At 30.8% G+C, this 72089-nt stretch overlaps 2 protein-coding genes across 2 annotated transcripts; one reads left to right on the forward strand and one right to left on the reverse strand.

The window, feature by feature from the left end:
• Nucleotides 1-15060: 15060 nt before the first annotated feature.
• On the reverse strand, nt 15061-17264 carry LOC111274816 (putative leucine-rich repeat receptor-like protein kinase At1g68400). Its single transcript, XM_022859739.2, has 3 exons — nt 16212-17264; nt 15751-16125; nt 15061-15662 (listed from the first exon to the last, which is right to left on the reverse strand). The coding sequence occupies exons 1-3, from the start codon at nt 17044-17046 to the stop codon at nt 15061-15063; spliced, it is 1812 nt and encodes a 603-aa protein (XP_022715474.2). The 5' UTR covers nt 17047-17264.
• A 1196-nt stretch (nt 17265-18460) lies between these two features.
• On the forward strand, nt 18461-19156 carry LOC149514086 (uncharacterized). The gene has a single exon (XM_089745751.1). It carries the CDS (start codon nt 18461-18463, stop codon nt 19154-19156), a length of 696 nt encoding a protein of 231 aa, XP_089601877.1.
• Nucleotides 19157-72089: the final 52933 nt, after the last annotated feature.

Below are 72089 nucleotides of genomic sequence, written 5' to 3' on the forward strand. Positions count from 1 at the left end.
AACCAACCTTAGGTACAACATCATCTACCTTCTTATAGGAAATACCTAAGAATAAAAATTGTGTGTAATACAAAACAAAACAAAAAAATCTCAAAAAATTTTTTTTTTTCAAACCCCATCCTCACACTAACTCAATTTTGTTTTTCTTTTCTTTTTTTTACATAAATCATATCATACAGTTTTGCATCGAGATATTTGCTCTAGGATATATTTCTCCCTAAGAAGTTTTCATGGATCCCGTAGAACTTTAGATTTGCTCATCCTCAGTCAGTGTCCCATGTAAGCTACATATGAAGTATATGTTTAGTCAAAAGAAGCCTAACAAAATAATGAAGATTGCTTGCCTATTGGCTATGTGTCAAAGTTGCTCGAGAAGGTGCATTTGGATATCACACAAAATGATTTAGAAGATTTAGTTGCTATTTGGAGATAATGAAATGAAGAAATAAAAGAAAGCTTTTGTAAGAAGTATGGGCAGATTGCATCTTTCATTTCAGTAGTGATCAATAAGCAATTGATAAGGGCAGCTATACAATTTTGGGATCCATCATATAGATGCTTCACTTTTAATCGAAAAGATTTGATGCCAACTATTGAAGAGTATTCAATTTTGCTCGTGATAAAACTACAATGTTCAGATAAAGTATTCACCCGAAAGCCAAAATCAAGTTATCATAAAAAGTTGGCCAAGCTTATGGGGGTTAAAATGAAAACCATTGATTCCTTTGTGAAGCCTAAAGGTGAACATCTCAACATCTTAGCATTCATTGGGACTTTCTCTATAACTTCATTCAAGAGCATTTAAATGATGACAAAGGTATGGCTGTGTTTGCCTTATCATTGTATGGCATGGTAATCTTTTCAAAGACTTTAGGTTACATTGAGATAACTGTGGTGGATTTTTTCAAGCATATTGAAACCCAAGTAATTAATCCCATACCAGCAATCTTAGTAAAAACCATTCGATCATTGAATTTTTATCGATGAAATGGAAAGGGACGGTTCATAGGATGTGCACCATTATTATATGTATAGGTTAGAAGTCATTTTAAATGCAGGAAGAGTGTATTTTCAAAGTCGTATCTACGAAATAAAGCACCAATTGAAGAGTTCTGCAAGAGTCAATGACCAACATTGAAGAATAAGGAATAATGGATCCTTTTCTTACGAAGGATTACCGATGATGAAATTGAATGGATGGCACCTTTGATGCCTCGAGTGCTTTTATTGTATCATGGAGGAAATGAGCTGTGGATACCGTTGTTAGGATTATGGGGTATTGTAAGCTACACTCTGTTGATGGTGTTTAGGTAATTTGGTGCAAAACAGTTTGTTCCTACCACTCATGGCTTAGCCTAAGTGGAGTTCATTTATGGAGAATTAAATTCATCAAGAACCTCGAAGCAGTTAATCCAAGCATAGAAAAAAACACGAAGAATAAGATTAGGGCCTCTCATCGACAAAGTCACTCCTGATTACCAGATTTGAAAAGTAAGATGACCTAGAGACATAGTACTCTCTCCTGATGATAGCTCTAGAGACATAGTACTCTCTTCTGATGATAGCTCACACCAATCAGCTAATCTTTCAACAAAACTATAATATCAGAAGTTGAGCTTGTGAAGAAAGAATTAGAAGCTGAAAAAAAAGAAATAAAAAGAGAAAATTTAAGATTTCGTGAAAAGGTGGGATAACTAAAATATGAAGTAGAGATACAAGGGAGTAGATTAGAAAAAACCATAAAAGAATGAGATGTGGCTAATAGTGACTTGAAAGATCTACACCAGGAAAATAAGAGGTTACAAATCTAATTCAAAATTGAAAAAGTCACTAAGTCTTACCTTAATCGGTAACACGAAGTTGATGGGCTCCAAGAAGAAATAAACCAATGAAAAGGTAAAGCTCAAGAAAAGCAAGAGGAACCACTAGAATTTCTCAAGAATGTCAGAATTGAAAGGGGTTATACTCTACAACCTCAGCAAGATTGGTGCAATGCCAAAAAGAAAAGGAAAGGTTGAAAGCCATGCTTGCAAAAAAGAAAAAAAAGCACTTTGAAGTACTAAATGAGAAAGAATCACTTCATCGGATAATCCGAGGGTTGGAGCTACAACTGCAAGATCACAAGAACTATATTTCAGTAATGATAGATGGGTGGCATAGAAGGAAAAAAGATTGGATATTCACATGTGATTCAAAAAGAGATGCTCGCATGATGTGGAAAGTAGAAAGTTTAGGGTGACAACAGTACATAGAGCACATAACCAGTCAAGTTTGTAAGGTAGTAAAAAAGGCACGAGAGATGATTGAAAAGGTAGAAGCATTAAGACAAGAAGTCAATCTCGTAAGAGAATATGGACAGCACCTAGTAAACTTTTTATACGAGGTAAAAGACCATTATGAGCAAGTCAAATACTTCTATAGATATAATTCTAGGATGATAAATCCCATGTAATCAAAGTTGTATGGAATCAATGAAAATTTCTAGTATTGAAATTTGTCGAGGAGTAAATATTTTTCACTTACATTCATGCATCATTTACACCATTTTTTATTTTATTTTATTTTTTAAAAAAAAATTAAAAAAATAAAATTTTCAACACATGGCATTCTAATTTTTCTAAAAATTTTATGGTAATAAAGGTTCAAGAATAGCTCATCCTTCAAAAATTTTGACTCAACCCACTCGCGATTCATACAACACCAAGACTTAAACAAGAATTATGGAACAAGAATAGACCAGTCGATTTGAGAGAATTGAGAAAGCTTAAGAAGAACTAAGAGGGGATCTCAGTACAATAATGGATATGCTCAAGAAACTTGATAAAGGAAAAGCAGTAGAAAAAAATCTCAGCTTTCAAGAGCAATTGTCAGACATGGTGGATCTTGTTTACCCTCTAGGGTTTGAGCCACAACCGACTCAACCTTCTCAAGGAACTAGAGTACAAATTCTTATTCTCGGTGGATGTCCCCATCCTTATCCAAGAATGACATCCATACCTGCTCTGGGACAATTTCAAAATTTTGTTAATCCTATTATGATGGAAAAACCACCCGAGCCAATCCTAGTTTCTGATTTGGATGATTCCAAAGAAAGAGAAAAGCTAGGGATAAAGATATCTGAGAAAGTGAAAGATAATAGTGCCCAGGAAAAGATGAAGTTATTAGAAGAAAGGCTTAGAGTAGTGGAAGGAATGAATTTTTATGGTTCTATAGATGCAACCGAGCTTTGTTTAGTTCCTGATGTGGTCATTCCGCCTAAATTCAAGGTCCCTAAATTTGAAAAATATGATGGCATAAAATGCCTGATGACCCATATCACCATGTATTGTCGAAAGATGGTCGCACATGCTCATGATGAGAAGTTGTTAATGCACATATTTCAAGATAATCTTACGGGTTTTGCAACTAAATATATGTTCAATTAGATAGAACTCGTATTCATTCTTGGCAAGAGCTTACAAAGGCATTCCTTACATAATATTGACATGTCACAGATGTAGTTCTAGACCATCTATCTCTATAAAGTATGGAAAAGAAAGCAATTGAAAACTTTAAGGAGTATGCACAAAGATGGAGATATGTGGCTGCACAAGTCCAACCTCTTCTCACCGAGAAAGAGACAACTGTTTTATTTGTGAATACTCTGAAAGCACCATACTATGAGAGATTGATAGGCAATGCAACCAATAACTTTGTAGATATGGTGATATCGGGTGAGATTATTGAAAGTGCCATAAAGAATGGCAAGCTCAATATAGGAGAGACAAGTGGAATAAAGAAAGATGGAGCTCCAAAAAAAAAAGAGAATGAAGCCCAAGTAGTGAACTATGTGGGGTAACAGTTTAGAGGTTTCACACCTTACTCTGTACCAGTCTACCAAACCTATTACCCTTTTATAAACAATGTTACATCCATCCCTCATCCATATCAACCATACCAACCATTACAACCACCAGCTTATCCATCATATTTTTAGCCATCTTTTCAGACACCCACCTATTTTTATAATTGTTCTACTATACCTATAAGACCGGAATGAAAACCTAATAGTGGTCTAAGAGCCCCAAGAAATATCCAAGAAAAACTTACTTTTGATCCCATTCTCATAACATACACAGATTTGTATCCCCGACTTGTTGAGAAACATTTACTTGCTCCTGTTATTGTTGAACCTTTGAAACCTTCGTTCCCCAAATGGTATGACCCCAATTGACATTGTGATTATCACTATGGGAATCCAGGTCATTCCACTAAGAACTGTACTACTTTGAAGTGTAAAGTGTAGGGGTTAATCAATAAAGGGGTGTTAAACTTTGATACCAACCAACAAGGGACTCCAATATTAATAGGAACCCTTTATCGAATCATACTAGGCCATCAATAAATGCTTTGGTTGATGGGTAAACAAGCTATGTGAAAAGAAGAATAGAAGAGGTCAAAACTCTTATGGCTAAAGTGTTTGAAGCCTTGGTCAAAGCTAACATGTTGAAGCCAATAGAACCTTAAAATTGCTCTGAAGTGATTAACTCAATTGAAAGCTACAATTATCACATAGGTGTTCTAGGGCATTCTATCGAGAATTGTCATCAATTCGATCAAGAAGTGCAAAAGTTAATGGATATGGGTCGAATAGAGTTTTACCGAAAGAGAAAAGAGTTGGTGAAAGCTAAAGTGTCTACCATTGATTCAAAAAATAAGTTTGTGCGTAGATCGTTAACTATCTATTATTATGAAAAGTCGACATTAAAGCTAGAAAAGTTAGTCTCTTGACCAGTGGTGACAATTAAAGTTCCTAGTCCTTTGCCATATCAGAATGATAAAGCTGTACCATAGAAGTATGATTGTGATGTTATAGTCAATCCAAATACTGCAAACATAATGGACGTAGGAGGCATGACCCGAAGTGAGAGATGTTATACTCTAGAAGATTTAGAGAAAGCCAGAAAAGAGAAAGCAAAGGTAGGAAAAGAAGAAAAAAGTCAAAATAATCCTGTTACAACCCCAAGAAAAGAATTTAAGAAGCCAATCTCTAAGAGTGAAGTTTGTGAATTTTTAAAGCTAATAAAACATAGCGAGTATAGCGTGGTAGAATAGTTGAATAAGATGCCAGCTAGAATTTCGTTATTATCGTTATTGCTCAGCTCAGAGTCACACCATAATGTTTTGTTGAAAGTACTAAATTAGGCATATGTGTCTCATAATGCTTTTATTGAATATGTGGAATAGTTTGTTGGCAATTTGACAATTACAAACTATATCTCTTTTAGTGATGAAAAGATTCTTCCCAAAGGTCGTGGAAATACTAAGGCTCTCCACATTACTGTTAAATGTAAAAGTCGTATAATGGCTAAGGTTTTGATTGATAATGGCTCATCCATCAATGTTATACCTATGACTACTCTAGCAAAACTTCATGTTGATGAATCATATATGAAACCTAGTCATATGATATTTACCCAGATCTACCTACAGCCCTAAATGCAAGATTCGTGGAAAGGTTTTCTGAGCTAGCCATTCAAATGGTGGATGACAAAAAAAAGAAGAGTTGAGATGAAAAGTTGCTCGTGCACCCTTGTCCTACAAATTTTAAGCTAAATAACTGAAGAGTAGTAGAGCTACCTATTATCTTTAAAACTTTTGAAAAGTAATGTGAAACTTTAAATCTCTAATTACTTTTATAAGCATTGAGTTATCTTTTGTGGTGTCTTTATGTTTCTCATTTTAATAAAAGACTTAGAAGATGCATCCGTATTTCTTTTATTATTTTCATCTTCATTGTGCTTTCCATTTGCTTCTTCTATCATTTTTTTTTGCCATTTCATTTTTATGTGCCAATATTTTCTTCATCTTACCCTTTTGCAGGGTTTCAAATAATGAACATGAAGATAATCATGGCAATAATCTTGGATTTGATTTTGAAAACTTAATTCATGTTAATGAACTTGATAATGAGGAAGATTCAAATAATTACACACTACCTCCTGATTTGTTAAAATTAATGGAACATGAAGATAAGCCAATTGAACCCCATCAAGAAACTATCGAATCAGTAAATTTAAAAGATTGTGAAAATAAAAAAGAGGTCAAAATTGGTACACCCTTTTTACCAATTGAAAGGCAGAAGCTAAAAGAGCTGCTTCGAGAATATGTGGATGTGTTCGCATGGTCTTACCAGGATATGCTAGGACTTAGTACTGATATTGTAGAACATAAGTTGTCTTTGAAACCAGAATTTAAACCAGTACAGCAAAAGCTAAGGTGCATAAAACTAGAGATGCTACTGAAAATTAAAAAAAAGGTGAAAAAGTAATTTGATGCAGGATTTTTAGAGGTGGTAAAATATCTTGAATGGGTAGCCAACATAGTATCGATTTCCAAGAAGGATGGAAAAGCGAGAATGTGTGTCGATTATCGAGACCTAAATAGGGCAAGTCCCAATGATAACTTTTCTCTACCCCATATTGATACTATAGTAGATAATATTGCTAGGCACTCTATATTTTCCTTTATGGATGGTTTCTCTAGCTATAATCAGATCAAAATGGCTCAAGATGATAACCACATTTGTGACCATGTGAGGGACATTCTGTTCTAGAGTCATACCTTTTGGGTTGAAAAATGATGGTGCTACTTATCAAAGAGCAATGGTGACTCTCTTTTATGACATAATGCATAAAGAGATAGAAGTGTATGTGGATGTTATGATTGTAAAATCTCATGAAATAGAGGATCATGTAGTCAATCTTAAAAAGCTGGTTGATAGGTTGAGAAGATTTCAATTGAAGTTGAATCCTGCCAAATGTACATTTGGAGCCAAATCAGGAAAACTATTGGGCTTTGTGGTCAGTGAAAAAGGAATCGAAGTTGATCCATAAGATACAAGCCATCCAAAACTTATCTCCTCTTCATACCTCAAAAGAAGTGTGAGGTTTCTTAAGGAGATTAAACTATATTGCTTAATTTATCTCTCAACTCATTTATAAGTGTGATCTTATTTTTAAGCTTCTCAGAAACATGATCTTGGAGAATGGAATGATGAATGCCAAGAAGCTTTTGATAAGATCAAAGAATACTTATCAAATCTACATGTGTTGGTGCCACCAATGTCAGGAACATCTTTGATTTTGTACTTGACAGTGCAAGAAAATTCGATGGGATATGTGCTAGGGCAAATAGATGAAACTGATAAAAAAGAACGAACAATTTACTACTTGAGTAAGAATTCATTGATTACGAGTCCAAGTATTCACCATTAGAGAAGATGTGTTGTGCATTAACCTGGACAGCTCGAAGGTTTAGACAATACATGCTTTATCACACTACTTGGCTCATAGTAAAACTGGTTCCTATTAAGTATATCTTCAAAAAAACCTCATTGATAGGAAGAATAGCAAGGTGGCAAATTATGTTTTCAGAATATGATATCATTTACGTGACTCAAAAGGCTATTAAAGGGAGTGCAATAGCTGAATTCCTTGCTGATCATGCAATCGAAGATTATGAGCCAATGAAATTAGATTTTCCTAATGAGGATGTGATGGCCATTGAAAAAAATAAACCTATTGAAAAATCATGGATGATGTATTTTAATGGAGCTGCTAATGCCTTGGGTCATGGTATTAAGGTAATTTTGATATCTCCTGATAGGCATTATTACCCCATCACAGCCAGGTTAAATTTTAATTGCACAAATAATGTGGCTAAATATGAGGCCTGTGTTATAGGTCTACAAACAGCAATTGAAAAGAAGATCAAAGTGTTAGATGTGTTTAGAGATTTAACTTTAGTTATTTATCAGTTACCAGGTGAATAGGAGATAAGAGACTCTAAGTTGATCCGGTACCATAAATATATCTTTGAGTTGGTCAAGCAATTTAAAGAAGTTCAGTTTAAGCACCTACCCTGAGAGAAAAACCAAATTGCTGATGCACTAGCTACTCTAGCTACAATGATTAAAATAGATGCAAACATTGAAATCCAACCCATCAAGCTGGATGTGAATGATGTACCGACATATTGCTCAAGTGTTGAAAAAAAAGTTGATAGGAGGCCATGGTATCATGATATCATGTAATACATTAAAAGCCAGTAATACCCAAAACATGTAACAAAAAATGATAAGAAGACTATCAAAAGATTGGCTATGAGTTTCTTCATTGATGGAGATATCCTTTACGAAAGAGGTGGAGATCAAGTGCTCTTAAGATGTGTAAATGCAGTTGAGCAAAAAGATTATTGAAGAAGTGCATGATGGAGTTCGTAGGGCACATGCAAATGGTCATATGATAGCTAGACAAATTATGAGGGTTGGCTATTATTGGTTGACAATAGAGGGCAACTGTATTGATTATGCAAGGAGATGTCATAAATGTCAAATTTATGCTGACAAGATTCATGCTCCACCATCAACATTAAATGTTCTGGCTCTTCCATGGCCATTCTCTACGTGAGGCATGGATGTCATTGGTCCCATCACTCCAAAAGCTTTGAATAGGCATAGATTCATTTGTGATGATTGATTACTTCACCAAATGGGTAGAAGCTGTATCATATGCTAGCATGAGCTGATCTGTGGTATGTAAGTTCATAAAAAGAGAGATAATATGTAGATATGGGCTTCCAGAGACAATTATTTTTTATAATGCTAAAAGCTTGAACAATAAAATGATGAATGAAGTATGCACTCAGTTCAAGATCCTCATCGTTATTCGACACCGTATCGTCCAAAAATGAATAGACCAGTGGAGGCTATGAATAAGAGTATCAAAAGAATCTTAGAGAAAATGATTGATACTTACAAAGATTGACATGAGAAGTTGCCTTTTACTTTGCATGCTTATAGAACATCAGTCCAAACATCTACTAGGGCTACCTCGTTCTCTTTGGTATATGGAATGGAAGCTATGCTATCGGTCGAAGTGGAAATTTCCTCACTAAGAGTCCTGATAGAGGTAGAGTTAGAGGAAGCAGAATGGGTTTGGAATTGCTACGAGCAGTTAAACCTCATTAAAGAAAAAAAACTGTTAGCACTTTATCATGGTCAATTATATCAAAAGAGGATGATGAGAGCACATAACACGAAAATTCATCCCCGTTGCTTAGGGAAGGAGACTTAGTGCTAAAAAGAATCCTTTCAAATAACATGATAATTGAGAAAAATGGACACCAAATTAGGAAGGCTCGTATGTGGTGAAAAAGGCCTTTTTTGGTGGGGCATTGATTTTGACGAAAATGGACGGAGGTGATTTGCCTACTCCAATAAATTCAGATGTTGTGGAAAAATATTTTGCTTAAAAAAAATGTTAACTTATCTAAGCTGAAAACCTGAAAATGTGGCTTGGATGTGAAGCAGAAGCATCATCAGAAGAAGATCCCATAACACAGGGGCAAGTATAGTTTAAAAAACTCTAAAAAATAAAAAAAGTCATCTGATTTAGTTTTAGAGAAAGAATCTGAGAATATTTTGTTCATGATTATCTTGTGATCATTATTTGGGCACCTTTATTTCAACTCAAACATTTTGCCATGCACTTGTTATCAGCCTAATGAAATACGTTATCTTTCCTTTGAAAATAATGCCTATCCTTTCTTTTATTCTCATTTGATATTTTTATTCATCGTACAAATAGGTGAAATGTGTGATTGCATTTTGTTTGTCATGAACTTAAAATGATGAAAAGAAAAACAAACATGAAAAATCTCAGCATTACTGTTTAAAGTTGACAAAGGCAAATGAAAAAGGATGAGAAAAGCATGACAAGACATTAATGTTGCAGACTTTAGAAGAAGAAAAATGAAGAATAAAATGGTCAGAAGTTAAGAATAGATATTGTTGAGAATTTAGATAAAAAAAAAGGAAAAGCGAGAGATTTCAAGAACCTTTTTACTACAATGCATAATTTTGATTGCATTACATACATTACATTTAGAGCACTCAATACATGCATCCATGAGAAGTTGTAACAAAGATAGAAATTTTCCATTTCTTAATGAAAAACAAGATTTTAGTAAAGACAATGATCAAACAAAAGAATTCAAAAGAGGAAAATTTACTTGTTCAAAGATGAGAACTCAAATTTGAAAACAGATGAAAATTTTTTAAAGTTGTTGAGCCTCTATTGAGAAGAGCTCTTTCCAAAATGAGATTTTAAAGTTGTTGAGCCTCTGCTGAGAGGAGCTTTTTCAAAGATGAGATTTTTAAAGTTGTTGAGCCTCTGCTGAGAGGAGCTTTTCCACAATGAAAATTTAAAATTGTTAAGCTTCTACTGAGAGGAGCTTTTTCAGATGAGATTTTAAAATTATTGAGCCTATGCTTTTCCAAGATCAGATTTTTAAAGTTAAAGTTATTGAGCCTCTGCTAAAAGGAGCTTTTCCAAGATGAGAGATTTTTAAAGTTGTTGAGCCTCTGTTGAGAGGAGCTTTTACAAGATAAAAATTTTAAAGTTGTTGAACCTCTACTGAGAGGAGCTTTTTCAAGAGAATTTTAAAGTTGTTGAGCCTCTACTGAAATGAGCTTTTCCAAGATGAAAGATTCTTAAAGTTGTTGAGCCTCTGTTGAGAGGAGCTTTTTCATGTAAAATTTTTAAAGTTGTTGAGCCTCTGCTAAGAGGAGCCTTTTAAATTTTCAAAAATATCGATTAAACCTTTGTTTAGAGGAGCCCTTTTCTGTCGAAGAAAAAAGAAAAAAAATTTGCTTAATGTTTCATCTTTCCAAACAAAATGGTTGTTTGTCTTCGTCTTATTCTTGATTCACAGAAATAGGCAAAGAGGGGCAACTATAAACACCATTTTATTATTATTATTATTATTATTATTATTATTATTATTTAATATATTTTTTTTTCTATTTTTTTCTATTTCTATTTCTTTTTCTTCTTTCTTTTTCTTTCTTCTTTTTCCTTATCCGGTTCAAATCTAGTGCATTAAATGCATAATTCTTAAAGTCCAAAATCACTGTCGTTAACTGCCAACGGTCGACTGATAAGTCGTCTCTCACACATGGCAAGTGTGAATTTTCAATTGAAAAAAATGAGATTTGAATCTCAGAAGATCTGAGATTTGAATCCTAAAAAGCTCTATAAATAAAGCTTGTTATCTGCAAACAAAGGAGGAGAAAAAAGGAATTGAAAAAAAGAAGACGAAAAAAAAATTTTTAAAAAAGCTTTTTGTAAAAAAAAAAAAAAACAAAGCAATTTTACAAAAACAAAAAAAGGTAGAAACAGTCCTCTGGAATGGGGAATCCAGCATCAGAGAAGCTATCTAAAAAAAAAAATTAGTTTTAGTTTTAAAAAAACTCGAAAGTTTGAGTCCCGATCTATGCTTATCAAGGTTGTTTCTGACGAAAATAAGGTTAGATTTGGAACGAGAACGAAAAAAGGAAACTTTTGGAAGATTGTGGAATTTTTCAACCACCGACAATGATGGACGATGATTTTTTTTCTGGCTGAGTGAAAAAAAAGTTTTTTTTTCTTATGAAGGAAAAGAATGAATGAAAAATTTTTTTTGACTTTTATATAAAAGACTAAACCTAAAATGATGTCGTTTCAATAATGCCCAAAATGACGCCGTTTTGAAACCTGAGGATCTACATATTGACTCGCAACTCGACCCAAAATCTGAGCAACCAACCCGATGACCCATTCCCTTTTGACCCCTAACTGGTTCATCTGAACTGACCCAGATCGGGCTGAACCATCCCTGAATCGCCAGACGAACCGAACTGTCAATCCGATCGGACCCGCGTCAACGGTCTAGTTCAGGTAAAAAAAAAATTTTTTTTAAGATTTTTTTTTATATATTTTTTTTGTTATTTTAATTATTATTAGTAATATTTATGCATGTAAAAATATTTAAATTTACCAAAATAAATTTTTATTTAATAATATAAAATTGATAAAAAAAATAAGAAAAAAAAATTTTATCCAATGATGAGATTTAAAGGTATTCCGAGTAGTGATGCCTATGAAACCTCTAGGTAAGAAAATTGTTTTTAAAATACTACCAATATATTGGAGTATTTATAAAAATTTTTCAATACAATAAAAATTTTCTTTTTGTTAACAATAAATAAAAATTAATAAATTAAGAATAAGTAATATAAACAAGAAAAAAAGAAAATTTTATTCAATGATGGGATTCTAAAAGTTTTTCGAGTAGAGATGCTTTAAGAAATCCTTAGGTGAGAAGATTTTTTTAAAATATTATCAGTGTATCGAAATATTTATAGAAAATCTTCAATACAATAAAATTTTTTTTTTCAAAATTAAAAATAAAAAAAATTAATAAAACAATAAAATTTTTGGAAAAGAGAATAAAATATGTGCATCAACATATTATAATTTGCATTGCATACATGACATAATTTTTTATGAAAAGTAAATTCGGACCTCCAAAGATGAGATTTTAAGGTATTTCGAGAAGTGATGCCTAAGAAATCTCTAGGTAAGAAAGAGTTCTTCTAATGTTACCAACGTACTGGAACATTTTAAGAATAATTTCAATAAAAAGGTTCTAATTTATTTTTCTCAAATAATATTTGAATATAAAAATAATAAATAAAAAATAAAAAAATCAAGAAAATTAATTTTCAAATACCGAAAATAAGACTGTTTTTATCAAAATCAAAGGATAACATGTAGTTAATTAGTACCGTCTTAGACGGGCGCTGTAGGGGTGCTAATCCTTCCCCACATGTAACCGACTCTCGAACCCAGATTGTTTTGCAGACCATAAAATTATCTTTTTAATAAATTTTAATTAATTTTAAGATTTCATTAAAAGGATATGTTTTAATAGGTGGTCAATCGCACTTGACCAAAAAAGATTGATAGCGACTCCTTTTTATTTCTCATTTTCAAATTCGTCGAGCGGATACAAAACCGTTACAACACTATGCATTTGCAACCTCATAAAAAGGAACAATCATTAACTTTTCTTTTTTATCCTAATACCAAAAGTTGATAGCCCATTGTCACTAAAGATGATAGGCTCGTCAATCTAATCAACTCCTTGTATAAAATCCTAGGAAAAATCTTATCAAGGAGGTTGAAGATAATGATATGCAACTTAATAGTGATACTAAGTGTGCTTTTATCATAGGAAAATAGATGATGAATGGAGTTCATTTGGAAAGTGAGGTGATCGATTTTCTTAAAAAGGACAATGCAAGGGATGAAGGAGGTGTAGTTTTGAAGTTGGACTTTGAAAAAGCCTATGATAGTATATCATGAGAGTTTTTGGAACAAGTTATGGAGTCGATGGGGGTTGGTGTGACTAGGAGGAGTTGGATTTGGGAGTGTGTTTCAACGGCTTGGGTGGTGGATTTTGGTTAATGGGTCTTCTATGAATCCGTTTCAATGGGAGCGAGGTTTGTGACAAAGTGATCCACTCTTCCATTTTCTTTTCGTTTTGGTTTTTGAGGCTTTACACTTGATGTTGGCAAGGATTCTTGAGGAGATCTCTCTTTGGGTGGGATATATCTTATGCTTAGGACTTGTGCTCCATGATTGAGGGTGTCTTTTTGTTCCCTGCCAAGTATATATTGGAACATGATATATAGGGTACGTTCTCTGTGAAAAATATTTCATACCTTATGAACTCTTTCTCTAATGCCCCTGTCACATTCAAATTTTGTAAATTGTGGTAGATGAAAATTCCCTCGAGATTTCAATGCTTTTTGTGGCTTGTGGTCCTTGATAAGATCCCTAGTAAGACTGTTTTGATAAGGATAGGTTTTGCAATTTCTCATCTTCAAAGTTTGTGTCCATGGAGTTTGATTGTTGAGGAATGTATTGTACATGTTCTGTTTAATTGTAATTAAGTTTTGGTATAAATTTTTTCAATGGTGGAGTCTGGAGTCGTGTAAACCGCAATTATTGAGGCTATTTTTTTATTATATTAATTGCTTTGATACATTTCTCTCTAGGGTTCTAAGAGCATGGTGGTTAGCTTCCATCTCTGTTGCACTTTGGTCCATTTGATTAGCTAGGAATAAGCATGTATTTGATCACAAGTGTGTGACAATGTATGAGCTCTCTGTCTTGTAAAATTACGTTCTCTACATGGAATTAAGGAGATTTGGGAGGTTGTTTCTATTTCAGAAGGTATGTGGTGGAATAATCTTGGGAATTGTTGTCCGTTGGCTGCTGGGATTAATAAAAGAGTTCTAATTCTGTGGGCTCCTCTCCCTTGTGGCTTCCTTAAGTTTAATGTTGATGGGTCTGTAAGAGGAAAGCCAGGGCCTGCTAGGTGCGATGGAGTTTTGAGAAATTAGGGAGGTTATGTCTTGGATATGTTGTCAGGGCCTGTGGGAGTCAAATTCTAATGTAGCTGAATTGTTGGCCAATAAAGTTGCACTTGAGGTGTTTATGAAAAGATTGTAGAGAGTGGGATTTATTATTGAATCAAATTCAAAGCTGGAGGGGTCTTGATGTGAGAAGGTGAAATCCAGACTTTGGAGACCATGAGACATTTTCTTAATGATTGATTCATTAGCTGGTGAGTTGAAAGAAGCAAGGTTGATAAATGTTTGTTGGGGGAGCAAATGGGATGACGAACTCTTTGGCAAAAGGAGTAGATCAAAATGAAATGTTCATTGCTTGGTGGTAGGAGATCATCTTTATTGCGAGTATGGGAATTTTTTGGTGTTTTCTACTGTTCTCCTATTTTTGGATTGTTTATTTTTTAGTTTTGATGGTGTCTGACTCCTACCCTGGTTGTATCATGGGATTGAGTCATGGTTTTATTCCTTAATAAAAAGTTTTCTGACTTAGAAAAAGAAAAAAGAAAAAAAAAACCTTACCATTACAAGAAGCTTATGTTAGGGATATATATGCATTGGAATAAAAAGAATTATTGAATTTTACTACTTAAAGTATAGAATTTTACTGTAAATGTAATGATACTACCATTACACCGTACAGGCTTTATTTTTCTTAATTACAATTAAAAGGGTTCCCCTACGCCCCGCCCCACCCCCCCACCAATAAAAAAAAAAAACTAAACATACTTATGATCATCCCCGCAACGATTATTGTGCAAGGTAAAAAATAATAACTAATGTCAGTCATTATCACTTTTTCTTTCCTCGATTTCTTCTATCCTTCTCAAAACCTCACTCATTTTTGGCCGCTTCTCTGGTGCCACGTCTGTACACTCCAAAGCCAAATTTGTAAGCTTCAGCATTTCATCGTGTGCTTCTCTTGCACATAAAATCTCTACGTCCAATATATCGGTAGACCAATCATCATTTACTACAGCTTTAACCCACTCCGAAAGGTCAGCCACTCTTTCCTCATTCGCCCAGGAAATTTCATCTCCTGGGATCCTGCCAGTTATGATTTCGAGTAAGATAACACCAAAGCAATAAACGTCGGCTTTATGCGTTAGCTTCTTTCCTTGAGAGAATTCTGGTGATCTGCCAATTGCTAGCCTAGCTGAGGATCTTCGAGATGGTAGCAATGGGTAGTAACCATAATCTGTGACCTTGGAACGGTAGTTTTGGTTTTGGCGATGGATCAGAACGTTGGAAGACTTCAGATTAGCGTGAGGTACTTTGTGAGAAGGTAAGTATTGGTGAAGGAAATTCGTGCCCGTTGCTACATCTTTGATTATAGACAGTCTTGTAGCCCAATTCAGTGGTACTCTTCCGGAACCTCTATTTTCTGGCATATGTGCACTAAGTTTTTATCATCTTGTGGGGAAAAAAAAATTGGTCAAGATGAAAATGGAGAGGCAAGAACTAAAACTGACCATGCAATAACTCAAACAAGTTGCCATTAGGTATGAATTCATAGATTATCAGCTTCTCCTCCTTGGAATTGTAGAAAGAAATGATCTGTGCCAGGTTTTCATGCCTAAGCTTTCCTAGCAAATGCATCTGCTGAATAAATTCCTTCTTGCTCAAGCCATTCATGTCTTTGACTCTCTTCACCGCAACAACAAGACCTGATTCCAAGGTTGCTTTATATGTAGTGCTGAATTTTCCCTTGCCTACGATTTCGGCTGATGCCCTTAGCAAATCATCCAAGTCAAATACTGGTATATTCTTGTCAAAAAATTCTAATTCAGCTGTTCTTTCTGGATCCTCCGCCCTTGGAGAAGGACTCATTTTCTTCTCTGCCGATCCTATAGCAAACATAACATTCAAAGAAATTTTAATTAAAATTAGGTTCTAATATGTTATGTCAAATACATATAGTACTTCTACATACCTGCGTTTTTAGCTGTTTCTTTTCTATGCACTCTCTTACAATACCATAGAAACCCAAAAATAACTAAGAAAGGAACCACGACAGAAACAGCCACAATAAAAGCTAAATTCCGTAATTCAAAACTCTTTTTGCTGCTGATCGGTGGTGTCGGAGTCGGACAAATGGATGGGGTAGGTGGAACCGGGCATCGTTTCTTTAATGGATTGCCGCAAAGACCTGAGTTATGTTGATAAGAGCTCTTTGGGAACCTTTGAAGAACATCGGTCTGAGGAATTGGGCCCTGAAGACTATTATAAGAAACATTGAAAGCTACCAAGTTTTGTTGATTGAAAGGCGGAATCTCACCTTGTAAATAATTCTGTTGCAGCTCCATCTTCTTCAGGCTTGGCAACTGAATGTAATCAAAAGGGATTGGACCCGTAAACAGATTATGCGAGAGAAAAACATGTTCCAATTGTACGTGTTTGGTCAGATTCGGAAGTGGTCCGAAAATTGAATTGTTTCTGAGGCTTAATTTAGTCAAGAGCGTTAAGTTCTGTAGAAATGCAGGCGGGAGAGATCCTGTTAGATAAATTCCATCAAGAACAAGACGTACGACGTGTCCTTCAGAGCAAGCAATGCCACCCCATCTGCTTTGATTGTTCATACAAGGAGGCCCTGTCCAATTTGAGTGCAAGTTTGGAGAATCAACAGAATCCCTCAGTTGCAGCAAAGCGTCTCGTTCAATCGGGTAGTAATCACCTATAATTGGTATCAAGGCAAGGACACCACTCCACAACGTAATAGATGTAAACAGTGATAGAAGAAGTTTTAGAGCTAAATTCACGGCCGCCATTTCGTTTGAACAAATCACTAATTAAGTCATTGGTCTTTGCCTTGTCGATGATCCAAAAATGATGAAATGCTCCCAAAAGGAATGAAAACTCGACTGCACCAAGTCATACCTTTCTTTAGTAAATCACTAATATTATTGGTTGACGAAGTTTGCAAAGCAAGCTCGCTAAGATTCCACTCTATTTGGCAGAAATCCGGAGACAACAAAGAGTTCTTAACCATTTGATACCACATGACAACTTTGACCTTTTTTTTTTTTTTTTTTCCACCAAGGCAAGCTGGGCTCACGGCTTTACAATTTCTTTTTTTTTTTTTTAATTTATATACCGTTTTTGGTTTACATGAAAAATCAATTAGAGTAGATTTCAACTGCAATAACGTGACGGTCAGGCTTGAGAACAATATTTATATTAAAAAATAAATTCTGCTGCTAGATGTCGTGGGAAGCAAAGAATATCAAAGGCATAAAAAGAAGATGCCTGGCAGCTGCAACAACTGTAAATTATTGTCCCAAAATGCATCATCACTACTTAAACACATCATGAATTCTATATTATAATAATAAAGATTTACGTATATGGATTCATTGGACTATAACAATTTCATTTTTATACTAATTGTCCATAAATTTATATATACTATTCCATCCTCACAGTACTACATATACAATTTATTTTCTGCCATCACCATATATGCAATTCAGTTCATTGGACTCAGCTGTCATTCGCAATTGTCTAAGGGTTTACTTTGGCATTTCAATTAAAATTTTTTTTTTCTGTCTTATCTTTAATTTCTAGAGAGCAGCAGGTCGAGAGGGACAGGAATCGAGCAGGGCACAGGTTGGTGGTTCAATCATATTAGCAATATCATAATTTTATACATATATATATATTATATACGAGAAAATTTATTATGCCACGGGATCAAAATTTTTTTCTTTATAAAAATAAAAATTATCTGCTTTTTTTTCTTGTTTAATACGAAGTATATGTACTGTTGGTAGTTTAGAATGTGATCCATTTCATATTGGATAGAAAGATTTAATTATTGATGAATAAAATTAATTTTTATATTAATTTTATTCATATTTTAAATAATTATGATTGAACAGATATAATTATCATATGACAATTGGTCATAACTATTTAAATATAAATTGATTGTTATTCATAAAGATCATGATTATATAAAAGGTCATAACTATCTGAATAGAAATTTATATCTGTTCATTCATTATAAATAAATCTTTCAATATAACCATTTTCACTACTTCGGATTTAGAGAGTTTTAAGACTTTGTTGTATCCTATAGGCATAATTACTTTTAAGACATTGTTATTCACGCCTCAAAGCCATATTTTCTTCTTTCTTACTATTTATGTTTTTCTTAAATCTACTAATAATTTAAAGGCAATTATGGATACTACATCTACTATTATTCCTACTACTGCTATGGATTTGGAATCAAGCATGAAGGTTCATTTTCAAAATCAAGATGTAATCAGACTTGATCATTTTAATGGATCAAACTACACTAGGTGGAAGAACAAAATGGTTTTTCTATTAACAGTATTAAAGATGTTTTATATACTTGATCCAAATTTGGAACCAATTCCAAAACCAACTCCTAAAGATTCTGATACTATTAAGGCAACAAGAAGCAAACGTGAAGAAGATGAACTAGTCTGTCGAGGTTATATTCTGAATTCATTATCTGACCGTCTATATGACCTATACAAAAATATGAAAACACCAAAAGAGATATGGACTACTCTTGAGCACAAATACATGAACGAAAAGAAAGGTACGGATATGTTTTTGGCTTTGAAATACTTAGAATTTTCAATAACTGATGATAAACCAATCATGGACCAAGTGCACGAGTTGCAAATTCTAGTCTCTAAGTTAAGTGAGCTAGAAGTTAAGGTTCCTGATTCACTTCAAGTTGGAGTTATTTTGTTAAAACTTCCTTTTTCATGGAATGGATATAGGAAGAAAGTTTTGCATTCAACAGATACTTTCACTATTGAAGAATTTCAAACTCACATACAAATTGAAGCAGAAAATTGTGCAAGAGATGCACTCTTCCTTGGAGGTTCCAATGTGAATTAAGTGAGTGGAAAAAATTCTGGAAAAACTCACAAGTCTTTTAGTAAATTTCAAAACAATTTTAAAGTCAAGAAGAATGGATTTAAGATGTCCAAATTTAACAAGAACAAAATGTGTTTCCATTGTGGAAAGAAAGGACATTTGATTAAAGATTGCAGATTTAAAAAAGCTAGAATTAAGATTGGTTCTAGTTCTGAAAGCAAGGCAAATCTGGTTGAGCAAGAAATTAATGAACTTGTTGCAATGGTGACTAACATGCAAATTGGAATGATCACCGAAGTTCACATGGCTACTACAAATAAGTCATTTGATTGGTGGCTAGATTCTGGTGCAACAATTCATGTTTGCAACAACAAAAAGTAATTCAAGACTTATGAAGAATGCAGGAAACCAGAAAACATCCTTATGGGAAATCATGTTCTTGCTAAAGTGATGGAAAAGGAACGGTTGAATTGAAATTCACCTCAGGGCATAAACTAACTCTAATTAATGTTTTTCATGTTCCTAAGATTAGAAAGAACCTTATATCTGCAAATCTATTATGTAAAAAAGGCTTTAAGATTGTACTAGAGTCTGATAAAGTTATAGTCTCCAAAAATGGTGTATCATTGCAAAAAGATATTCCAATAATGGTATGTTTAAACTAAGCATTGATGAAATAAATAATGTTTCTACTTATATTGTTGAGCATTTTTCTTTTTTATGGCATGCTAGATTAGGACATTTAAATTATCATTATATGAATCATATGACTAAGCATGGTTATATAACATACCAAAAAAATCACGACATTAAATGTGAAATCTGTGTCAAAGAAAAAATGACTAAGAAACCTTTTTCTAAAGCTAAAAGAAATACAAAATTATTAGAACTTATACATTCTGATATTTGTGAGCTAAATGGTTTATTAACAAGGGGAGAAAAAAGGTATTTTATACCATTTATAGATGATAGTTCTCGTTATACTTTTGTGTATCTAATGAAAACAAAAGATGAAGCCTTTGATAAATTCAAAGAATATAAATCAATTGTTGAAAATCAAAAGGAGAAGAAAATCAAAATTCTTCGAACAGATAGGGGTGGCGAATATTTTTCAGATTCATTTTCTCTTTTTTATGAAGATAATGGAATTATTCATCAAAGGACAGCCCTTTATGCACCCCAACAAAATGGATTAGCTGAAAGGAAAAATAGAACCTTGGTTGATATGGTAAATAGAATGTTGTTAAATGCCAAATTACCTTTGAATCTTTGGCGAGAGGCACTTTTAACAGCATGCCACATGCATAATAGAATTCTTTCAAAGAAATTTTTAAAGACACTATATGAACTTTGAAATCATGGCAGAAAACCAAATTTGGATTATTTTAAAGTGTGGGGGTGCATTGCCTTTTATAAAATACCTCATCCTCATAAATCAAAATTAGGACCTAGAGGTATTAAAAGTATTTTTGTTAGTTATGCACAGAATTCAAAAGCATATAGACTTCTTGATTTAAATACTAATGTTATTGTTGAATCTATTCATGTAGAATTTTTTTGGAAAATAAGTTTATATGTGATACCAAAATTGATATGGAGAAACAAATTGAAATGATTCCTACGAATGGAAATAAAAGAAAAGAAAGTAATGATTCTGTTGAAATTAGAAGAAGCAAAAGAGTTAGAAAAGATAATCTTTTGCTTTCTGCTTTTGTTTCTCCAGATTCTATAGTATTCCTAGTAGAAGGGAATAGAACCAAAGTGCTTAAGAAAACATAAATTCCACTAAATGTAGATGAAAACCCTAAAACATTTAATAAAGCTATGACTTCAAGAGATGTTGCTTTTTGGAAAGAAGCTATTAATGATGAAATGGACTCAATCATGTCCAATAATACATGGGTCTTGGTAGATTTACCTCTAGGTTCTAAACTTATAGGATGTAAATGGGTGTTTTGAAAGAAATATAATACAGATGGTTCTATACAAACCTTTAAAAAAGATTAGTTGCAAAAGGTTTTAAACAAAATGAAGGCATAGATTATTTTGATACATATGCTCTAGTAGCTAAAATAACATCCATTAGAGTTCTTATGGCTTTGGCTTCCATTCATAAATTGCATGTGCATCAAATGGATGTTAAAACAACCCTTTTAAATGTTGACTTAAAGGAAAAAATATACATGGAACAACCAGAAGGTTTTATTCTTCCAGGTAATGAGAATAAAGTTTGTAAATTAATTAAGTCACTTTATGGGCTAAAGCAAGCTCCTAAACAACGGCATGAAAAGTTTGATTCAATCATAGTAGCCAATGGTTTTAAACATAATGGAGCAAATAAGTGCATTTACTCAAAATTTACTAAAGAATATGGAGTTATAATATGTCTCTATGTGGATGATATGCTAATTTTTGGTACTAATATGATTAGTATGAATTAAACCAAAAGGTATCTGATTTCTAATTTCAAAATGAAAGATTTAAATGAAGTTGATACTATTTTGGGAATTAAAGTTAAGAGATATAATAAGGGTTTCATTCTTAATCAAAGTTATATCTCAATATAAAAGAAACCAATACTCCATATGATACAAGTATAAAATTAACAGAAAATCAAGATAATGTAATTGCACAACTTGAATATACTAGTGCTGTTGGAAGTATTATGTATGCTATGCATTGTACTAAGCCAGATATAGCTTTTGCTATTTGCAAGTTATCGAGATATACAAGTAAGCCTAGTATAAGTCATTGGAAAACCATAGGAAGAGTTTTAGGTTATCTTAAATGAACTAAAGATTTTGGCTTATTTTATTCTGAAGATCTAACTGTTTTGGAAGAATATTCAGATGCAAGTTAGATCACTAGTATAAATGACAATAAATCCACTTCGGGATGGATGTTTACCCTTGAAGGTGGTGCAATTAGTTGGGCATCCAAGAAACAAACTTGCATTTCACATTCAACTATGGAATCTGAATTTATAGCTTTAGCTGCAGCAGGCAAGGAAGCTAAATGGCTAAAAAATTTATTAATGGATATAGAGTTGTGGCCACAACCAATGACAGCCATTTCCTTATACTGTGATAGTGAAGCTATTATGTCTAGAGCTTATAGTGAAATTTATAATGGAAAATCTAGACATATTAGTCTAAGACATGATTATATCAGAGAATTGATAAAAAAAAAAAAGGGTAATTACCATCATATATGTTAAATCTGCTAAAAACTTAGGAGATCCTCTTACCAAGGTGCTACCTAGAAATTTGGTAAGAAGCACCACAAGTGGAATGGGTTTAAAATTCCTTTTAGACACCAATAATGGGAACCTAACTTTGAATTAGTAACCTCTAATTGCAAAGTTTAATAGGTAATAACAAATTATTGTTATGTGTCTGTAAACACTAGTCAACCCATTCTATATATTTGGAATACTAGTGTAAGCCATTGCGTAAATGAAGGATGAGATTAAACTCTTAATGGAGTTAATAATTAAATGTCTATAGCAATGAAGACATAAATAAGAAACTCCATCTATATAAACATAGAAGTGGTGCCACTTCAACAAGAAAACTGGAAACTCTCTTATAAATGTTTATGAATAAGGATAAGCACATGACCATAATAGTGCTAAAGTGATTATAAACCTCTGACAGAATATTAAATAAATATTATGTGTGTTATATATTCAATTTTAACATTAGAAGTTGGGGTTTAATCTATAGACACAATCAACTTTGTTAGAATTCTAAGTTATATAGCTAATTAAAGGTTTAAATCGAAAGATACCTTCGTATATTCATAATATTTATTTGTGTGAAAGGTTAAAGATTAAGCACCAACATTCCAAACTAGTGGGGGATTGTTGGTAGTTTAGAATATGGTGTACCCCACATTTGATAGAAAGATTTAATTATTGATGAATAAAATTAATTTTTGTATTAATTTTATTCATATTTTAAATAATTATGATTGAACACATATAATTATCATATGACAAATGGTCATAATTATTTAAATATAAATAGATTGTTATTCATAAAGATCATGATTATATAGAAGGTCATAACTATCTGAATAAAAGTTTATATCTGGTCATTCATTATAAATAAATCTTTCAGTATAACCATTTTCACTACTTCTAATTTAGAGAGTTTTAAGGCTTTGTTGGATCCTATAGGCATAATTGCCTTTAAGACAGTGTTATTCACGCCTCAAAGCCATATTTTCTTCTTTCTTACTATTTCTGTTTTCTTAAATCTACTAACATGTACCATCTCATTTAAAGATTTAGGATAAAATTTTTCTAAGTTATAAAAATGCCTATATTTTTAATTATAATATTTAAAGTAAATTTCTAAAAAGAAAAGTATAAAAAAGAAGATAAATATTTTCATTTGCAACCTAATAATTCTTCTTTGTAAATAAATCAACATCTTTTTGTAGACTTTAGAAAATTTTAAAACCCAATAATTTTTAAGAATTTGTCATTCACAATTTCCTTGAGATTCCATTACTATTTGGATTTTTATTTATTTTCATAGTTAGTACACATGTAATATAAAACAAATATAATGACACAATTCTATGATTTATTCAAAATTCCAAATACTGTTTTATTCCCTTTGAGACATTGATTGTGCAGCATCAAGCTATCCCCAGTTTATACTATAATCTCAGGAAATCAATCTTTCTTCTTTCTTCTTTTCAAAATTCTATTTTTTGTGATTAATTAAAATTAAATCAGTTTGCAAAAATATTATTAAAATCCCTTCAACACTTTTGGTTTTGGTAAGGATGCACGGTTTTTTTTTTAAACTAAAAAATATAGGAAATTGTTGTAAGTTTTCTATGATTTCCCTTTATAAGGAATTTTCTCCAAATCATTATCTTTTATTCAACCAAAACATTCATTTTAATTTTTATATTTTTATTAAGAATTTCATAAAATTAAATCATACTCATAATTAAAATTTTAAATAAAAAATAAAACTAAACAAAAAAAATATATACCTTACAAACTAAACTATTATGCTTGACACAAAGTTTGATGGATAAAAGGTGTAATTGTATTGGATCTGAGTTGACTAGTTCACCCTCTTTTTTTTTGGTCAACTGTTAAAAAATGTAATTCTAAACCTAATCTTAAAGCTTAACTAAAAAATTATTTTTTATATTTTCTCTTTTTTTGTTCTTTCTCTCGTCGCATCAGCCACCAATTATGCCTTCTTTTTCTTCATTCTCTTGTTTTGATTGCAGGTAAGTTTGACAATTTATATATTTGTGTCAGCTTATTTCTTGTCTGACATGTGCAAAACATAAAAATTATAGTGTCCAAATTCATATTGACCGCCAAACAAAAAAATTTTTTTTTATTTTTGCTAAATTCATATATGGTTTTTGCTCAATTTTAAATTGTGTAGCTTTTGTGTCTTTCTTCCATATCATTTTTATATCGTGTCATGTGTTGTGTTTAAAAATGTCAGGTATAAGTACAGGACACATGTACCCCACTTATATCCTTCTTGGCTGCTACTAGTTTCTTACCTTCTTTTTTTTTTCTTCCTATATCTTTTTTTTTCTTCCTTTCACTTCTCTATCTCCCAAATTTGGTATTAGCACTTTGTTGGTGGTCGAACTTGAGGTTGTCATAATTTCCCTCATCTTTCTCTTTTCTTTTCCTTTTTCCTTTCCCTTTCCCTTTCTTTTTTCTTTAACCAATCATCGCAATTATCTTTTCCTTTTGTTGAAATTTTAGATTCCATTTTCATCTGCTTTCCTTTTTTTATTTATATTTTATTGTCTAAATGATCATTTTATGATTAAATCTTAGGGGACTAAACTTTTAATTTTAGTTGTGTCATAATCAGACGTTTTCCAATTGTACCAAATAGGTACTTTTATGATAGGATCACGTGTGTATATAACAATGCCCTTAAATTGAAATTTTGGAAAACCACGTGTCATTTTTACATGTGTAAGAACCATGTGTTATCTTTTAGTTTCATGCAAATGTACACTTTTGAGTGATAATTATGTCATTTATTAATGCAAGGGTTAATTTAGGATAATTAACCATGTTAACTTAGCTTTAATGTAAAAAAAAATGAAAAGAAGACTAAAATGGAAAAAATACATTTCTTTTTTCTTTAAACAAAATTTCTCTCTTCGATCAAAACCTATTTTTTCTTACTTGAACCGAATGTTTTCTCCTTTAAGATCATTTTCTCTCTTTCATCAAAAACCTAATTTTTTATCCTTATCAAAATTTTCTCTTTTTATCAAAAACTCATTTTTTTCTCTCTCCCATCAAAGATTTGTGAGATCTTTTGCATTTTCATGCAAATCAATTTTTCTTCTTACTTAAAAAACTAGCTTGATTTGAAACAAATCAACCTTTTTCACTTTCTTCGAAGTTAGAATGTTGTGTTTCACTAAGAGTTTGTTTCACAAGATCTTTTTAAAACAACTTGATTTCTAATCTTTAAGAAAAATGTAAATGAGTTTCGAGTTTTGTAGGATATGAGATTTACATATAGGTTTTTTGGGATTTTAGGAAGTGGACTATTTTGAATAAGACTATAAGGATTGAGCTAAATTATTGGGTTTATAACTTGTGACTTTTATTTAAAATTTAGGAAAAAATTGAGTTGGAAATATTGAGAATCTTGAATAGTTTAGTTTCAAGTTTGAAGTAGCTAAAATAACATAATTTTGTTGGCTTTAAGATTAATTTTCAATGTTTTTGAGATATTGTTTGCTGCATTACACTTGTTAATTCTCTTTTTTTTTTATTAGTTATCATTTGTTTTAAAATTGAAAGTAAATTTGATTTTGCTAATGGTTTATATTTGGATTTTTCTTTTTCTTCTATTTTAAATCTAGGTTTGAATCAACTTTGAATTGATTTTTTTCTAATTCTAATTTGATTTTCTTTGTTTAAAACTGAATGTTCAAGTAAAGTATGTTGGGCATCCATGTAGGATACTTCTATCACCCTTTGTCATTATTATCTAAGTTAACATTACGTTTACTATACACGCATGATTCTATCTTAAATGTTTGGTTCTTATTTAACTCAAATTAAAAGTTTAGTCTTGATTTATGTATTACCCCAAAGATTTAATTTTAAATTAAGCATTTAACCTATTTTGTTTGATTTTATCTTTGGATTTTGTCAAGTTGATTTATGGTTTATGTAATATTTGTTTAGTTTTATGTGCATTCCTTTTGTTTTTAATTTTTGGCTTTTTTCATTATGTTTGAGTTTAATTTATGTTTTGGTTGTTAGGTTATTTGATCTTGAGCTTGAAAATATTGGAGAGTTTTTTTATTGAAAATCATAAAAATATAAATTTTTTCCTTTTTTTAAATATATCTATTACTGCTATTGACACAACCATAAGTGATGGAGCACTGATTGCACTAAAATTTTAGCATATTTTTACTCATTTTTAGTGCAATTTCTCTTGAATTTTGGCTTAATCCTTGAAAAATTTAGCAAAAATACTCATAAATGCACAAATGTTCAATGTGAAGTTGAAAATATGGAAAGTGAGGAATTTTGGAGATTTTGGACCCATTTTAGAAGATTTTTGGTGATAAAAGCTAGAAAATGCCACAACTATTGTAATTATGCTACATTGTCTTTTAAGAGAGTTTTTCTTAACCCATTTTTCTATGATTTCTTAGCTCAAATGAACTTCATGGAACCTCATTTCAAGTCTCAATTCTCATAATTTCATTTAGAATTTTTTCCTTAGCTCAATAATGCATTATCACCTTTAGTATCTTTGTACATGTTTGAAAGGTAATAGGTGCATTAGGTAGTTAAAAGCTAACTTTGGATAGGTAATTTTCTAGAATTTTTGTGGAGATTATAATGTAAAATTTGGTCATTTAATGGCTTGAATTTTGGCAGCGAAAATGAAAGAAAAATTTGTTTCATTTGGTGCCAAAAATGAAAGATCAAAACTATAAGTATGTCATGAATGCAAGCATCACATGATTAATTGCATTTTGGTGCCATTCTTGGAGATTCAAAGAAGACCAAATGGTGTTGTTGAGTTGGCTGTTTGAAGGCCTCCCATTGGTCATAATTTTGACTTCTTAGAGTTAAAAGGGATCGTGAGAATATGGCTTAAAAGAAAGGGAAGCTAAAGGAGCCAAACAAGCAAGCAAAGGAATGAATGAAGGGTGGAAGAAAGATCTAGAAGATTGGCAAGACTTAAATATTTTTGCCAAAATTTTAGGGGTTGAGGCACCTCTCATTTGCCTATAAATAAAGGGCAAGGGCCAGCCAAAAAGTGACTTTTTAACTAGATTTTAGATTTTTCATTTTAAGTTTCTACATTTTATTTTCTCTGCACTTTCATTTTCTTGCTTTCAAAACAAAGCTATTTGGCACTTTCTTTGCTTTACTTTCTATGTAAATTTAACTTTCTTGCATCAATTTTCAATGTACTTTAAGATTTTCACAATGAAATTCCAAGAATCTTATGTTTTTTCCTTTAAATTCCATTGATTTCACGTGATCATCAATGCTATTTAGCAATTCACTATTTTGACCTCTTGGTAGTGTTTTGATTGAAACTTACTCAAATCTAGTTTGTTTTGGGTCAAATGTTTTTATTAGATTCCTAACTCATAGATCTTTAATTCTACAAAAAATCTCTAGCAAATTCCATCCACAAAATTCTAGAAAACACAGTTGTCAAAGTTAAACTTTTAGTGAATGACAATATATCAAGGATCTTCTCTCTATCTTGGCTTTTGGTTTGCAACTCCTGCACTTTGCACACTTTTATTCATGTTTTTACTTGTTAATTCTCATTTGACTGCTTTTAATTTCATGATTTTACCTATTGTTTCGATGAATTTCTTTAAAACTGCTTTGTTTTTCTATATTTGTATGCAGTTTGAGTTTGTAGTTCAATGAGCTCAAAATTTCTCTTGTGTGATGTGATTTCTTTGCTAAATCATGTTGTAAACTTTTCACTCAATTCTAGCTCATTTTCTCTATAAATTTACATATCTGATTTTTTTTCCTTGACTCTATAAATTCCTACTTCGACTCAATTTTTTTTTTAACTTTCTCTTGTTAGTTCTTGTATTTTCTTTTCAACTTTTTTTCTTCAAATCAGTTTCTCTTTTACTTCCTTAAATGGTTTTTTAAATTTCAGCTCATGTTCAATTGATTTTGCACTATTTAGATCCAAATTGTTAGCTTGAAGTTTGGTTTCCAGTTTTGTAACTGCTTTTTTATTTTCATTCCTTAGCTTAGATCTTGCAAAATTTTCTTTATTAATTGTACTTCAAATTTGTTTAACATTATTTATTTTTACAATTTTAAGCTTGAGTCAATTTAAACTATTCATTTTAGATCTAGTTTTAGTTGTTGAATAATGTGTTTTCCAAGCTTTTCACTGCATTTTTTATTGTTGCTTGTTCATTGTAATTTGTATGTTCTTACTTCTTCATGCTCACTTCAAATATGTTTCCACTCAGATTAGGCTACTATATTTTACCATTTACATCTTGTTTGGTTTAGTTCTTTTGTATTTCTCTTAGTTGGAAAGTTGAGTTGCTAGTTAAAGTTAGTTAAGAGTTAGTTACAGTTAGTTAATTCAGTTACACTGCTTTAGTTACTTTTTTTGTTTCTATTTTTACTTGTTATTTTCAATCTTAGATTAGTTGTTGGTAATTTAGAATGTGGTGTATCTTTTATTAGATAGAAAGATTTAATTATTGATGAATAAAATTAATATTTATTCATTTTTAAATAATTATGTTTGAATAGAAATAATTATCATATGACAAATGGTTATAACTATTTGAATTTAAATATATTATTATTCATAAAGATCATGATTATAAAAGGGTCAGAACCATTTGAATAGTAGTTTATGTCTATTTATTCATTATAAATAGATATTTCAATATAATAATTTTCATACTTTTGATTGGAGAGTTTAAGGCTTTATTGTATTCTGAAGGCATAATTGCCTTTAAGAAAGTGTTCTTCATTCCTCAAAGCCAAAATTCTTTTCTATTATTTACTTTCTCTTATTTTCTTTTTCTAACAATTTAAAGGCAATTATAAGAAATTTATATTTCACATGAAGAAGATACAAGGAAAAGAAATTGGCATAATTTGGAAATCACTATTAAAAGAGGCTCAAGGTGCCAAAGGATTAATGTTTCCATGGACCAAAATGTTAATTTTCATAAATATCTTCATTAGAGGTATGTATTTTATTTTATGCATAATTGCTGGTAAAAAGATTGACTGAATGAGATAAACATGTTAACAATTTATTTCATTAGTGTGTAAAGTCAAAATACAATATGCAAAATATTAATTACATTGCATAACTTTCTGCATATTCTAAAATTGGCTCCATAATTGGGTTTAATGAATTGTATTATATGTATTTGAAAAATCGATGCTTATAAAGACTGAGATAGAAAATAGCCTAAAAACATAAAAGAGAAAGATATGAATTGATCTAAGACCAAAAGAATTATCACTTGTTATCAAGTAACGAATTAAATTGGGTTATAATGGAATGGCTAATTGTTTAATCGCCATGTCTTTGTTATATATAGAACAGGCAGATTGTCCCATGGTTTCTATGAAAATAATCAGAAATAGGTAAATGAATTTACCATGAAAAATTAGATGCAGAGAAGAATATATGCAAAAAATAAAATTTGGTTGCAATATTAGTTTTATTTTTAAATCATGGCACCAAATTTGAGATAATAAGTTGAGTCAAGCTATTTGTATGGTTCTATCTTTGTTGGTTTTAAGCCCTAAAATTTTGGTACCTAAAACCAAAAATGGTCAACCTTTTAATTTATTATTGGTTCAATTTTTGACTAGTGTTCAATTTTTATGAAAAGCAATTAAAATTAAACTAATGTATGTGAATAATTATTATTAAGATATGGTGTTTCATGTATTAATGGGTGGATAATAAACCAAATAATTGTTATTATTGTAAACATGGGTGATGTGTTATGTATTTTGCCTACTGGGTGTATTCACTATAAGTGATTTTACAAAATAAAATTTTATTGTGAACAATCACAAAGTGAAAATCATAAATAGCCATCAAAGAGTTAATCAATGGTTAGATAAAAGCATTATTGCTTTTCGCATATGGGATATTGATTTAAAGAAAAATCATGTCATTAAAAATATTGAAACATTTGTCGATTACTAGCATTTTGAAGGATGCTCATCAATGTCTAATTAGCCATGTTTATAAATTAGAAAAGAACATGCAAATTCAATGTTTTAAAGGCACCAGTACATGTATGTGTTTAATTCCATTTTGTGATAGCATGGAGAACATTGGTACAATTTACCATATATTACGGAAATGAAATGAATGGGATGAAAATTTCTTTCTTATACATATAAGAAAGATATGGACTATAGAGATAGAATGCCATCATCCAATTAATAATTATTGGTTAAAGACATGAAGACATTTTTGCTTTTTATACTTGGAAAAATGGCCTTTCACATGTTGTTAAAATGAAAAGTCCACAAGTTTTCAAGGTTTTCAATAGTTTCATGACAATAGCAAGGATGTGGCTAGTTATACACCATATTAACATGTGGGCTTAGATAATGATATTAGCTTGTGAAATCCATAAGCCTAGGAGTTAGCCAATCAATGATTTAACCAATGCAAATACATCTTGAGGTTTTTGCATGAAATATGAGTATAACTTATATTATGATTATTGTTTATGCTATTTTATGAAAATGATTCTTTGGATTCATGTTTCATGACTTGCATTGATATGGTGATCTAGATATGATCATATTGATCACAAAATGATTATGAAAGTGTTTAAAATTGGAATTAAATATACTATGGACTCTTATTGTAATTGGCATATTGGTCGTATAAGTAAAGTTTGAATTTATTATATATCTGCAAATATTATGACCAATTAAAAGTGGTAAATAATAAAGATATATACTTAGGTTGCACAATGGTGGAGAAATAAAATTCTCAAAAAATTTTAAAATCAAGTTTAAAGGTTTCAATAGTTATGAACTTGGAATTGACCATTGGGCAATTAATATATGCATTGAAAACTCATGATATCATTTAAGATAGTTGGTTTTCACTAAAAGCCATCACTATAAATGAGATAACCTCAATAGCCAAGAAAAAAAGAAAAAAGAAAAGAGTAGAAGAAGATATGAATGATTGAGTGGAGAATATGGAAAAATAAAAGGACATATGCCCCAAAGAGAATCCTTTAAATGAAAAAAAATGATCTTTGGCTTAATCACCCTTAAATACATTTTTTGGGCTTACCTTTCCTTCTTTTTTTTTTAAGAATCTTGAACCTAGGCTTTGGTTATGTCCTAATAAAAGTCCATATTTAATCAAGCATGAACACTTAAAATTGAAGACCTTCTTTTTGCTATGAACCTTGTTTACTTTCCCTTATTCCCTAATTACTTGTTTAAACTGTTATCCCATTTTTTATAAGTTTGAATTCTTGAGTGCATGAAAATTTAAGCCTTCATTTCTTCATCCCTAAATGACCTTCCAAAATTTTGAACCCATTAAAGCTCTCCTTCACATCTGTCAAAATACCACATTGGGATACTAAAAAAAATGTTAAACATGTTTGGTTTTTAAGGGATTCATGCTTTTTGAAAAAATAAATTGTTTCATTTATAGGCCAGCATGGAAAAATATATATTTCTTTACTCCTCCTAAATGGTGAAGCCTTCTAGAATGAATTGAAACTTTCACATGTTGAACTATCCAATCTATTAAAAAGAAAATTGTCACTTCTTTCATTTTTAATAGGGAATGCCAATTTCCAAGAGATTTTTAAAGTCACATTTGTCCAGATATCTCATTCTCTTTGATTAAGGAATTTAATTATGTAAGGCAAATTTTGTTGACCATTTATAAAAAGAAATTTTAAATAAACAATCACATTTTTGTTAAAAATAAGAAAATCATGTTTGGAATAAAAGAAAATTCATGAATTGCTAATCTTTAGATCAATTGGGGTTAAAAGTAGAAAAATGTTTTTGATTAAAGAATTAATGCTATCGAAAAGGAAATAAAAGAAAAAAGAAAGAAAAAATGTTTCTAGAAATGATGATTTGTCTTCTTATTTTCACAATCAAATCCAAAATCCATGTTTCATATTATATATTGCATGTTTGTGTGAATGAAACTAGAAATGAATAAGAAAGTATGTTGAAAATGAAAGGAAATTCAAGAAAGTCTTTCTTAAAATAAAAAAGAAAGAAATTGGTAAAAAACAAGAAATAAGTGAAGGAACAGATGAAGGGTGAATTAAGATCTTTTTAGGGAAGAAATTAAAGATTTAATTGGATGAAGGAGTAAAAAAAAAAGAAAAAGCAAAGTAAAGCAAGCAGAATTGAGAAACGTTTTTGAAAAAAGAGTATTGTTGGTGTTCACATCCTTGTAGGGCATATACATCATCAAGTTTTTTGCATTTACATATGCGTTGGCATCTTTTAAACAAAATTTTGTAAGTGCAAAAAACATTTGCATCATTAGGACAAGCATTTGTGTTCTGGTAAAGGCATTATTGCATGCACATCTTAGTAAAAAATCTACATTTGCCTAGGGACAATTCTATTTACATCATAATAGAGCTTATTGGCATTCCTCATTTTAATGATTGATCATTTATGTCTACAAATCTTTGAAATCTATGAATCTTTAAAAATCTCTTGTGAAATTTTAAAACTTACAAGTCCTTGGCTTTTGCGAATCTGCAAAAATTATAAACTTTTGAATCTTATGAATATTTGTAATTTATGAATCTTTAACCCTTTTCATGAAATCTTGAAGTTTACAAACCCTTGACTCTGGTGAATCTTTGAAGACTTAGAACCATTTTCCCTAGAGAAAATCCTAGCCTTTTAGTGTCAATCTTGAACATTTTAAAGAATCCTAGTTAAACTTTTTGAGGAATCTTATTGTGAATCCTAGCCTTTTCAGTGTGAATCCTAAACCTTTAAAGAATTCAGATGAGAATCCCAACAATTTTGGTGTGAACCTCGAACCTTTGAAAAATCTTGGTGTGAATCCCAGCCTTTTTGGTGTGAATCCTAAACATTTGAAAAATCGTAGTGTGAATTTAGAGCCTTTCAATGTAAATCTCGAACCTCTGAAGAATCCTAGTGTGAATCCCAACCCTTTTTATGTGAATCTAAAACCTTTGAAAAATCCTAGTGTGAATCACAACCTTTTTGGTGTAAAACTCAAACCTTCAATAAAAAAAACATAAAAAAAACAACACAAAATTAAAAGAAAAACCTTTTTTAACATGAAAACAAATGAGCATATACAAACAAAGCCCTCTCATCCCTTGGTCCCGAACAAAATCGATGTCTTTAGTCTTTGCATTACTTCTAATTCTTAGAAATATGCAAAGAGAGACAACTGTAAATAGCTAATTTAAAATATGCAAATCTCTACCATTCAATTTGACCCAAATGCCCTAAAGTCAAAATTTATCAACATTGATCAAAACAAGTCAAATTTAGTCAAAATTGGTCAAACTTGGTCAAAACATACATAACCTAGGTCAACCTACAAAATTCATAATCAAATTGGAATCAATGGAGATTAAGATTGAAATTTTGGTTTTAAAGTATTAAAAAGTCTAATTGCACTTTGGAAAGTATAAAATTACCAAAATGCACTTATGGGTATTTTCATAATTTGGCCTCCTTGATGTTAGATTTTCATGAAAACTTTAAGATTATAATTAAATTTTTTTAATGATTTTTGATGCATTGAAAACCCATATTGTACCTTAAGAAGTGTGAAATTACAAAAATACCTTTAAGGGTATTTTCGTAATTTAACCTTTCCAAGGTCAAAATTTTGTGAAACACTCCAAATCATGATTTGATATTATTTGATGACTTTTGAAATTTTGAAAACCTTAATCACACCTTGAAGTTTGAAATTACCAAAATACCCTTTAAGGGTAATTTTGTAATTTGATCTTTTCAAGGTTTGTTGCGAAACTTTCCATACCTTAAACCAAAGGAAATAAATGTGAAAAAAAAAAGAGAAAAAAAAAAAAAGAAAGTTGAAGAAAGCTTCGATGAAGGTAGAAATTTTCTTTTTTTCGCATTTTTATTGCATTTTCCATAACATTTTTCATATTGGTTTACTATTTTCTTGAAAGTTTATAGTTTCTTTTTTATTCAATTTTAATTGAAAATTCATGCAACTAAACCATAGTTGTGATTGAAATCAAAGAATCAAACAAAAAAAATTCAAATCCATCTTTGAAACCAAGTTGGAGGTTCGGTCAAGACTTCTCCTACAATGGCTGAACCCCCTTTTGGCTTTCTCTAAATGTTTTATTGCTTTAAATTATGTATATGATGATTGGATTACTAGTTTATTTGTTATTTGCATGAGTTTAGGTAAGATAATGATGCATGTTTGCTTGTTTGGCTAATATTTTTTTCTTTCATGTTTTCCATTAAATGTTGTTTGATTCTATGTGTTTGATTGTGTTTTTGCTATGTCTCTTAAGTTCTTAATGTGTTTAATTAAATTTTCAATGAAACAGTGTTAGTTTAGTAGTTTGTTTGATGATTTTTGGTGGTTGTTTGGTTAGTTTTTAAAGAAGAGCAATGGTGGGACATACTTTTAAAGTTTGAAAATTTTTATGTTTAATCCATTTTTCTCATTTTTTTATGCAAATCTTGTTTGTAATTTAATTTTGTAAATATCTAGATTTGTAATTATTTTTTTCTCATGCCATGATTTTGTCACATGCATTATTAATTGTATTTTTGTAATTTGTAATTGCCATGTGCATAATTCCCATGAAACCCCAAATTTGAAACCCAAAACCCTTAAACCCAAAAACCTAAGCCCAAACCCCAAAACCAACCCTTAAACCAATCATGCATTTGGATTTCATTTCATTTTTTTACATGCATTCTTAAATTATCATGCATTTATACCTTGTCATTCATATCATGCATTCATCATATATTCTATTCATACATATCATGTATTTGTTTTCAAAAATATGTTTCTCTAAGAAAAATTGTTTATAAATAAGAGAATATCTCAATTAAATATAATCATCGAGATCTGGCCTAAGGATGACTCTTGATTATTACTATTTACATGAGATGTTATCTTGGTTTTGTAAGGTAATTTGAAAACCCTTAAATTAGAAATATTTTTGGAGTTCTATCTAATTATAGGGAGCAAAAGAGATGTTTTGATATTTATGGTGTTTTCATCTTGATCAAAAATAAAAAATAGTTTTTGTTTTTAAATTTTAATTTGTTTTTATTTTCAAGAAAAAAAAAAGGAATTAATTTTAAACATCAAGAGCAATAGGACCTTTTTTACTAAAATTAAAGGATACCATGCAATCAATAAGTACTACCTTTGCTGGGCACTATACAGGTGCCAATCCTTCCCATGCATAATCGACTCCTAAACCTAAATTTTGATTTCGTAGACCGTAAATTTGTTCTTTTTATAAAACTTTTAAACCTGTTTTAAAATGTTTCATTAAAAAGAAAAAATTTTTTGGTGGCTAATCACACACTAAAAAAGATTAGAGGCGACTTCTTATTTTGTTTTTTATCAAAAATACTTTTAGCCATCATTTTTCAATTTCCCAATTCATCCGGCTTTCGAGTCGCCCACCCCTGGGTCTTGAGATGTTGCAACACTTTTCTTAGGGAAACAACTAGGGGCAATCATCCATTTACCATTCTAAACCCATAAACCCACCTAACTTCCACCAACCATCACAATAATACCATCCACCCCCTACCCTAAGAAAAGGAACTTTCCTTGGAACATATGTTCACCGTATTTCCATAATACAAAACCAAGTAACCTCTATAAAAAATCTTGAGGTTCAAATGGGTCAATTAGCCAATGCCCTTAATTGCCGTCCCCTAAGAACATTACCTAATACCACTAAGTTAAACCCTAAGAGAGATGGGAAAGAGCATTGTAAGTCTAGAACTCTTAGGAGTGGGAAAATTCTTGATGATGAATCTATTAAACCCATACCCAAAGTAAGCTTCAAGGAGCCATTAGTGGAAGTTGTGGATCAAAAAGAAAGGGAAAAAGAAAAAAAAAGATAAGGGAGATGACAAGCCATTGAGAGAGTAAGCCCCAACCAAAAGTTCATCCAAGGCAAAAGTTGAGGTATTTTGGCCATCTATCCCTTTCCATCAACGGTTTCATAATAAAAAAGAAGACAAGCAATTTGCTAAATTTGTAAAAGTTTTGAAGAATCTCCAAATCATAATTCCTTTTGCTGATGACATTGAGCAAATGCCAACCTATGAAAGGTTGGAGGATTGTGATAGCATTGCACTTACTTAATAGTGTAGTGTCATTCTACAAAGAAGTTTACCTCTTAAACTTAAAGGATCCAGGGAGTTTTACTATTCCTTGTACTGTTGGTCATTTTTATTTTGATAAAGCTTTGTGTGATCTTGGTGATATCATTAACTTAATAGCTTGGTTTGTTTCTAAGAGACTTGGACTTGGAGAGACAAAGCCTACTTCAGTCACTCAAACACTCAAAGAGAGTCATTGAAGATGTTTTTATGAAAGTAGACAAACTTATCTTCTTTGTCAATTTTGTGGTATTGAATATGTTGGAGAATAATGAGCTTCCAATTATTTTAGGTACACCATTTCTAGCTATTGGTAAGGCACTCATTGATGTTCAAAACAAAGAACTTTACCATGAGGGTTGGAGATTAAAAGGTGACTTTTAATTTGTTCAAGGCAATCAAATACCTTAGTGATGCTGATGATTGCTTAAAAGTTAATGAATTGGATAAGGTAGAGCAAGATGGAATTGGGGAAGAAAACAACTATTTAGAAGAAGTATGACTAGTTGAATCATGTTTTGATGTGGTTAGGATGGTGAGAGAAGATGTACTTAGAGAGGGAACAAGCCATTTTGGAGTTTTGAAATCATTAAAATCATCTAATAGTCTTAAGCCATCCATTAAAAAGCCACCCACCTTAGAACTTAAACCACCGCCTTAGATGATGTCTAAGAGGGAAAATTATTAGAAGTATTAAAAGAGCATAAGAAGGCAACTGGGTGGTCCATAGCCAACATTAAAGGCCTAAATCTATTAATGAAGGAAGTTGTCAAGAAAGAAATCATCAAGTGGTTGGATATGGGCACTATTTATCCAATTTCCTATAGTTCTTGGGTTAATCTTATTCAATGTGTGTTGAAAATAGGGGAATTATTATGATGACCAATGATCACAATGAACTCATCGCAAATAGAATGGTCACTAGTTGGAAAGTGTGCATGGCCTATGGGAAGCTTCATAAAGCAACTAGGAAGGATCACTTTCCACTTTCTTTCATTGATTAGAAGCTTAATAGATTGGCTTTCCATGAGTTCTATTGTTTGTTGGATGGTTATTCTGGTTATAATCAAATAGCCATTGAACCTAAAGATCAAGAAAAAACTATTTTCACATGCCCTTATGGGACTTTTACTATTAGGAGGATGTCGTTTGACTTATGCAATGCACCTACCACTTTTCAAAGATGCATAATGGCTATCTTTTTGATATGGTGGAAAACTTCCTAGAGATATTTATGGATGATTTTTTTATTGTTGGTAATTTTTTTGATTTACGCTTAACCTATCTTGCTAAAGTGTTGAGAAGATATAAGGAAAACAATCTAGTACTCAATTGAGAAAAGTGTCACTTTATGGTGAAATAAGGTGCGATTCTAGGTTACAAGGTTTCTTCTAAGGGAATTGAAGTTGATAAAGCAAAGATTTAGGTAATTGACAAGCTGCCACCTCCAACTTTAGTCAAAGGCATAAGGAGTTGTCTTGGACATGTTCGTTTTTATAGAAGATTTATTAAAGATTTCTTTAAGATCTCTAGGCCATTGTATAATTTATTAGAGAAGGATGTGAAATTCTAGCTTGGTGATGCTTGCTTGAATACTTTCCAAACTTTGAAAGAAAGATTGGTGACAACCCCAATTATTGCATGCCTTGACTGGAATTTACCTTAATCATTAATAATGCATGATGCTAGTGATTATGTCGTTGGGTTGTTTGGGGGCAATTGAATGATGCATTGCTGAATTATGCTACAACTGAAAAGGAATTACTAGCCATTATATTTGCTTTTGAGAAGATTTGATCATATTTGATTGGCACTAAGGTGGTGGTGTAAGCGGACCATGTAGCCATTAAGTACTTCATTTCGAAAAAGGATGCCAAGCCAAAGTTGATTAGTGATTTAGGTAAAACGGAAAGTGCACAAGCCGTACAAGTAATAATAGTAACCTTTCAGTCAATATATCATCCCACAAGATTAGGTAAAGAAATTATTTGACTAAGTATCTGTTATCACCCAACCCTTCTATAGTTGGCTCAAATCAACTAATGAACATAAAATCTAACTATGAAAATAAAAGCAAATAAAACGTAAAAAATTTAAGGCTACGTAAATGAAAAAAATGAACAAGAATAATAAATGCATGAATTATATAAAATGTAAAAATATATCAAGGAACATTATGAGAAATGAATTAGAAAAGCAAGAGTTAAAGAAAAATCACACTATAAAATGAATAAAGAACAAAACCAAAACTAGTAACTAATCTTTTAAATCGAACTTAAATAAACTATTCTAGATCAATTAAGGAATTGGAAGGAAAACTGATTTGGACAACAAAAAATGCAAGAAAATGCAAGCACTAACTAGAAACAACTAAAATAGAATTTGTAATTCAACCAAAACTCATTGAGTTAATGAGAGAAAAAATTAGATCTAGAATCTTATAATGAAAACTAACTTGAACTGAGGTAAGGAACAATTCATCAACAAGTTTATTGCAAAATCTAATTAAAAAATCACAACAAAATATAACAAAACTGGCTCAATGAACTAGCATATCAAGATTTACTCAAAACAAAGAAAAACAAAGTACTATCAACAAAACTCATCCAAATAGCTACCAAAAGCATGAATTAAATTGCAATAAATGAAGTAAGCAAGTAAACATGTAAATCTAAGAGTGTAAGGTTTCAAACAAGCAAACAAATCACCTAGAGGAGAGAAGATCCAAGATTTAACTTATTTTCATGTCTGGACTGTATTGCCTCCAAGATTTCAATGATAACTTGCAAATATTAACTAGAATTATTAGGATTGAATTTAAGGCTGAAATTTTACTCGATTTTAGCCTAATGAGTTAAAAAACTAAGAAAAAAAATTGGAGCAAAAGCAAGCTAGAAATTAAGGAGTTTTGATAAAAAAAAAATTGGAAAGAGGTCAAATGCTTGAATTCAAATCCATATTTTGAGATCAACAAGAAATCAAAGGAATTTGAGCAAGAAAACTTAAAAATTTGTAAGTTTCATTGTGAAAATTGTAGAGAACATTGAAAAAAATTTCAGAAAGTGAAAATTACAGCAAGAATCAATAAAAAAAACTGGAATTAAAGGCTGTTTGACAAGTAAAAAAAAGGCAAGAAAATGAAATGTAGAAAAGTAAAGTGCAGAAAAGTAAAGTGTAGAAAATTAAAGAAACAATAAATGTAAATCCTAATCTAAAGTCTAAGTTAAAGTCTCCCAAAATGGCCACCTCTTCTCCTATTTATAGATAGGTGAATGGTACCTTCAATTCCAAAAAAATCTCTACAAAATATCTAAGAATGAGTGGTCTTCTAGATCTTTCTTTCCTTTTGCTGCATCGTTTCAAAGTTGGTGGAAGGTGTTTGGCATCACAAGTTGTTATTCCTCTTGAGTTTTGCCACTCCAAATAGTCTACTTATGGCCAATAAAAGCTCTCCAAAATGCCAAGTCAACAGCTATTTATTGCCTCTTTTGAATCTCTAAGAAGTGGTGACAAATTCACATGCATATGTAGTCATGACAAACTTACATGTTATTTTTCATTTTGGCCACCACTTGCATACTTCATAGTCTTTAATTTTATTGCAAAATGCAAGTCATTAATGTTTAACATAAAAATCACTAGAAAAATTTTAGAAATAATGCTAAAAAATCATAAAAGCAAGGATTGAGAAAACTCCCTCAAAATGCAATATATCTTAATGACACTAGTTTGGCCTTCACTAATCCTTTTCACCACAAATCCACCAAAATATATACAAATTGACCAAAATTCATCATTTTCTCTAATTTCATCTACACTTGAGACAAATGTACATTTAGGAGTATATTTGCAACAATTTGCAAAGAACAAGCCAAAATATAAGGAAAATTGCACTAAAAATAACCATGAAAATACTAAAATTCTAATGTAATCAATTAGATGGGTCTTTTTCTACAAGTGTTTGATTTAGAGATTAGAAAAAAAAATTAAAAATCAAGTGGCTAACCATCTTTAAGGTTGGAGAGTGAAGCTTTACAAATTGAGATGATCTATAAGCCCTTTCCTGATAAGCAACTCTTCACCTTCAAAAGTTTACCATGGTATGGTGATTTTGTTAATTATATAGTAGGTAATGTTTTTCCTTCTTATTGTACTTTTCATCAAAGAAAGTAAAGGGAATTATGTATCAATATATAGAGTTAAGAAAACAAAATTTAAAAATTTTTAATTTCCCAAGACCAAGATCAATCAACAAGATCATACAAACACACAACACATATAAGTTACATGGGTTTCAACTATGGTGTATACCTTGTGTGTGAAATTGCTTTTTTTCAAGATGGTGATCTTCCAAGTTGTTTCCCAAGCTACAAAACTACCCAAACGTGTGGCCTCTAATTTTAATTCACACAAACTCTTGTGAAAGAACCTTTTCTAAGGTATAGAAGAAGACAAACCACACTTTAGCTAGTAAGTGTTTACAAAGCCTCTTGTTTCTCTCCTAAGTTTTGGCTTAGAGTTTATCTTAGTTTATTTTGCATCAAATATGCCTTGTGTCTTGTAAGAGGGGTGACAGTTTTTTGTTCATTTTATAGAGGGACATTTGGCCGCACTAGGTTAATACAAGACATGTATATTTCCATAAATATCATATTTTTGGCTAAATGCATTAAATAAGGAAAGTATCCCTCTCATGTTTTATTTCTTCTATCTTTTTGATCATACTAAAACCAAATTAAGTCAAACTTAATTTGTCACAATTTTAATTTTCATAATTGTCTTATTGTGTCTGACCCATTGGGTTATAACATTAACCACATAAGATCATAAGTAATCTCAAGTCAAAGGATCACTTATACAACCATCACATGAGAATGTAGCTATAGACACTACGTGAACTACCATATATCATTCTCATCTCAAATCATGTTTAATGAACTTGTTCTTGTAACAAGCACCCACATGTTAGCTCAAGTTTACTTAAACTTTAACCTATGAGACCGATTTCTTACTTCATAAGTAAGAGCGTAACCATCTACTAGTCTCAACAGCTTTTGTCAATGTCCTCTTATTGATAAAACATTGACTAGGAACAATTTTGAAAAATATAGCTTTTATACAATGATGATCTCATAATTACAATCTCATTGTAATTCCTTAGCAAAGCTTTATTTATATTCCAAGGACTTTATCATATAAGCATCAACATTGAAAAATATATATACACAAGCTCAATGATAAAGAAATAAGTCCCTTATAGGATATCAAATATTGGAGTACTATAAATATGATAATGTCTTTACCAATATATGATTTGGCTTAAAGGGTAAATACCAACAATCTCTCTCTTATGCTAAAGCCAATTATTCATGTATCAAATACAATATTTGACTACATACTTATCATGTTTCTGCTTCGGTTGTAGAGTTTATAGTTGTACGCTATTTGGAACTTTTCCTACTCACTGCTCCACCATTCAGAGTAAAAACATAACCACATTGAAACTTTCTATCATCTTTGTTGGATTGAAAGCTTTCATCACAATAGCCCTTAAAAAAGAGTTCAGTTCCACCCTAGACAAGAAACATATCCTTAGTTCTTTTCAAGTACTTAAGGATTGTTTTCATGGCCTTCCAGTGATATTCACCTAGATTTGCTTGATATCTACTCATTATGCTTAAAGCAAATGAGATATCAGGCCTTGTACATATCATGTATACATAATGGATCTAATTACTAAAGCATGTGGAATCTTATTCATGCTATCTTTCTCAATTTGTGTCTTAGGACATATGTCCTTGGATAGATTTATGCCATGCAACATTGGTAAGAATCACCTTTTGGATTCTTCCATGCTAGACCTTCTTAGCACTTTATCTATGCATTTGAATTGTGAAAGACCAAGTAACCTTTTTGATCTATCTCTATACATCCTTATGCCTTATCATAACATATAGATCCATGGACCTATTGCTAGACATAAATTAAAGGGGTCACCACCAATTTTTTTTAGGTGTGATTGGCCACCTGAACGAATATGTCCTAATTAAAAAAGAGTCCTAAGATTGACTTAAGTATCTTTAAATAGTAGATTCTGATCTATGAAATATATTTTAGGTTTGAAAGTACAGTTATGCATAAGGAAGGTTATAGCACCCTTATAGTGCCCATCAAAAGATAGGACCAGTTTGATTTCAAATTATCCAAACCTCAAAATGTTTATAATTAATTTACCAAAATATTTAATATTGAAACTAATCTTAAAATTACGCCAATAGTTTGGTAGTAATAAAAGATAATTTTCTCACCTCAAGAGTATTTAAGAAGACTAGTGTCACACCTTAAAAAGGCTTCATTATCAGATTTATTAATGTATTTTTCCCAAGAAAATAATTAGTAAAGTCCTCCAATAGTTTGGTAAGGTTTACTTTGATGCAGATCTCTCAATAATTTGGTGATATTTTATTATAAAATATTTATAAAATTTTATTTTTGAGAAAATTCATTAAATATTTCAATAGTTTGGCAAGATTTAATTTAAGATGCAATCCTCCAATAGTTTGGCAAGATGAAAATATGATATTTTATCAAAAAGTAATTTATGGAATTCTCCAATAGTTTGACAAACTCCATAAAAATTTAAATTCATGAAAAATCCTTCAATAGTTTGGTAGGATTCGTAAAATAATTTTAGAAACATTTTATTATTATTTTTTCACAAATAACTAAAACAAAACTCCCAAAGAAAAAAAATCATAATAATAAGTAATGTATTTTTTAATTTAAAATAAGAAATAATAAAAGTAAATAAAAATAAACAAAATAAAATAAATAAAATAAGAAGGATAAAATCAAAATAGAAAATGGAGTGGAAAATAGAAAGAGAATACTTATGATCAGGTTGGGTCATGCATGGTAAAACATGTAGATTTAGATGCCTCAAATTTTAGGCTTTTCTTCATAAGTGTTTGAGTATGCCTCTCTTTCTAAAATGATTATTCTTATGTCTTCTCTCTAACTGATTTGTAAGTGCCTAGAAACTGGTGAATAAATCCTAAAAGCTGACAAAAAATTTTTAGAAACCCAACAAATTATCTAGAAAGCTAAACCCAAAAATCCCTAGAATGCAAAACCCTACTCAAATTCAAACCCAAAAACACCAAATCCCAAATCTAGAAAATCTAAACAAATCAAACCCATAACCTAAAACCTATTGGTTGCTAAACAAATTTCTTTCTTTTATCTCAAGAGTTTACGTATCATCTTTTTTCTAACTGCTCCCTATTTTAAGTGTGTGCTTGAATACCATTTTATAGGCAATCACTATTTATTTTGGCTAGTAAATTGAATCTAGGATTGTGATTGCATGTGATTTGATTTTATTATGATTTTATTACAATTTTGTAATATGTGATTTGATTTTGAGTTTCTCCTTTTACAGGATTTGCATGAATCAAGCCAAAATCATTTGTTTTCTAATTTCTCTCTCTTTTTTTTTTTTACTTTTTTTAAACAATTAAAATCAAATCAAATCCAATTAAAATTGAAAATTTTCTTATTAGGTTCGAAGTTTTTTTTTGTCCTAAAATAATCTTAGACAAAATGGGGTGTCTACAGTTGTCCTTCTTTACAAAGTTTTTGTGAAACAAAAATTGTGCAAAGACAAAATATATCCATTTTGTTTAGGTCCAAAAACTGAAGTCAAAATAAGAATGTGAAAACAACTTAACTAAGTCCAAGTTGAAACTTATTGAAGTATACCCAAATAGGAAAATGATTAAGACTATAGTACAAAACTAAAAGTTAAAATGATCTAGATTGAACTGAGATCAGAACGGGTGACCAGGACTAAACTGCAAGTCAAAAAATAAAATGATCTAAACTGAGCTAAGATCAAAACTAAATGATTGAGATTGAACCATAAGTTAAAAAAATAAAATGATCTAGACCAATCTAAGATCAAAACGAGTGACGAAGATTGAACTTTAGGTTTGAAAATAAAATAATTTGGACCGAGTCAAGATTGAAACGAGTGACTGAGATTGAACCGTAGGTCTGAAAATAAAATGATTTGGATTGAGCCAAGATTGAAATGAGTGATTGGGATTTCAACTTGAAATTCAAAGATTCACAACTTGAAAATTCAAAGATTTGCCAGGTTCCATAACAAAAGTTAAAAGATCCTAATACTCTAAATTTTGTAAAACAATTCGCAAAGATTTTTAGATTCACAAAAATGGAAGATTCGTAAGATTCTAAGTTTCGTAAAGGTTCTAGATTCACAAAGGTATCATGTTGGCAAGGCTTTTCAGGTTCGTAAGAATGAAAGGTTAGCAAGATTCCAAATTTTACATAGGTTCTAGATTTGCAAAGGTTTCATAACAAAATTGAAAGCATCAGAAAGATAAAGTAACCAAGACCAAGTTGAGTTCGAAGATGAATGATCGAGGTTGAACCATGGGTTAGAAAAATGATTTGGATTGAGTCGAGATAAAAAATGAGTGATTGGGATCAAACTGTGGTAAAAAAGACAAAGCGACCAGGATCGAGTCAAGGTCTAAGATGAATGATCGAGATTAAACCACGAGTTTGAAAGATGATCTGGATCAAGCCAAGTTAAAAAATGAGTGATAAGTGATAATGCAATGATGTAGATGCATGTCCCGCCTAAGATACAAATGTAATTATCAAGGATTTAAACATAATGTATGTAATGCAGATGTTACTAAATCAATGTGATGAAATTTTAATCATGGTAACAAGATTTTAAGACTCCACCATTCTTTCTTAGCTTCTCAGTATTAACAATCTCAAAACAAATTCTATCAACTTATCCATGTTATTCTCCTCATTTGATCACAACATTCAGGTCATGTCAACCAATCTATCACTAAATTCATTACTAGGTCACTTTGTTTGCCCTTTTAAATCATTTTCTCAGGCTTCTTTCATTTATTTCATCTTGGATTTCTTTCAAAAGAATGAAAAAATCTTTTATGAAAAGTGTCATTCATTTATTTACCATTATTTTAATTTATGACAAACATGATACATTTTTTTTATTCATTTAGGGGATGTACACTTGGTAAAGAATATAAAAAATGGGTCTTTATTATTGAAAGAAAAAAAGGTATGATCAAGAACAACTCAAAGATAAAAGCAAAACATTGTGAATGTAAATGGGATATCAACATCTAGAATAATGACTGTTCAAACAATTTTGAACTTTAACCTAAAATTCTCTTTAAAAAACACATTCCATTAATATCTTCAGTCTTTGAGCTAGTCATCCTCATCATTCTTGAGATCTTCACATCAAGTTGTTTTTTTGAGTTTCCATTTTTACTTAAACTACCCTTTCGGGTTTTCAGATTAAGTCTCCCTTTTTTTTCCCTTTTTTTTTTTTTGCTTCTTGTTTGTCTTTTTTTTTTCACTTTACCTTTTTTTTTTGCACACTTTTTTCTCATCTTTTCTTTTCATTTCTCTTTCCCATTTATCCATCAATGACACTTTGATCAAAGTTTCAAACAATCCAATAGCAAATTTGCCTTAATTTAATTCATGACTCTCAAATTCGAGTACTCATATTCGATCAAAATAGACTTTTAAGGGACATAAATAGGCTAGGGTGAGAGGTTATGAAAGAAATGGATAAAATAGGCCCAAATTGTATTTGAAAGGTTATCAAACCAAGAATTATTTTTTTCATATGGAGCACATTGGCCATTTGAGTACTTATAGGGTAAGAAAGGATAATTGTACTTTTTTTTTTAAAGATAGAAGAAAGATGGCCATTTCTCATCTTGAACATGAATACTTTCAACAAAGAATATTTATTGATCAAGAGCAAACTTATGAATGAATAATTATAAAGATCATGTGTTACATCACTTTCAAACTCTTCACCAAATTTATCTTCTTTTTATTCAGCAGCTCAAATAAACCTACAATCTTCATCTATCAATCAGATCATCATGAATGAAGTTTTCAAAATCCAATCTTGAATTATCATCATGACTGTCTAAACATTAATTATTTGGAATCAAAGAATGGATATGAGAAAAAGGTATGAGAAGGTAAAGGTAAATAATGGTGATTCACAAAAGAGACATGTCATGAAAATGCATCAAATCTATCACTTTTATTAAAATGATGAAAAATAAAATGAAATCCAAGTATATAAAAGAGATCCATATTCTCAAGAAATCCTAAGATGATAATCAGTTTCAATCAGTCTTCCCAAAATCATGCTTTGGATGATCGGGCAAAGGGCCTTTATGGACATTCAATTCCCTTGATTCATTGATACAAGATAAGTTTCTATAGTGTGACCCACATTCCCATTATGGTAGTTACATATGGCATTAACATTGTACCATTTGGTATAGGGTGGCTTCAATAGTTCTAAAAAGACTGGGGACTAGGTCATTCTTGATCAATTCTAGAAATAGCTTAGTATAAGTTATAGAGATGGGATACGAACTCTCTCTTGATTGCCCTTAGATCTTTCCAAACCACTTGCTTGATTGTTAGGCCTTAGAATTGGTGTAATAATAGGATTAGGCCCATATGCCAGTGCTTAAAAAGTTGGTTGATGAAGACTTGGAGCGATATTGTTCATGGTTGGGAAATAAGGCTGGTAAGAAACTTATGCAACATTATTGACTATCGAGTAGTAAGCAAAATGAACATATGGTGGGTAGAGAGCATAACTTTTGAATTGTTGCCCTTCAAAACTCACCACTTGGGCTTCAGCTTCTTTCTTCTAAGGCATCCCACCTTTCTTGGCACTGTTGGCCTCTCATTCCTCAAGCCTACCATTCTTGATGGCACTTTCAATAATCTACCCTAAGATCACCATATCAATAAAATTCTTGGTCATGTTCCTTATCATCTTCTCATACTAGGGTGATTTCAAAGTGCTTACAAACAAAATCATCATTTTTTTTTTCAGTTAAGGGTGGCTACACTTAAGTAGCTATATCTTACCACTTCAAAGCATATTTTTTAAATGATTCCATCACCCTTTTTTTTTCCGTATGCTATAAAGAAAGGCGATTAAGAGCCATATCTATAATATGATAGTATTGATTAATGAAGGAATGTGTCAAATCTTTCTATGATCGAATGCGAATCTTGTCTAACTAAACATACCACCATGCAGTAGACCTGGTTAAGCTATCCTGGAACACATTCATGAGTAATTTCTCATTACTGGCATACACTACCATATTATGACAATATATCATGATGTGTGTAATAGGACACTTAGTACCCTCATATTTTTCAAACTTTGCTATTTTGAACTTTAGTGGTATCATCACATCTGGCACCAAATAGAGCTTCATAGCACCCATTGATCTATAGAAGTCAATTCTTTCTATGGCGTACAATCTTTCCTTAATCATGCTCATTGTTTGATCAATCTTAAAGTCTTCTAAAGATAAAGTCATTTGTAACTTCACTTTTTCTTTTACCTCATCTAGATTGGAGATTTGGATTGGCTCAACTGCCTTTTCAATAAAGACAGGATTAGTGAAACTTTGAACATCTACTTGACTAGGTGCATATGGCATTCCCAAGTAGCTATAACTTGGAAACATGGTTTGTTGTGGCTGAAAGCATGGAGTGGCTTGGGTCCGATGTGGACTGAAACCTAGAGGATATAGTAACTTAGTGACTTCATGCGAGATATCTTCCTCCACCATTTTTCCTTTGTTTATCTTATATAGAGCTTTAAAGATATTGCTTAATTTCTCCTCAATTAGCTTCAAGCCTTCTCCAACCTTTCAAAATGGTTTGCATTATCTTGCTTCATCTTTTTAGCTTTAGCTTAGGTGTTATACAGATGTTGAGCTATTCTTGCACCTTAGTACCATAATCTAGAATAATTGATCTTGACGTGATTTGACATGATGAATAAATGGTCATGAATAAATGTAATGCAATGCATATATGTTTATGAATATGCACAAGAAGAAAAGAAATAAACAGGATAGAAAAATTGTTAGTCATCTTAATAAAGAATAAACACTATCAAACAACCAAAATAATAGCATGATTTTAAATTTCGGGTTAACTTTAAAGGGTGGAAGGACATGGCTTTACCTATGGTTATGCTCTTAAAGTTAACTATATATGGTTTGGATTACTTCTAAAAGGTACTCAAATTGTTCTTTACATCATTATCCATCATAGACTAGTAAAGCACCTCGAACCTCGTCCACCATAGCCTACAAATGGAAAGGGTTCAATTTGAGTGGGAGTGTTTTGTAGGCCTAAATAAAGACATGAAATCTCATGAAGGCATAAGTACTTCACTCCCTCATAAGGGATAGAGCTTGGGTTGAGAGCCTAAGTTATGCATATGCAAATGAATGATAGATATATATAAATGAATAACTAAACAAAATATAAGCAATGAAAAGAAAAAAATAGAAAAAAAAGAAAAAAAATCTCAAATTTATTAAGCAAGGCTTGGATAGTAAGAAATCATTTACTAGCCTAACTCTCAATGTCCCCAGTGGAGTCGCTATCATAACATATAGATCCGTAGACCTATCGCTAAACATAGATTAGAGGAGTCACCACAAATATTTTTGTTTAGGTGTGAGTGGCCACCTGATCAAATCTATTCCATTTAAAGAAGAGTCCCCATATTGACTTAAGTATCTTTAAATAGTAGATTCTGATCCATGAAACAAGATTTTAAATTCGAGAGTATAGTTAAGCATGAAGAAGGTTATAGCACCCTCACAACACCCATCAAAAGATGGTACCAGTTTGATTTCAAATTACACAAGCCTTAAAAATGGTCGTAATCAATTTACCAAAATATTTAATATTGAAAACTAATCTTAAAATTACTCCAATAATTTGGTAGCAATTTAAGATAATTTTCTCACTTCAGGAGTATTCATGGAAACTAGTTTCCCACCTTAAAGAGGCATCATCATTAGATTTATTAATGTATTTTACTTAAGAAAATAATTAGTAAAGTCCTCCAATAGTTTGGTAGGGTTTATTTTTTGCAGATCTCCCAATAGTTTTGTGAGATTTTATTATAAAATATTTATAAAATTTTATTATTGAGAAAATTCATTAAATTTTCTAATAGTTTGGCAAGATTGAATTTAAGATGGAATCCTCCAATAGTTTGGTCGAATGAAAATATGATATTTTAACAAAAAGTAATTTATGGAATTGTCCAATAGTTTGACAGAATCCATAAAAATTTAAATTCGTGAAAAATCCTCCAATAATTTGGTAGGATTCGTGAATCGATTTTAGAAACATTTTATTATTATTCATAAATAAGTAAAATGAAACTCCCAAAGAAAAAAATCATAATAATAAGTAATGTATTTTTTTTTCAATTTAAAGTAAGAAATAATAACAGTAAATAAAAATAAACAAAATAAAATAAATAAAATAAGAAGAATAAAATCCAAATAGAAAATGGAGTGGAAAATGAAAAAAGAGTACCTACTATCGGGTCGGTTGTGCATGGTAAAACACGTAGATCTAGATGCCTCAAATTTCAAGCTTTTCTTCATAAGTGTTTGAGTATGCCTCTCTTTCTAAAATGGTTATTCTTCTATCTTCTCTCTAATTAATTATAGGTGCCTAGAAATTGATGAATAAATTCCAAAAGCCGATAGAGACTTTCTAGAAACCCAACAAATTGTCCAGAAAGCTAAACCCAGAAATCCCTATAATGCAAAACCCAATAGAAATTCAAACCCAAAAACACCAAATCCCTATTCTAGAAAATCAAAACAAATCAAACCCAAAACCTAAAGCCTCTTGGTTGCTAAACAAATTTCTCTCTTTTCTCTCAAGAGTTTCTGCATCATCTTTTTTTTGAATGCTCCCCCATTTATGTGTGTGCTTGAATACTATTTGATAGGGATTCAATCCACTTTTATTCTAGCAAGTAAATCGAATCTAAGATTGTGATTGCATGTGATTTGATTTGATTATGATTTTATTACGATTTTGTAATATGTGATTTAATTTTAAGTTTCCTTTTTTACAAGATTTGCATCAATCAAGTCAAAATCGCTCATTTTCTGATTTCTCTCCTTTTTTTGACTTATTTTTTAAAACAAGTAAAATCAAATCAAATCCAATTAAAATTAAAAATTTTCCTATTGAGCTTGAGGTTTTTTTTTTTGTCCCAAAAAAATTTTGGACAAAATGGGGTGTCTACATTCCCAGCATATATGTTGCTTTTCCAAAATCCTTTATGGATAACTTCTTTGATAACCAAATCTTGGTAGATTGTAGCATGGGTATATCATTTTTTATAAGCAATACATCATCCATATACAGCATTATAAAATTGATTGTACTCTGACTTGTCTTCTTGTATACACAAAGTTCATCTACATTTTTTATGAATCAAAATTCTATAATTGCTTCATTAAAACGTATATTCAAACTCCTTGATGCTTGCTTAAGTCCATAGATAGACCTTTAAAGCTTATACACCATGTCAACATTCTTTTTGGATTCAAAACCCTCAGGTTTTGTCATGTACACATCTACTTGCAAATTCCGTTAAAGAATGCCATTTCGACATTCATTTGCCATTTCTCATAGTCATGGTATGTGACAATAAGAAGTTAAATTTTATTGGATTTTAATATGGCTACCGGTTAAAAGGTTTCATTAAAATCAGCTCCTTGTTTTTTTATTTAACCATTTGCAACTAAACTGGCTTTGTATGTTTTTACATTGCCATCCATGTTAGTTTTTTTCTTGAAAATCCACTTGCACCCTATGGGATTTACCCTTTTGGGTGGTTCTACCAAAGTCCATACTTGGTTTGCATGCATGGATTTCATTTTGGATTTCATGGCCGAATGCCATTTCTTAGAACCAATGTCCAGCATTGCTTCTTAATAGGTAGTAGGATCTATGATCAACTTATTTTTTGAGCTTGGCAAGTCCTACTTAACCTACTTAACCATGTTTCATTAAATAAAAGGAACAACAATTGTCTTTAATATTAAATGACTATCCATTATTCATAATTAAATAAGAAACTGAAATAATGTTTTGAGTTACGAAAAGAACATAATAACAATCCTTTAGTTCTAAAACTAAACTAAAAGGTAAAGGTAAATAATAAGTCCCCGTAGTATAGACAACAACACTTGCATCATTTTCAACATGCAAGGACACCTCTCATTTCTTTAGGCATCTACTATTCTTTAGGCCTTGTATGCCATTACATAAGTGAGAACCACATCTAGTGTTCAATATCTAAGAAGATGTGTCAAGAAGAGATATATTGATCTTTATCATAAACATACATGAAGTAAAAGTCTTTTTAAACTTCTTCTCTTTTAAGTTTGCCAAGTAGACCTTGCAGTTTCTTTCCCAATGGCCTTCCTTATGATAATGGTGACATGTACCCTTGTCTTTCTTGATGTTGCTAGCAAGCTTGATAGCCTTGCTTACATCTTTTTTTTTATCAACATTCTTGTTTTTCTTCTTCTTGGTCAACTTTTTATTCACCTTAGATGAAAAAACTATAATAACCTCAGGCCTTTTATTCTTAATGGATTTTTTCGTAGTGCCAAGCATATTCATCAATTGTGCTAATGTTACTTCCATCTGATGCATATTAAAGTTCATTACAAATTGTGAAAAGTTACTAGGAAAAAATGATAAGATCAAGTCAATACTTAACTCATAATTCATCACATATCCCAATTGTCTAAGTTTCTCAATCCAATTTATCATCTTGAGACAATGCACTTTGATCAAAGTGGTCTTAGACATCACTGTTTGAAATAATTCTTTAGAGGTCTCAAACCTCTCAGTCTGCCCTTGTTGCCAAACAACTTTTTGGGGTGCAAAATGAATGTCGAAGCATCCATATTCTCATGTTGCTTTTACAACTCAAAGGTCATACTAGCCACCATGATACATGTGGCTTGATCAACATGGTATTTATGGGTTACGTAAACCTACCATATTACATCATTAGCACTAGCATTTGGTTTTAATGGAACTGGTTCATCAAGAACATAAAGCATTTTCTCTTGTCTTTGGACAAGTTTCAAATTGTAGTACCAATCATTGAAGCTAGGCCATGTGAGCTTGCTAGCATCAAGTAAGTGTGAAGCGACAAGTTATTACTCAATTTGCAACCTATAAAATTGAACAAGTATCAGTCCTATTTTAATCAAAACAATAGCCCCCACTATCAATTCACAAAAATCAAATTTTTCTAATGAGTTAAGATACCATTTAGTTTACCATAACCTTGAGGTTTGTCTCAACAAGCCATGATAAGTAAATTGGATAGATAACTTGCTTATCAATCACATCCCCATGTGACTCTTAGATCAATTGGGCGACAACTCCTTATCTAATTATATCTTATATGATTCGTCCAATTATTTCCACTATCATTATACAATCAAGTTTTTTACATCTGGACAATACAATGATAGTTAAGTAAGACCAATTAACGATAACATGACCTTATTTCGAATAATGAGTGCCTTGAGTTTTGTCTTAACAAGCCCCACTAGTAGAAAGTTTAGTTGTTTATGTGGAAGACATTAAGACTTAATATTTTTCACGAGGGATTTTTGATTCATCATAAGTCTCATCAAGCATGCATAAAAATTCATCATATATCCAATACATGTAATCTTATCATACATTTCACAATTATACATGGCATTTATCACATAAATTCTAGCATGTATCACAATAAATGAATATAGCATACATGGTATTTATCTCATAACTAACATGCATACCATAACAATCATCTGTTTGGTTCAAATTCATGATCTTCCACATCTATTCTTTCAATCAATGTCAATATCATTTATCAATTATCAGTCAACTCAATGTGATGTAAGGCATAGACATGTTTAGCTAGAATGGCTGAATATGTCTAACTATTATCTTAGAAATATGTAATTTGCAATCATAATTTCCTAAACAATTAAGGAATTATAATTTTACTTGAATTTTAATGTAACATGGTCAACATTACTCTAAACCATTTAGGTATGCCAATCAATTAAAACAAAACCAAATTACATGTATTGGGATTTTCCTAGTCCAACTTGGTGTTGTAGTGAAAGAGTTTTCTTGTTAATTAGAAGTTCTCAACAATTTAGAAAGTCTAATTCAATTTGGATTTTATATGAAATCTTATTTGTCAAACCCAAACTATTTAGGAATCCAAATTCACCAAGAAGTGATAGCAATCTAGGGTTTGGTTGAAAACCCATCCAAGAAGGAAAGCAAGTTGCGGCTAGGGTAGCTATTATGGAAACTAGGTAGTTTAGGCCATCTTTTGCTATGCCACCCCTACTAGCCACCATCCAAAAGTTCTAAACTCTTTCCCACACTTCCTAATACATTTGTTCATGATTCCTGAATCACAAGTAGCAATTTCTTTGACTTTTATAAAAACAATCCACTAAACTTAGTGATCAAGAAAGCAAATCTAGAAATCTTAGTGAACAAGTTTCTTGAAATTCCTAATATTAATTACCAAGTAGATTTTCATTAAAATCTTAATGAGCAAGTTTTTAAAGTCTCTTAACTTTTAAGAATACTAGCTACATCAAGAAAACCAATTACCATCGTCATATTAGGGCAACCATACATCATATGCATATTTTACATGCCTAGCTACCACTGGCTGATTTATGGATTGAACATGTCATCAACTTTTGAATGACCAAATCAACTTAAAAATTTTCAAATTTTTACACAATGATCTTCAATATGTCTATTTTCATGTGTTAAAATTTCGGAGCCAATAATTTCCTGATAATGAGAAACAAATTTTGAAATATCACTACAGTAGAATTTTCCTGATATGGATAGATTACAAACAAAAAATTTTTTGAACAAATAAACAATATCTATAAATTGTAAATTTTAATCCCAATCATCTCATGCTTTGATATTATAAAAGAATCCAATCAAAACCATACATAAAAAATTAATTATTTAGCCTCCACATCACAACAACAGATTGCAATCAAAACAGTTTTGATATCATGAACAACCAAACAACTTCTAATTTGTATAATCTATATAACAAGGCTCTGATACCAATCAAAGGAAATTATGTATCATTATCAGAGTTAAAGCAATGATATTTTTAAAATTTTAATTCCTTAAAACAAAGTTTAATTAATAGGATTTTACAAACAACATATATGTATAAACCTGCATAGTTTTGGCTAAAAGTGTTACCTTGAATGCCAAAAATCCCTTGCTTCAATTTGGTGATCTTCCAAATAGATTCCAAGCCAAGAAGTTGCCAAGCGTTTGAAAGGAACTATGTATGAACATAGTTAGAGCAGTGAAACTTTTAAAAATTTTAATTCCTTAAACCTAAGATTAATCTATAAGAGTATACAAACAACATATATATACAAGTATGCATAGTTTTGGCTAAATATGTTACCTCAAATGCCAAAATCTCTTGGTTCAATTTGGTGACCTTTCAAATAGATTCCAAGCCAAAAAAAACCCAAGTTTTAAGCCTCTAATGTGAACTACATGAACTATTTTGATAGAACCTTCTCTAAGGTTTGGTAGAACTCAAAGCCACACTATAGTTTGTAAGTGTTTGTAAGACCTCTTGTATTTTCTTGAGTGATCCCTAGATGTTTGATTGGTTACTTTTACAAAAAAGGGTGGCTTGATGTTCTTTTTACAAGGGAAGCACCAACCATATTAAGTATAATGCTTGAAATACAAATTTCCACAGGTAACCTTATGCTAGTCGAATGTACCAAACAAAGGAAACTCTTTCTCTTGTTTTTCATTTCCTTTATTTTTGGTCATACCAAAATCAAATTAAGTCCATCTTAATTTGTCTCAATTTTAATCTTTCATAACTCAATTTTAATCTTTCACATTAGGTTCATTAGCATGTTGGCAATAAACGCAAGCATTGTAAGCCTTAATATTTGACCATGGATGAAACAAATTTTTTTCTTCATCACCAATTCTCCATTTAGCCAATCTTATATTTATAAATCATGATTAATGTGAGCTTCATTGCCATGACCACTAATTGCTAAAGAAAGGTCAATATGGCTTGACAATCTATCTGTGAATGGTCTTTGTGTATAATTAATATCCTTTTATTACATAGTATATCAATTTGAATAAAAAGTATGGTTTAGTGTCTAATCAATCTTGTTCAACCATATTAAGTCTTGTCCTTGACATTAATTCACAAATAAATTTTATAACAATTATAAAATCTTATTTTGCTTTGGCCAAAGATTTTTCAAGTTAATTCAATTAAGACTAGTTGAGATGCTCTCTTGATTACATAAGGTGATGAATCCCATCTTGATTACTTCATGCATCTTCATATGCCTCATGTTATACCTAAAAATACTCGACTGGAGCATTTTTGGTTAAAACCATAAGTAAAGTAAAGCCAAAATATAACATTCATTATATAAAATCATAAATAATCTTAAGTCAAAGGATCACTTATACAACCATCACATGAGAATGTGGCTATAGACACTATGTGAACTATCATATAACATTCTCATAGTGGGTCATGTTCAGTGAACTTGTTCTTTTAATATGCACCCACATGTACCTATAAGATCAGTTGCTTGCTTTATAAGCAAAAGCATAACCATGTTGATTGCACTAAAATTTTAGCATTTTCTTACTCATTTTTAGAGTAATTTCTCTTGTATTTTGGCTTGACCATTGAGCAATTGGGAAAAAATACTCCTAAATGCATAAATGATCAATGTGTAGGTGAAAAATATGGAAACTGAAAAACTTTAGAGGATATTTGGTGCTAAAAGATAGAAAAGGCCAAAACTAGTGTGCTTGTGCTACATTGTCAACTATGGGACTTTTTCTTCACTCTTTTCTTAAATTTCTTTAGCTCCATTGAATTTCATTGAACCTTATTTCAAGTCTTAATTCTCATATTTTTTATTTGAAAATGTTATTTTTAGTTTATTAGTGCATTATTACCTTTTTAGTATTTTTACAAGTGCTTGAAAGGTAATAGGTACAATAGTGTAATAGGAAGCTGATTTTGAATTTGTAATTTCCATAAATTTTCCAAAGTTTATAATGCATAATTTGTACATTTAATGGTCTAAATTTTAACAAAAAAAATGGAGGAACAAATTGTTGTAATTGGAACTAAAATGAAGAGCAAAGATGCAACAATGATCATTGATGCTAGTGCCATATGATCAAGGCATTGTGGCACCAATTATGGATATTCAAATAGGATCAATTAGAACTATTGAGTTAGCTACTTGAAAATCTCCCATTAGTCATAATTCTGACTTTTTAGAGTGTAAAAGATCATAAGAAGAGGGCTTGAAAGCAAGGAAAGCTAAAAGAGCCAAACAAGCAAGCAAAGGCCATGAATGGAAGAAAAAAGATCTAGAAGATTGGCAACACTTAGATATTTTTGTTGAAATTTTAGGGTTAAGGCATCTCTTATTTGCCTATACATAAAAAAGGAGTAGCCAGCCAAAGAAAGAGTAATTAGATAGATTTTTATATTTTAGTTTTAAATTTCTACATTTATGATTGCTCCTTTTTATGAGGCTACAAGTGCACAGCTTGTTATCAAGTAATAAAGTGTGAGTGGGGTTGTTAATCCCATGAGAACTATATGATGGTACTAGATTAAGAACTAAAAGTATACCTTTTAACTCTATATCTAGATGGTCGAATGTTTGAAATAAGGAAAAGAACAAATTGAGACTTAATAATGTAAAGGTCGAAAGAACTAAGCTAAACAAAATAAGAATCTTCCTAGCAATGATGTAGGCTAAGTGGATGAAAGTAAATTTGAAACAACTAAAACTTTAAAAGAACCAAATGGTTTAATAAGTCAATGGAAGTTGGCCAAAAAACATAGGTGTTTGCATATGATTATTGCATATGATTATTGGATTAAAAGGGATTAAAAGGAATTTGATGCTAAGAATTGATGTTTGAGATGTGGAGATTAACTGCAAATAAAAAAATTTACAAAAAAAGATAACTCACGAGAATTTGAATAATGACAGAATATGATTATTGGATTAAAAGGGATAAAAGTTCACTACCAAGACTAGAAACTAAGGGAAAAAAAAACACCACCTTAAGAATTCTAATTGAGGATACAGAATAATGAACTTCACTACTCTAGGAAATCCACCTAAGATATATAAAACTTGAAGAATAATCTAAAAGTTGCTTCAAGATAAAGAAAACTCTATTCTACCTTCTACCAAAAAATAATAGAAAATATATAGGCTAGGAACATCCCTCCAAACATAGGAACTTTTAGATTGCATTGCTAGAATCATACCTAAAATCAAAGGATTTGCATGTGAACTTAGTTACTCTTATAGATTACATAATAATGAATCTAACCATAATCCCATCCATATTCATGCTCTTCTTTTCTAGCTAGTGTGAACACAATCTACTTATTCCAACCCACCTTATTTTTATATTTATTTAGTAGATTTAGGCCAAGGATAGGCCCATCTTATTTTTGGATAAGTCCTCCTTAGTCTCAGCCTAAGTTGTAAAATATCTTGACACTCAAGTGTCAAGCCACAATAGATATAAAATCCCTAATGAAGCATCTATAAAAAGATGCAAAGCCATGAAAGCTTTGGATATCATGTAAAGATGCTAGTGTTGGCGAATTTCAAATTGCCTCAACCTTACTAGGATTCACCTTTATTCCTTTATTTAACACCACAAATCCTAGAAACACAAGGCTAAAAATAATGAAATTGCACTTTTTAAGGTTAGTATAAAGTTTTTGTTCCCTAAATATGCAAAATAATTGGTGTAGATGATTCAAGTGTTGATCATTATCGTTGCTATTCACTAAAATATCATCAAAATATACTACTACATATTTGCCAATACAAGGTTTAAGGATATGATTCATAAACCCCATAAAAGTACTAAGAGCATTGTATAAACCAAAAGGCATTACCATCCATTCATAGAGACCATCCTTTGTCTTGAAAGCTATTTTTCACTCATCTCTAAGCCTCATTCTAATTTGATGATAGCCATTGCATAGGTCTATCTTAGAGAAAGTAATTGCTATATGAGTTGGTCTAGCAACTCTCTAAGCATAGGATAGGAAAGTGATAATCAATCATGATTTTACTGACCACCTTATTATCCACACACATGCACCATGATCTATCCTTCTTAAGCACCAAAAGGGTTGGGATTGCATAAGGGTTCATGCTTTCATGCACCATTCCATTTTTCACCAATTCATCAACTTTGTGCTGTAACTCTTCATGCTCTTCAGGACTTATCCTATAGGTTACCTTATTGGGTAGTACAGCTCTTGACATAAGGTCTATGTTGTGTTGAATGTCCCTTATTGGTGGTAAACCAGTTGGTAACTCTTCTTGAAAAATAACTTAAAATTTTGCTAACAATGGTTTTATGACTGTAAGGGGCTCTTCACTATATTGATTTTTCTCATTCAGCACTAGTACATACATAGTGTCACCAATCTTAATTTTTTTTCTATAATTAACCTTGGTAAATAAGTTGCTTCTTTCCCTTTGGGTTTGTTTTGACATCACTATGGGCTTGGTAAGGCCAAGGATGATTTTGTATCCATCCTTCTCAAATGTGTAAGTGTTGCAGTAACCATCATAAATAACCCTCCTATCATAATGCCAAGGTCTTCCAAAAAGTAAAAGGCAAGCATCCGTAGGAGCTATATTGTACCAAACTTTGTCCTTGTATTACTTTTTTATGAAAAAAAAACCAAACACCTTTTTCTAACCTTGATTTCATTCTTTTTTTGCAGCCAAGATAGCTTATATGGTTAAGGGTGATCCACTATTTTAAGGCCTAATTTTTGCACCATAAAAATAGAAACAACGTTTTCAAAACTACTATTATTGATTATAACATCACATACCTTCCTATAGGCTGTACACCAAGTGTGGAACATATTTTTATTTAACTAATCTTCTTCTTTAGCTGGTATGATACTCAAGTTGCATTGTATGACTAAGGATGTTCCATAATTGTCATAGCTTACCTCTTTTTCTTTTTCAAGGTTTTGACTCTTTTCAACTAGTTTCTCTTTATTTTCCTCTAAGTCTTCCTTTACTAGAGTCATAATCTTTCTATTTAGGCATTTTGAGGCAATGTGTCCAAGTCGTTGACACTTAAAACACCTTTTGGTTTATGCACTAGACTGAAGCTTGCTTGCTAAGATTTTATCTTTTTTTATGACTAGTTAGGATGGGTTTAGAAGGAACAATAGTTTTGGATGAGCCACATTTATTGATATAGCCTTCTTAGGACCTAAATCTTAAGTTGCTACCACGAGCCTTTTTTTTTGTCTCTGTACCTTAAGGGCAAGCTTGCATACATCATTGAAAGTCTAAAAGGATTATAGCTATACCACGTTAGCTATCTCAATCTTTAACCTTCTATGATACTGTGTAATAGTCAGCTCTTCTTATTCCTCTAATTTGCATTTCAACATGAGGTGATCAAACTCAACCATATACTCCTCCACTAAAAGATCTCTTTGCTTCAAGCAATGAAACTTAAGGAAGATGTCTTGTTAGAAGTTGTCTGAGAGATACTTCCTCTTCAACTCTCTTTTTCATTTTCTCTTAGGTTGCAATTATACTCTTACCCTCTGTTTCCTTTTGCTTTTTTCAAATTTTCGCACTAAAAAGATGTATGCTTTTAAGTTTGATGGCTACTAGTTTCAGCTTGCAATGTTTAAGGGCATCATTGTATTTAAAGATGCGTTCCACTTGTAGCCAATCCAAGAACTCTTCAGGTTACATTTTCCCTTGAACTTAAGAATCTCTTTCTTTGGGTTGAATATGCTATGTTAAAGTTGGTTTCTACTTAGGTAGTCTCTTACTTACCATAAGTGGGTGGGGTGCTATTGTTAGAATCACTATTGCTTTCATGGTATGGATTGGCCTTTTCTTCTTTTTCATTCCTCATTCCTTGTTGTCTTATCTTTTCTCTCTCTTCTAACATATGTAACTATTATTGTACTTAGAGGATTTGTTACTGTATCTCCTTTATGAGGGCATTTTTTGGGTCAACATTTATAGTTGCTACAACATTGGTGTTGGCTTCAACATCTTCTACTGATGCTTGATGATGATAACCTACCATAGCTCTGATACCAATTTGATACCGAGAATTGATGGTTAAGATGTTGACGATTAATTGCAAACAAAAAAAGTCATAAAGAAGACAACTCATAAGAATTTGAATAATTATAGAATAATGTTATTGGATTAAAAGGATAAAAGTTCACCACCAAGACCAGACACTAAGGGATATAGAAACACAACCCTAGGAATTCTAATCAATGATACAAAATTATAAAAGTTCACCATTCTAGGAAATCCACATAAGAGATATAAAACTTGAGAACAAGCTAGAAGATTGTTTAAGGATAAAATAAACTATAATATACCTTTTACAAAGAATAACAAAAAATAAATAGGCTAGGAACATCCCTCTAAGCATGAGAGCTTCAAAGACTATTTTTTTTTAATTGCTAAATTGATGGGATTGCCTTCAATTGTGTTTTTTTTTTTGAAATGGTGCCTAAAATCATGGGATTTGCAAGTGAACACAATTAGCTGCCTATTTACTTCTATAAATTACCACTTTGCACAATGATAATGTGCTTAATATTTAGTGTCTAGATTCATCCATTAATTTAACCATAATACCATCCATCTTCATGCTCTTCCTTTTTAGCTAGTGTAAACACAATCTCTCCATTGCAACCCACCTTAATTCCACATTTCTTTAAGAATTGTTAAAAAAGTGTCCTCACCATGCTTTACCTAAATGGGTTCAAGTTTAAAATTTTTATAATGGTTTAGGGAGGCAAGCAAGGACTACCATTGATGTTGCTGCTAATGGGGCTATTGTGGGTAAGGCCATTGAGGAAACATATGGTCTTATTGAGGAGATTCCTGAAGAACTATGAGTGGTGCACAAATAGATAAAGTCCTTGTGCATTTAAATTTATATGGAGTCTTCTTGGATTTGAATTGGCTGAACATGATAAGGCTTTAGAAAGTTCTTGATCTTGCAAATTTTTTCAAATAAGCTCCATCTTTCCTTGCATTTGCATTAGCCGAATATTGTAGGAATCCAAGCGAGATTTGAATTGTATGTGTTTCAACAATGGGGTGGCATTGAGCTTCCATAATTAGGTCGAACATCTCCCTTGCATGGTTGCATACATGGCTTGCATGAAATGAAGTCTTGAGCTTGAAAAACCTAAAAACATGAAAATAACATGGAAAGCACTAAAAATCATCCAAATTCTTTAATTTTAGCACTATTTTAACATCTAAAAAATATTTTTTTTTTGGTGCTATCATATTCATTTTCATCATACCAACTTACTTTATTTTTTATTACACCTACCTTGAAAGTAAAACAAGATTCATACATAGAAATGTCTTAATTAGAGAAATTCTTTGCAAAATCAATGGAATTGCACTAAGAAGGCCAACATCAAAGGTAAAATTCTATCATTAAAACCAATAATACTTTGTTGTGAATGTGTTGTCTTGTAATATGTATGCTGAATTTTTGCAAGAAATTTTGTGCCATTGATGGACTATTTGTTAAAATAGACCAATAATTACCTTATATTATCATTTAGATAATTTTGTATAGTATAGCAAAAATTACTTATATGCTCAATCAATAAAAAGGTTTAACATTTTATATGACTTTAATTGCTCATATTTCAATTTAATTAGGGTTCGATAGTAGACAAAGATCACTTTTGGATGTATTCTCGTTTAAATGTTAATAGATACATTGCTTAAAACTTCTGCGATGGTGAGGAAGAATTTTTTGGATATGTTTATTCTCAACCAAACTTTATTAGTAATAGGAAGATTAGGTGTCCTTTGTGCCGAATGTGAGAAGAAAAAGCTTTTAAAGGTGAATGTTGTGCGTATGCACCTTTATTATAAAAGGTTTACTATAGGTTATACGAGTTAGGTCTCACATGGGGAGTTAGAGTAAGATAAGCTTTTTCAATAAATAAAGATACCTTTAAATCGATTGAGGAAATAAGAATAGAAAATTCTTATAGTAGAGTCATTATCAATGTTGTATATCCTAATATTATGGTGGAAATGACAAGAGAACTAGGTATGGATGCGAGTGAGGCAAGAGAACCATCCGAAGAAGAGCCAAGTGTAGACGTGACAAGCATTTACTCTTTGTTGAATGATGCAGATGAATCATTATGGTCAAGCTGTACAAAGCATATAATCCTCTCTACTATGTCATAATTTTAAATTCTAAATCATAGTTTAACATTAGCGAATCATGTTTTGATCATCTACTAAGCATGGTAAAGGATATGTTGCAAGTGGATGATAAATTATCAGAAAACTTCTAAAAAAATGAAAAAAAAAATGATGATGAAATCAGGACTTGGTTATAAGAAAATTCATGTTTGCAAAAATAATTACATGTTGTTTTATAAGGAAATAGCAAAACTGACATATTGTTTGATTTGTGGTCATCCTCAATATATAAGGAATAACTTTGGTGGTGAGATGAAAAAATATTTCTTATAAAATCTTATGTTATATGTCAACTAAAATTGGTAAATATAGAACACGGCATGCCTATAACCAAAGTCGTGATAGTGTGCTTTGACATCCTGTTGATGGTGAAGCTTAGGAATATTTCAATCATAAGCATGAATCATTTGCACTTAAAGTAATAAATGTATGACTAGGATTATGTGTTAAGGGTTTTTGTTCATTTGGTCTAAGTGTGAAACCATACTCTTGCTTTCCAGTGATGGTAATTGTATACAATTTACCATCATGGTTATGTATGAAGCAAGAATATATCTTCTTGAATATGGTAATTCCATGAAAGAGTAGTTCAGGTCAAAATATAGATGTTTTCTTAAAACCTTTAATAAATGAGTTACAAATATTATTGTTAAATGGTGTTGTGACATATGATGCTTATAAAAAAAAATTTTCATTTGAGGGTAGCTCTTTTTTGGACAATTAATGATTTTTCCACATATAGTATGTTGTTTGATTGAAGCACCCATGGAAACTTATCATGTCCTTATTGTATGGGACAAGGAAAGTCATCTTGATTGGCTCATGGTAAAAAGGCTTTCTTTTTCGATTTTCATCGTTAGTTTTTGCCTCTTGATCATCTTTTTCAAAGGCAAAGAGATAAACTTCCAAAAGAGTTAAACATAACTCGCTTATTGTTCCATTATCAGGTGAAGAAATTTTGGTTTGGTTGGATAGCTTTCCTAATATTACATTCGGCATAAAATGTAAAGATCAAAGGTTAGATGCTTTTGGGGAAAGTCATTATTGGGTGATGAAAAGTATATTTTCGGAGTTGCCCTATTGATTATCCAATTTGATTCAACCTAATCTTAATGTTATGCATATTGAGTGTAATGTCTTTGACAGTGTATTTAACACAATGATGGATGTATGTTAAGGGTAAAACCAAAGACAACATAAAGCCTAGACTAGATCTTAAGGTATATTGCAAGTTGCAGAGTTGGAATTGGTTTAAGTCAATGGAAAAGTTTTTATGTCTAAAACTTCATACACTTTAAGCAAAAAGCAAATAATAGATGTTTGTACACTGGTTACATGATTAAGACTTCTTAATGGTTTTGCATCTAAAATTGCTCAATGCATAAACATGGCTGATTGCAAGTTTAATGGGACGAGAAGTCATGATTGACATGTCCTTATGCAACTATTAGTTCTAATTATATTTTTTGATTTGGTGTCTACTTTTATTTAGGATGCATTTACTTAGCTATATCATCTTTTCAAAGATTTGTGTTTTGCAAAAACACATGTAGATCACATAAAAATGTTAGAAACAAACATTGTGAAAACAATCTAAAAATTAGAAAAGATTTTTCCCCCAGGTTTCTTTGATTCTATAAAGCATTGGCCCATTCACTTACCTAAGGAGCCAAAAATTGGTAGACCTATTCAATATCACTGGATGTATCCATTTGAAAGGTAATATATTTCAGTTGTTAGACTTTAATGTTGATTAATTTAATTTTTCTTCAATAACATTTGTGTTATGATATCATGATGAATAGGTTTCTTCATCATCTCAAGAAAAAATGCACTAATCAAGCATTTGTTAAAGCATCTATATGTGAGGCATATGTTATTGAATAGATATTCACTTTTTCCTCATTCTATTTTGATCCAAATGAGCCAACAAGATTGAATTAAGCTCCATGTAATGATGATGGGGGAGTTGTGGATTCTGAAGGGCATTTTTTTATTTTAATCATCCTAGCCAAGCATTTGGTCCACAAGATAAGTCTTGATGGCTATCAACGGATGAACATACCAAGGCACACTTATATGTTTTGTTAAATTGTAAAGAGATAAATCTTTACATTAAGTAAGTAATATATGAAGTCTATAATTTATGTTTCTAGTAAGTTCAAAATTTTCCTAATTCATAATTAACAATGATAGGATATTTGATGAATCATGAGAAGAGACTTTGTGAATATAAGTGATGTAGAACCCTAGATGCATGGTTAGGTGTTTCAAAGGTTACTTTGTCAATGGTTTTAATTTTCATATAGTTAGCTATGACTAAACTCGAAAAATGATAAATTATAGCGTATGTGTGAAAGAAAGTTGTTACAATGATTATGTACGTGACTTTAATGATATCTTAAAAGATATCATTAAGCTAGAGTACTTGGGAACAGGGAATGAGAATATACTTTTTAAATGTCATTGGTTTGACACAAAGAAGGGAGTAAGGGTAGATCCTCATCATGGTCTTGTTGAACTTAAATATAATTTATTACTTGCTAACAATGAACCATTTGTCTTAGCTTTGCAAGTACATCAAGTTTCCTATACAAGCTATTTTTCTAGAAGAAAAGATCGAAATGATTGGTGGGCATTCTTCAAAATAAAAACTCAGAGTACTTATCAAGTAACTAATATTGATAGAGATGAAGAATAGACAATTGATTAAAATGAAGCCATGTTCCAAGAAGTTGAAGTTTTTATTCCATGAAATGTTACTATCTTAGAAGAACTTGATAATCTTACACTTGTTGTTACTGGTGAATATTAAGAAACTTCAATGAACTTTACAATCCTACACTTGTTGTTCCATGAACTTTAGTATGAGTGATTCAAGATAAGAACAAGAAAATGATGATGATGATGATGATGATCACACACATGAGTTTGCTTATTATACAATGATTGATGTATGTAGTAGGGCTTTTAATGCTATATATAATGTTTATTTGATGTTCAAAATATCTCAAGTAAATAAAATACTTTATTGTTTGTTTTATATGCTTATTTTTATATATTTTGCTAATTTCATTTAATTTTGTATTACTAAAGTAATATTATATATGTTTGTTTTTTCTTTGTGTTATTGAAATACTTATGGAATGTTTGTGTTCTATATCGATTAGATGATGGGATATCATGTAAAAGTACTATCCATCAAGGTGGCTTTGGGGTAAGATCAATGAGAGGTGATTTATATATTGGTTCATCATCAGAACTGATACAACATGATCTACCATACAGTCAACTTTGCCATGTGAGTCAGCTTTACCACAGATATAGTTTGATTGACCATACTGGTCACCTACAGCATTGATGATGGATGATCCATTAATGGAGTAGTACATCAATCTAAGATTAGCTAATGATCCACCAGTTGGAAAAGAAAAAGGGAGGATAACTAGGAAGAGGACTATAGGGGCAAATAAAAGGTTAAGGACTCTTATAGATCCAAAGAAACAGGTGTAGATTACTCCACTAGAGAAAGGTATTAATTATTTTCTCATTGTTATTTGTTTTTAATAAATTCTTTCAATTAAACTAATCTTCCTAACAAATGGATGTTCGTAGTTATTTTGAGCAATCATCGGTTAACTTAATAATTTCAAGAATACTTCAAGTGAATTATACTAGTCCTTAGCTAACATGGGGTAAAGTACCTGCATCAGTAAATCTATGATGTTTGATAAATTTAAAGTAGTAAATGAATTTTTTTTGTATATACTTCAATTTGATTTGAATTAAAAGTTTAAATTATTGTCAAAAACTTATAGTATTCCTATTTATTATGTTAGGAAAAGTGTCAATGGGTTAAGTCAGATGATGATCTTGTTCAATAAGCATGGAACAATATTTTAAAGACTTGATCAAAAAACTTATTATCTGACGAGAGAGAATTGGCAATGAAAGAGTGTGGAGTTAATAACATCATAGAGTGCAAAGGTATAGAGCAAAAGTGGATCACAACTCTAATTTGGATGCTCTTCTTAACATTGTATGGATCACTCTCAAATGGCAAAACATCTTTGCCAAAGCCAAACAAAATCGTTGGGGACAAAAATAAATAAGTATTACTAAGCACATTGGTAGCTTGGTTACTTTTTTTGTTCATAAAAAAATTGTTACTATCATTTTCACAAGTTATTTTTATCATCAAATGTCAATAAATTATATAAATTATACTGTGACATGTTTAATTGAATGTGTCTAAACAAATGTACTCACTTGAGTTACAATAAAAACCCACCTTTATAGAACATTTCAATCGCACTCATAGATGTTCAGGACATGGTTATTTCCTTGACAACAAGTCCAAAGTTGTTGGTGTATGTGACTTTCAAATGGTTGTGAATAATTTGAAATTGCTACCTAACTTTATTGACATAGATAATATCTTATGTGTTCTGTGATGTAAAGACCTTGTGAAAAATGAAAATTGTTGTGTAATTTACTTTGTGCTTCTAGTTGTGTATTGTGATTGTTGCTTAACTATCTTTATGGTATATTGCGATGAAATAATATTCATAAATGTGAAAACTATTGCATTTTTTGAATTGTGATGACAATTGTGTATGGTGATTGTTGATCAACTATCTTTACCATATATTACATCTATTACATGATGATAATAGTTGTGTATTGTGATTATTGATGAACTATATATGTTAATAGTATATTGTGATGACTACTTACTCATGAAAGGTTTCTATGCATTATCTAGATGAGATCACATTTGTGAAAGGTGAAAATTATTGCATATTTTCGTTTGTGATTCTATTTGTGAATTGTAATTTTTGATGAAATATATAGTAAAGTAATTGAAAGCAAAGGCATTGTAGCAAATCCTGTATTGATCTAGACAGTTTAGTGCATATTGAAATGTGACTTTGTAAAATGTGAAAACTATGCTTAAGTTGTGATTGTTTGAAGTTGTGATATTTTAGTGAACTATACAAGTCTGATAGTAATGATTATCGTTTCAAACTTCTTGTAGGAAAACTATGCTACTGCATTATCTTAGAAATACGATTAAGCCTGTTCTAATTGTCTAGATTTTGATCCATAAATATGGACTGAAGCTATTAGAAGGGTTGAAGCTATATGCACTCATGTATTTGGATCAACAAGTAGATCTAGGACCTCCTTCACTCAACTCAGTCCACTACTGTAGCAAGATCGTCTAACTCTATCTGTGATCCATCATCTATGCCTTCTTAGGCTCGTTAACCTCAGATAAAAGAACAAATTGAAGAGTTGAGGACCGAGTTAAGAACTGATCTTAGGCCATTCACGGATCACATGATGCAATTGATGGGGTCTAAACAAAGTCCACCAACACAATATTCTTGACTTGATGACGGCAACAAAGATTTTGGATTAGGAGGCGCATCAACAACATGATGACAATTTTTGTTGGATTTGTATCAAGTATTTGATGGATAGATGCGATGGATGCTTTAGGGATGGATATTTTATGATGTTTTATAGATGTTATGGATGTTTGATGGATGTTATCTGCATTTGATATTTTAATTAATAATAACAGCATATTTAAATAACTATATATGTTTAATTATAATTTACAGGGTTTGAAAATAATTAAAGGTTTTTAAGCAATTATAAATTTTTTAATTACATTATTGATGAAATTGTACTTTTACTGATGGAATTTACTAATGAAATTTTACTATTATCAATGGAAAAACAAAAAACCCTTTTGTGACAATTTTATGCTTATTACTGATAGATTTACCAATAGATTTATCGATGAAAAATGTCGTAGGTAATTACTAACGAAAAATTCCATAGGTAAAACCGTTGGAAATAAATCTGTTGATAATTACCAATGAAATTTACAAATGGATTTTTCATCAGTAATTATCGACAGATTTCAACCATTACCGATGGAATAGCATTACTGACTTAGCTACTACTGAAAAAAACTTTTCGTCACTAAGTCTATCATTATTGCTATTGACGGATTTTTAACTTTTACAAATGAAAAATTCTTCGGTAAAACCAAAATTTATGGTAGTGAACAAAATATAATTGTTACAAAACGATATTATATTTGTAAATACTTTTCATAATCATTGTCTAACTAATTGTTTTTTTTAAATTTTATATAACGATAATATTTATCATTGCAAATTTCTATTATATTCATAACAGTAACAAAAATTGTTGGGATATTTTGTTATATTTGCAATGACATTATGGTGTCATTGCCTAATTAAATTTTTAATATTTTATACAATAACAAAAAAATTATTACAAATATTTTATCATATTTATAACAAAAACAAATTCTTGTATGATGAAATGAAAAAATTATTTATATAATATAATATTTTTCTTCACACTAACGTTAAAAATCAAATCAATTTCATTAGGAAAATTTTGTTCTTATTTTATTTGTATATAACTTAATGGCACTAACAAGGAATAAGTTGTTAAAAAAATTATATATAGTCAACTTGATGGTAATGAATAGTTAAAAAAATTATTTGTATTTATTTGTATTTAGTTGTTGCTTACTTTTTTTATATATATTTTAAACACCAATAATTTTTATTATTGCAAATTTCTATAAAATTGGTAACGATAAAAAAAATCGTTACGAATTCTATTATATTTGCAACGACTTTTTATTGCTGTTGCCTACTTAATTTTTTAAAATATTTGATACAACAAAAAAAAAAGCTGACATGATATCTATACTATATTTATAATAACAAAAAAAAAAATTGTTTCAAAATACTATTAGATTTACAATGATTTTTCTTAGTCATTGTCAAATTAAAAGGTTTTTTAATATGTTATTCAACTATCAAAACAATCATCATTGCTAAATGTTTATTATTTTAATAACATAAAAAAAGTTGTCAACATTTCTATGGTTGGCAATGGCACCTCTATCATTCAATCTGGTTCTGGTATCATTTGCTTTGCCCTATATCATGGAGCCAAAGTTATTGTCCAATATTCAAATGGTTGAACTAGTTGATTTTTTAGAGTGACAATTAACAGAGTGTGTATGGAGGTGGAGATATTGGTATAATCTTTATTGTTTTCATATTGTGTTAATGTATCATGTTGTAAATTGATAGATCTACTTTTAAAATAATTTAATTACATTGAACAAAGTAATGATTTTTGAAAAAATGTTGCTTTTTTAATGAGAACTAAAGTGATGGCATCAAATAGGGTATTTTGAATTTTTTATTATTAATTCAACCTAAGCTAAAACAAATGGAAATTGTTTTTCTTTTTAATTTCGTAGACTCTATTGTCCCTTTTTGTAATTGGAATACAAGACTTTGTACTCGAAATGATGAAATGCTTTTAATTCTTTTCCCATTTTTTTCCTAAAAAAATCTTTTAAATTTTGATTTTTTTTTCATTTTCAAAATATGGGGATTCAAATTAATTTTTTTACTCAAATGTTAATTGTAATATTATTACATCATTATTAAGTGAAATGCAAAAGTACATAAATTTAGGTTTTCATTTGAATAAATTATCCTAATATAAAATGTTAATATTGATTTATAATTTTTTTATATAAGAGAAGCCGTAATTTAAAGGTAATGAAAAAGAATGTAAGTGTTGAGACTTAACTTTAAATCTATTTAATATTATTTTTTAAAGATTAATATACAAACTAGTTAAATTAAATCATGAACTAATATTATTTTGTAATTTAGTCATTTCTCATAACGTATAGATCCGTGAACCTACCGCTAGACATGAGTTAGAAGAGTTGCCATCAATCTTTTTTGTTTAGGTGTGATTGACCACCTAAAACAGATTCTGATCTACGAACTGAATTTTAGATTTAAGAGTACGGTTACGAGTGAGAAATGTTATAATACCCTCACAGTGCCTATTTAAAATATGGTACCAATTTGATTTCAGATTATCCAAGCATTAAAAATGTTTATGTTTTACCAAACTATTTAGTATTGCGAATTAATCTTAAAATTGTACTAATAGTTTGGTAACAATCTAAGATAATTCTCTCACCTTATGAGTATTCATAGAGACTAGCGTCTTACCTTGAAGAGGCTCCGTCTTCAGATTTATTAAAACATCTTATCCTAAAAAATTAGTAAAGTCTCTTAATAGTTTGGTATGACTTACTTTAAAGCAGATCTCCCAATAGTTTAGTGAGATTTTTTTACAAAAGTATTTGTGAAAATTTTGAGAATGTCATTAACTCTCCCAATAGTTTGGTATGACTTAATTTGAATCAATCCTCCAATAGTTTAAAAGTTAAAAATAAAATTTTGATTTTATATTTTTCTTTATGTTTTAAAAATTGATTTACAAAATTTCATATTTGAAAAGATTTTTCTTATTTCTTTTTATTATTTAATCTTATTGTTATCATTATTTTCTTTTCTTTAAAAAAAAAAACAACCATAGAATCTTATAAGATATTTAGTAAAATAAACAAGTAAAAAAAATTAGTAAAAAAAATACAAGAAATTGAAAATAAAATAAAATAAATAAAAATAAATAAATAAATAAGGAAAAAGGAAAACCTACGAAATGGATTGAATCGAAACATGGGTTGGGCACACAGGTCAATCGAGTCATGCGTGGATCATAAGTATGCAAAAATGATGTCGTTTTGAAAAGGTATATAGGTCAAGTACCTAGTGTTTTCCTTAAAAGCTTAGTCTTCTTTCTCTCTCTAGCTTTAATATTCTCTGTCTTCTCTCTAAAATAGCTAAGAACAATGCCGAAAAGTTCAATCAAAAATTAGAAAACTTTTTGGTTTCTAGAACACTTGCCGAAAAATTCAATCGAAAATTGAAAAACCAACCAGTTTCTGAAAAATCCATCTAAATCCCACCAGAAAATTTAACCTCCGCGAAAACATTTCACCGAAAGATTTAAAAATTCATCATTAAACCTAGTTTTTCCCAAATTTTTCTAGAATCAAAAAAATTCCATAAAATTCAACTTTGATCCCAATATTCCAAAACTTCTATCCTAACGATCTGAGATAGAAACTAGAAATCCAAACCTCCCAATTACCCAAAAACTCTTAGAACCAAAAATTCAAAAACCCTGCTTCCTAAAAATTTTTCAGACCTCTTTT

This window comes from Durio zibethinus, chromosome 17 (assembly GCF_047325235.1).
Source record: "Durio zibethinus cultivar Kanyao isolate XHJ-2024 chromosome 17, ASM4732523v1, whole genome shotgun sequence".
NCBI classification, from domain to species: Eukaryota; Viridiplantae; Streptophyta; class Magnoliopsida; order Malvales; family Malvaceae; genus Durio; species Durio zibethinus.

Coding starts and splice junctions, on each gene's coding strand:
- LOC111274816 (XM_022859739.2), bottom strand. CDS start 17,046: ATGGCGGCCGTGAATTTAGCTCTAAAACTTCTTCTATCACTGTTTACA. Junction 16,126..16,211: donor AGAAACAGCTAAAAACGCAG/GTATGTAGAAGT, acceptor TGTTTGCTATAG/GATCGGCAGAGAAGAAAATG. Junction 15,663..15,750: donor CTTGTTTGAGTTATTGCATG/GTCAGTTTTAGT, acceptor CACATATGCCAG/AAAATAGAGGTTCCGGAAGA.
- LOC149514086 (XM_089745751.1), top strand. CDS start 18,461: ATGGATACTACATCTACTATTATTCCTACTACTGCTATGGATTTGGAA.